This window comes from Delphinus delphis, chromosome 4 (genome assembly GCF_949987515.2).
Source record: "Delphinus delphis chromosome 4, mDelDel1.2, whole genome shotgun sequence".
Classification (NCBI taxonomy): domain Eukaryota; kingdom Metazoa; phylum Chordata; class Mammalia; order Artiodactyla; family Delphinidae; genus Delphinus; species Delphinus delphis.
In genome coordinates, this window is record NC_082686.1 from 73,919,272 (window position 1) to 73,990,335 (window position 71,064).

Here is a 71,064-nt window from a genome sequence, read left to right on the forward strand (position 1 = left end):
ATTAGCCCTTGCCTAGCTTCTGAGTGACATGCAGGAAGTGACTTTCAGCAATCAGATGTTACAAGGAGCTTGAGGGGAAAAAGGTAAAGAAACCCTCACAAGATCCTACAGTGTGTTGATGACAGAGTTTTAAATAGAACCCAGGACCCCAACAGTCCTACCACCTGCTTCAGTCACAACACTCCAACTTGTCCACAACGGGACTGATTAAGATTTGGAAAGGCCAGGATAAACAACAAGGTCCTACTGGCTAGCACAGGGAACTAGATTCAATATCCTGTGAAACCACAATGGAAAAGAATATGAAAAAGAATATATATGTATAACTGAATCACTTTGCTGTACAGCAGAAATTAACACAACGTTGTAAATCAACTCTATTTCAATAAAAATTTTTTAAAAGATTTGGAAGGGTCAGTATTGCATTCTCTTAGAATTAACTTCTCTGTATTTATAGCAGGTAAAACACACCGATGCAGAACTTTTTTTAAATGTTGTTTGAGGAGTAGCCCCAAGCCCTTCCTCTCAATAATGCATTTTAAAGAACACTGGCAGGAGGCAATGTGTCCTCAGAAGAGAAAAGCTGTTGAGCGGCTAGCCTGTCCCACCCACCACCACAAGCGGCTGGGATTTACGGCCTGATTGGCCGCCCATTCCTCAGAAATGCTCAGCCCACTGCAGCCCTTCCTGCGTCAGGATAATGCCGATGGGCACAGTGCCTCTACCAACAGGACAAGTTTACGAGCTGTGAGGGAGGACGTGTGCTATGGTCCTCTTGTTAGTTTTTCTTTCTGACAAACTCTGGACCATGGCCAAAAAAAACATTCGCTTCTGGACCTTGGAGGAGCCTGGTAAAGGAACTGAGACACTTCCTGAGGGCGGATCAGGTGGAGAGCCCTATGGAAGGTACTGGAAGAATTTGGGAGGGGTCCTAATGGCAGGGAGGGAGTTGGTTAGAATGCATCATCCTAAGTGTTCCCTACAAGATGAAGTCCTGGCTCCTTCAGGACCGGACCATCTGCCCCTCTCGCCCATCTCCCCTCGCTGCAGAACCTCTGCTGTTTCTTGTGCCCATAGACAAGCTCTTACCACCTCCAGGAGCACATTTGCAGGACTGGTGCTATGGCCTTGCCACCAAAAGCAAACATTCTCCAGAGCCCAGCTCATGCGTTTCTTGAAAGCCTTCCCCAATGTACACACACATGCAATGTTAGGTATCACCTAAGCATTTTCTTTCTTTTTTTTTTTTAACATCTTTATTGGAGTATAATTGCTTTACAATGGTGTGTTAGTTTCTGCTTTATAACAAAATGAATCAGTTATATATATATACATACGTTCCCATCATCTCATCCCTCTTGTGTCTCCCTCCCTCCCACCCTCCCACCCTCCCTATTCCACGCCTCTAGGTGGTCACAATGCACTGAGCTGATCTCCCTGTGCTATGCGGCTGCTTCCCACTAGCTATCTATTTTACATTTGGTAGAGTATATATGTCCATGCCACTCTCTCACTTCATCCCAGCTTACCCTTCTCTCTCCCCGTGTCCTCAAGTCCATTCTCTACATCTGTGTCTTTATCCCTGTCCTGCCCCTAGGTTCATTAGAACCATTTTGGATTGGAAGAATCAACATTGTGAAAGTGACTATACTACCCAAAGCATTTTCAATATGTTCTTAAGTACATATCACATTTCTCTGGCCTGTTTAAAAATCAATATTTTCACTCCGTAAATATTTTTCTAACTATGTGCCAGGCACTGAGCTGGGGAGACAGGTAGGAACTAACCAACCCCAGCTGCAAGGTGCTCACAGCCTGGTAGAAGGACAACACTCATCGTGCTTGAGAGGCACCCTAACAGAGGAGGAGAGCAGGCACCTACCCCCTCAGGACCAGGACGCCCAATCACCTTTGTAGGGAAGACCACCGGTGGAGCAGCTTTGGGAAGGAAAACCACCCAGTTTGGTTTTACACGCGCTCAATTAAGACATGCAAGACATGTCACGCATAGGCAGTTGCGTATGTGAGTCTAAAGTCTGGGAGCTCTGAGCTGCAGATAACTCACTTGGGAGGCAAAGCACAGAAGACAGATGCTCCTGGAACGTGGTGGGGAAGGGAAGAACTGAGCTCTGTGTCTCCCTCCATTGTTGATCTTCCTTTTCACATATTCTCTATACCTCTTTTTTTTTTTTTTTTTTTTTTTTTTGGCGGTACGCGGGCCTCTCACTGTTGTGGCCTCTCCCGCTGTGGAGCACAGGCTCCGGACGCGCAGCCTCAGCGGCCATGGCTCACGGGCCCAGCCACTCCGCAGCATGTGGGATCTTCCCGGACCGGGGCACGAACCCACGTCCCCTGCATCGGCAGGCGGACTCTCAACCACAGAGCCAAAAGGGAAGCCCTATACCTCTTTTTTTTAGTGGATCTGAGGTTCTTCCTAGGAAGGACAATAACAATAATAATTGCCACTGTTGACATGTGCCAGATGCTTTATCTGCAGGATGTCTAATAATCACAGTAACTCTATGATAGGTACTCCTATTCTCAGTTTACAGGTAAAAATACTCCTGTGCAGAGAGAATCAGTGCTTCAGCCCAATCACACCTGCAAGGACGCAGAGTGAGAATTCCAGTCAAGATTCTCCAAAGCCCACGTCTTCCCACTGCATCATCCAATGAGCCAAGATATCCAGAGACTGGGAACAGCTCCCCGCAGCTTCTCCAGCTCCACTGAGGGCCATCTCATAACCTAGTGTGTCTCATAAGAATCTCCTAAGAAGAGACTTCCGTGGTGGCACAGTGGTTAAGAATCTGCCTGCTAATGTAGGGGACATGGGTTCGAGCCCTGGTCCGGGAAGATCCCACATGCCGTGGAGCAACTAAGCCCGTGCACCACAACTACTGAGCCTACGCCCTAGAGCCCGCGAGCCACAACTCCTGAGCCCGCATGCCACAACTACTGAAGCCCGCGCACCTAGAGCCTGTGCTCCGCAACAAGAGAAGCCACTGCAATAAGAAGCCCGCACGCTGCCACGAGGAGTAGCCGCCGCTCGCCACAACTAGAGAAAGCCTGCATGCAGCAATGAAGACCCAACGCAGCCAAAAATAAACAAATTTTAAAAAAAAAAGAATCTCCTAAGAAGCTTGTGCAAAGCAGTGTAGTTGACTAAATAATGGTCCCCAAAGATTTCAAGTCCTAATCCTTGGAACCTGTAAATGTTACCTTATGTGGAAAATGGGTCTTTGCAGACGTGATTAAGTTAAAGAACTTGAGACAAGAAGATTATCGTGGATTACCTGAGTAGGCCACAAATGCAATCACAGTGTCTTTATAAGAGAAAGGCAGAGGGAGATTTAACACACAGAAGAGGAGAAGGCACTATAGCCACGGAGGCAGGAGGCAGAGACTGATCAGAGGAATGCAGCCATAAGGCAAGGAACGCTGGCAACCACCAGAAGCTGGAAGAGGCAGGACAAGAAACAGCTTCTCCCCCAGAGCTGCCATGGAGAGGCAGCCCAGCCAACACCTTGATTTTGGTCCAGTGAAAACTGATTTCAGACTTTTGGCCTCCAGAACTGAGGGAATACATTTTTGTTTCTTTAAACCACTGCATTTGTGGTGATTTGTTTCAGCAACTCCAGGAAACTAATCCATGCAGATTCCAAGGACACATGCCCAGGGAGTTGCAGTTAGTAGGTCTGCTTTTTGACAGGCAGCCAGAGTGATTCTGATACCGACAATCTGTGGGCCACACTGCCTCAACTGCTCAGGCAGGGTACCTGTAGGACTTAAACCCTTAAACTAGGGATTTTTAGTCTGGGTCTATTCTGCTATGGAATCCATAGTTGAATTTCAGGCGTTCCATAAATTCCTTAAGATTATACGAGAAACTGTGTGTGGGTGTGCACACAAGTTCGTATTTTTCAGGGATGAGGTTTTCTTCAGATTCTCAGAGGAGTCACAGAAAAGGTGGAGAATTAACTACTAATTTAAGAAAAAGACGTTAATGTGTGTAAACCTGGTCCAAGGTGGGTGAGGAGGATTGGCCAAGCAGGGTTCTTAGTTCCCCGACCAGGGATCGAACCGGGGCCACGGCAGTGAAGGCGCCGAGTTCTAACCACTGGACCACCAGGGAATTCCCTGAAGCAACTTTTATTTTTTATTTTTATTTTTTGGCCACACCATGCAGCTTGTGGGATCTCAGTTCCCTGACCAGGGATCGAACCCGTGCCCCCAGCATTGGAAGCACGGGGCCTTAACCACTGGACAGCCAGGGAAGTCCCCGCAACTTTTAAATTAGGCCCACCTCCCCAGGGTCTATGCTGAGCCTGAGAGAGAAGGAAACCGTAACAAAGATTGAATCAAATTAAATAGTGGTATCTTCAAGTCAAAACAAAACTGAGCATAAGGCAACCTTAGGGCCTGGTGAGAGAGTGACACAAAACTGTGGGCTGTGTCCTCACTTCAGTGAGATAATTAGTGGAATAGATTATCTTTGGATAGATCTGCCTTTGGGAGCAGTAAGTAGACAGCATCACTAGAGGAACCCAGGATCTAGGCAGTCACTGGTCAGCACCCACAGGAGAGCAAGGTAGAGATGACCATTTGTAAGCACAGAGAACAAACACTGGAAGAGCCCGAAAAGAACAAGAAGGCAAAAACAAAGAAGAAAAAAAAAGATGAAGAAGAAAAAAAAAAGAATCAGAAGGCAGAGGTTTCAGACTAGGAGCATTTTTTGTTTATACACTATGAGAAACTTGGGTTACATATATTTTTAATTTAACCCTTTAATCTTGTCTTAGTTGGCATGAATTTTATATCAATTCATCTTAATCATGTTACTATTTGAATTTTGGCCCCTTTTGCTTAATAACATATTTTAATTTTATCTTTTTTTGCTCGATTGCCTGTTTAATATCTCTCTCTTTTCTACTGGACTGTAAATTCCACTGAGGTAGAAAAACATCTGTTTTTCTCAACAATGTGTCCCCCACTCCTAGCACAATGCCTGACAGATAGTGTTTTATTTCTCCCGTGTGTGGTCATAACTTTTTTAAAATGAATGAACCAATAAAATAGTGTAGCCACTTTGGAAAACAGTCCAGTAGTTCCTCGAAACTTGAAACACAGAGTTACCATGGGACCCAGCAATTCTACTCCTAGGTATGTGACCAAGAGGACTGAAAACCTATGTCCACACAAAAACTTGTAGACAAATGTTCACAGCGCATTATTCATAACAGCCAAAAAGTGGAAACAACCCAAATGTCCATCAACTGATGAAAAGATAAATAAATCTGGTACAACCATACAATGGATTATTTTTCAGCCATAAAAAGAAATAACATACGGATACATGCTACAACATGGATGACGCTTAAAAACATTATGCTAAGTGAAAGAAGTCAGTCACAAAAAGGTCACTATTGGATAATTCCATTTATAAGGAATGTCCAGCATAGGCAGCTCCATAGAGACAGAGGTAGATGTGTGGTTGCCTAGGGCTGGGAGTGCTTGAGAGGGGTGGAGAGTAACTGCTAGTAGGCACTAGGTTTTTTGGCAGGTAATGAAAATGTTCTAAAATTAGATAACGGTGGTGGTTGCACAGCTCTGTGGATATATTAAAAACCACTGAATTGTACACTTTAAATGGGTGAATTTTATGATATATGAATGGGACCTCAGTAAAGCTATTTTTAAAAATAAAAAAAAGAAATGATATAGTCATGTCCTTTAAGAAAAGTTATTAAAATCAACAATGAAAATTTTAAATCATAATAATAGTTTGTTTTCAAGAACAATAGCCCTGTGTACTTGAACTGACGGCAGTGTGGCTGGATGGGAGGGGACAGATTGCAAAAATCACGGGGCTCCCTGGCTGCGGGGGTCGCGGGGTAAGAGGACTTCGCCTCCAGAGCCCCGCTTGGGCAACGGAACAGGGACACAGGGTGCAGCTCCAGCCTCAGAAAAGAGTGAGGGAGGATGCAGAGGGGCGCGTTTGATTCCTCCTTCTTGGCCTCCCACAGCACCCTTTGTATTGTGCCATTTTAACGATCTGGACCAAGCCCCACTCCTCGCGGGATCCCCAGCGCCCAAGCAAGCTCCCCAGGCGCCAAGTATGTATTGTTTGACTCAGGAAACATGGTGGGTTAATGAACGGACGAGGTGCCTCACAGTGCGCCGGCAGGTCACTGTATTCCGCTCTGGCCGCCGGGTTTGGGGGTGCGTGGCAGCGAAGGGGTCCGCGGGAGCCGTGCTGCCGCTGTCTGGGGGGCGTGGGGCGCAGCCTTTGTGCAGAGGCTGCTCCCGGCTTCCGCCACTGGGGGGCGGCCTCCCGCCCGCCGACCCCCGACAATAGCGCGAGGGGTGGGGAGCCGCGCGTTCCCGGAAACTTTTCCCTCGAGTCTTGACCGCCGCCGCCCGCCCCCTGAAGCGCGGATCTGGGCGCGCCCATCTCCGGCCTGCGGTCGGCGCGCTCGGCTGGGGCCGCCGCGAAGGAACAGAACCGGAGGAGACGCGCGGGGAGGCAGCGCCCGGGGCGGCGGGCAGCGGGGGGAGGCTGCGCGCGGGTCCCCGGCCAGGCGGAGGCGCGGGCACCGGGCCAGGCGGAGCTGATACAGCCATGGGGGAGGCGCCCAGCCCTGCGCCCGCGCTCTGGGACTGGGACTACCTGGACCACTGCTTCGCCCGCCACCGTGTCTGCATCTCCTTCGGCCTGTGGATCTGCGCCTTCTCCTGCTGGATCGCCGTCCACGCGCTGTAATGGGGACTGGGACCGGGCGGCGCCAGGGCGGGGACCGGGGCGGCCGCGGGGGGAAATGGGGCGCTGCCCCCTGCCAACTCGCGCTTGGAAACCTAGAGGGAAGGGGGCAGAAAGGGAGGATGCAGGAGGCAGCACAATTGCAGGATCGAGAGGAACATTTTGCTGTAGACTGAAATCAGATACTTCTTTCCGGATTCCACGCACAGGAGACTGGGCTGGGAGCCAGCAGGAGGAGGCTGGGTGGTGCAGTGGACGGGGCCGTGGACTGGAAGCAGCCAGTCCTGGGTTCTAGTGTCAGCCTTTCCCCGTTTACTGGCCGTGTGAGCTGGGCGAGCTATAAGATCCCTGGGGCCCGTTTTACTCACGTAAATGGGCATGATAGCACATAGGACGGCTGGGAGGATCAAATAGTACTGGTAAAGCTCTTACTAAGTGCTCATTAAACAGCATTATTGTTGCTCCAACACTGCCATCAACCCTTGGCGGAGGGCAAGGGCCTTGGACAAGTCCCTCGATGTTTCTGGCCTCAATTTACTGGCCCTCTTAGCTGAGAAGAGGGGAGGCTAGTATCCGACTCTGGCCACAGACTTTGCCCTGGTCTGTCCGACACCTGGAGTGTTTTGGCCAAGTGGTCCCCATAACCTGGGTTCTAAGGGTGAAGTCTGGCTAAAGATGGTCTCCAGATCTTCTGCCACCCTGTCCCAAGCTCTGGAGGATGGTGCCACCCACGTATTCCCTGGCAGGGGAGAAGGACCACCCCTGAGGGAGGCTGACACCGGCTCTCCTTTGACAGGCTATCCCGTTCCCCTCAGGCATTTGACGCTGGTGGAGAGATTCTGCAGCCCCAGGGCCCAGTCCCTGGAATATGAATAAGAAGACGCTTAGAACAGTTACTGAGGGCCTAGTGCTGCGTTAACTCACTGATCCCTGCCACAGCCCCATGGGGTAGGGACTGTCATTGACCCCGCTTAGATGAGAAGCCTGAGCTGCTGAGAGGTTAACTAACTTGCCTGAGTAAATAGGGAGAACCGAAATCCCAGAACCTACTAGAAAGGGGCAGGCTTGTGAGGTAAACTACCCAGATCAGAGGATGGGAACTAACAAGGCACTTTATGTGCATTATCTCACTTGTCCCTCACCGCCACCCTCTAAAGCCAGTATTATTAGACGTCTTACCCTCCAGGAACTAAGGCTTGGAGAGGTTAAGGAGCTCCCTTGAGAATGCCCAGTGGCCAGGCTGAGAGCACAGCCTCTGCCTTTTCGCCTTGCCTCAGCTGTGTGGGGACTGGGTCAGAGTCAGCCCGGGATCCCTGACCCCTAAGAGCTGGGGAAGTGGCCGGAGAGCCGCAGGGCACACGCAGAGCCGCCACACGTGAAGCAGAGGCCTGCCGTTAACTCACCTTTCACCATAGGCCTCAGTGTTCTCCTTTCTCAAATGGGAGGGCTGAAATGAATTATTTCTTTTTTTAAATCAATTTATTTATTTATTTATTTGTTTTATTTTCTTGGCTGTGTTGGGTCTTGGTTGCCGCGCACGGGCTTTCTCTGGTTGTGGTGAGCGGGGGCTACTCTTCGTTGTTGTGGTGCGCGGGCTTCTCATGGCGGTGGCTTCTCTTGTTGCAGAGCACGGACTCCAGGCGCGCAAGCCTCAGTATTTGTGGCACATGGGCTCAGTAGTTGTGACTCACGGGCTCTAGAGCGCTGGCTCAGTAGTTGTGGCGCACGGGCTTAGTTGCTCCGCGGCATGTGGGAACTTCCCGGACCAGGGCTCGAGCCCGTGTCCCCTGCATTGGCAGGCGGATTCTTAACCACTGCGCCACCAGGGAAGCCCTAAATGAATTATTTCTAATTTGGGTCCAACTCAGAGAGCCTCTAATGTAGGAATTTTCACTCCTGGGCCTTGAAACAGTTTCAGGACCCAAATTAACAGTTGGTATTCCTACTGTGAGCTTTGGGCTTCGGCTGGCTGGTCGGAGAATGTTTGGGAGCCCAATGGCCTTCTGTCCTCATTCATTAGTCCCAAGGGCTGAGCCCAGAACCAGCCATATGGTCCTAATGATGTAGAGTGAGTACCACCCTGTGGTTAAATGAAGTGAAACCAGAGCTGCAATCGTGCCTCAGTTTCTCCATAGAAATGGAGCAGGGAAACATCTAGGATAAAGTATTTCCAAGCTCCGATCAATGATGCTGACAGACATCTGGCCCCTTCCAGTCTGTCCTGCCTTCCTGCGCTTGTTCCTGGGGGTGGAAAGCGGGCAGTAAGGGAGAGAAGCCAGCAGTGGGGCCCCTAGGGGGAGGTCAGCCCAGAGTGCCATCACAGCTTAGCGGAGTCTCCCCCGGTGTGTGAGGAACATGCGCCCAAAATGAAATCAGTTTGGATGCAGCTGGCAGAAGCCAGGCCATTTCACTGCACAGATGGATTAGAAGGATTGCATTTTAATTTCAAAGAAGCGAGTTGCCTTTTTAATCCAGGCAATTAACTCTGCTCTGCAGTTAAACTGCAATGATTGGGTTACTTTTATAACCCTCCTGTTGCCTTTCAAAACATAACAGCTGACAGCTCATTTGTCAGCACTGAGTGGTGGGTCACGAACTTGAGGCAGCCAGATTTGTAGGAGGAATTTCTTTCATCCTTTCACGAGGTCTGCCTCCGGCCATGGGCTTGTTGGTCAGAGGCTCGGAGGTTTTCCATCCTTTCTTTAACCACCTGTAAACTAAGGTCAAAACCACCTGCTGAATATCGGGAAGAAAGTGATTCTGAGGGACCTAAAGTCACAATTGCCCTTTTCAGACACCTGCTTTTGGAACCCAAACTCACGTCTCTGTGTTCTGCCCACACGCCTGTCTGTCCCCGCAGGCTTCTCTATCTGAGATGTGGGAAGAAATCCGGACGGGACCAGTCGGCGCTGTGTGCTGCCTGCTGCCTCCTGACCAGCCTGTGTGACACCATCGGGGCGATTCTGGCCAAACAGCTCACCATCCAGGTGTGTTGGGCCTACAGGTGACAGTGGTTTCTGTCTCGTTCCTTCCCCATGCGAGGCAGTTTCACCTCAGGGCTTGTGCCCCTGCTGGCCTTCCTGCTCCTCCAATACCCACGTGGCTCACTGCTCACCTCCTTTAAGTCTTTGCTCAGATATCTCCTTCTCAATAAGGCCTCCCTGATCACCCGTTTAAAAGTGTGCCCTGCCTCTACCACAGGTGCTCCAGACAACCTCATCTTGCTCTAGTTTTCCCTAATATACCATCGACTTCACTTATTCATCATGTTTATGGCTTATTGTATGTTAACCCCTACTAGAATGTCAGCTCCATAAGGGCAAAAATTTTTATTCGCTACCATATCCCCATCACTTAAAACACCAGCTGACGCACAGTAGATATCCAGTAAATAGGGATTGTTGCTGTTACTGGTTTTAGAGCCCAGGGCCCAGCCGCAGCTCAGGCAGGGGTGTCTGAATCCTTTCCCAGGTGGTGATGTGGGCTTTGGAGCAACTGAGAAGCAGTTTCAAGTTTTTCCAAAGTCTAGACCCTCAAACAAATCTGTGTAGAAGGGGCTTATCCCAAAACACATATCCCAAGGAGGACCTATGGGTCCCACTTCAGGGGGCTGGTCCTGGCCTTTTGCCATCCAGGTAGATGTGAAGGAGGGGAGCCTAGTGGTTGGACACAGATTTGGAGAGTTCTAGACCCTGCTGTGAGCAGCGTTCTATCAGAAACAAATCACCTTTCCTTCTGGGAGCCCGTTGTCATTAGCTGATAGACTATAATGAGGCCTAGCTCAAGTCCAATAATAATAGCTGATATTTATTAAATACTTAACTATGTACTTGACATGAAGGGCTTTTCATGTATTAACTCATTTAATCCTCAAATCGACCTATGACGTGGGTGCTCTCATCATCCCTGTTTTATACATGTGGAAACTGAGGCATAGCGAGGTTAAATAACCTTGCTAAAGTCACCCTCTTGTAAGTACAGAGTCAGGATTCAAACCCCAGATCGCATGCTCTTGAGCACTAAGTACAGTGGCCCCTTGAACAACATGGCTTTGAACTGTGTGTGTCCACTTATACATGGATTTTTTTTCAATAAATACACACTACGGCACTACAGGATCCACAGTTGGTTGAACCATGGATGCAGAAGCTCGGATACAAAGGGCTGACTGTAAAGTTATACTTGGAATTTCCACTGCAGAGGAGTCGGTGCCCCAACCCCTGAGTTGTTCAAGTGCCAACTGTACTGTCAGTAGCTAGAGCATGTATGGGTGGGTGCATTTTACTTTCGTCCAGTCGCTGGCCTAAGCAACTTCCCATGTATCGGCCCATACAATCTCCTTAACAAGGAGGGAGGCACTGTTATTATCCCTGCTTTCTAGATGAGGAAACCGAGGCCCAGGGAAGTTCAGTGGCTGGACCAAAGTTGCACAGCAGAGACCATGCTGTCCAGTGGAAAGTGGGGCGGGCTGAGTTCTTATCCCATCTCTCTGATGGGCATCTGCATAATGGGATTGGTTACTTAAGCACCCCATCTCCTCGTTAGTCAAATGGAGGTGATAACCAACCTTTCCTGGGGTTGGAGGTGTCCCTGGAAGCCCTACATCAGTGGAACACACGTGGTAGAGGAGAGCCAGAATGAGCGGTGCTACAGTTGCTGAAAGGTGTTTGAACACCAAGACCCTCTTTCCTTTGCTCCCAGGTCTTCACTGGTGTCTACCTAGCAGCTGTTGACCTGGTGAGCTTTGTGTCCATTCTCTTCCCAGTCTGCAGCTCCAAAGTCAAGTCCAGTTCAGGTAAGTGTGCCGCCATCTGTTGCTGTCTTCACCCATCCACTCAGTTCATCCATCAGTGTGCTGAGTGCCTCTCCCTGTCACACCCGAGCCTGGACCCTGCCAAGCACAGACGAATGGGCGAGCTCCCTGGTTTCACCCAGAGCGGGGAGTCAGGGGCCTAAAAGTTAGTTAGCGCTGCTAGTAAGGGGGTGTGGGCTCACAATGGGCAACCAGAGGAGGGGAGGGGCTGCAGGTGTCAGAGAAGGATGTGACGTCGGAACTGGGACCGCAAGGAAGGGCATTCCAGGTGAAAGGGCAGCATGGGCAGAGGTCAGGAAGGGGAGGGGGCGGGGCTTTGGGGGTGGACAGTGATACTCAGTGTGCAAGTCCAGGGGCTCCAAGCGAACCACCTGGGCTGCCTCAGCCCGAGCGGGCGCTGGCAGTGACTGAGATGGGACGAGTAGCCTTAAGTATGTGGGACTGGGACTTCCCTGAGAAGGGGCAGCAGTGTGCTCGGACCCTTGTCCCAAAGGGAAATGTTTGCATCCGGGGTGATGTAAGATGCTCTCAGCTGCTCGAGGCTGCCCAGAGGAGGAATGTTCTTTTTGGAATTGTTCAGAGGCGGATCTGTCTTCCATTTCAAGGAGACTTTCAAAGACGATGCTTATCCTACTCACAGCTTTGGTGCCTTGGCACCAGTGTGCCCACTTATAATACATCCACCAAGCTTGTGCCGGTTCCACTCCGTGCCGGACTCTGTGCAGATTCTAGAACTGGCCGGGCACAGTGCCTGCCTTCAGCGGCCTCCAGTCTAGGACGGGCGACTCTGTGTGCGTGCAGATGCGTATGAAAAAGGATCACGTTGCCCTGCCTTGAAACATAAAACACTATGAGAGGCTGAGGATGGGGAAGAGTGCCAGTCATGGGGGGGTGGGGGGATAAGGGGAAGGGGGGAAGACCCAACCACAGGCCCTTGAAGGGGGGTGAGGGGCTGGCCTGTGGAACAGTGTGGGAGCCCATCCTGGCCTCGGGTCTGGGGTCGACACCAGTTCTTCCCACGCAGCTGTCTGTCGAGTTCCAGATCCCGGGAGCCCTGTGGGACCTTGGTGTCTGTTGCAGGTCGGGGCTCCCGGGAGAGAAAGAGGAGGCGGCAGCTCAGGGCCAGCATATTTGCCCTGGTCCTGCCGCTGAGCCTGGGCCCAGGCTGGGCTCTGTGGGCCGCTGTCCCGAAGGCTTCAGGCCCCATCCGAGGGCCGCAGCGGAGGCTGCTGGGAAGCCTAGTACAGGTGAGGTCGAGCCTGCTCAGGGGGACCTGACGGCGGGGGGCGGGGGGGGCAATGCGGGCCCCTCCCCTTCTCCTAGTTCCAACAAATGCCCTGGGGGTGGGCGTCAGGGTTAGGCCTTGTTGGGAAGAACCTCCTAAAAGCAGAAAAGGACGGGCCTGGGGTGCATGGGCATATCCTCAGGGTGCTGAGTGTATCACTGTTCCCGCAGGACAATACTGAAATCCTTGGCTTCCTGCTGGGCGGCATCGCAGCCTTGGGCGCCTGGGCTTCCCGGATCCCCTCACTCTCCAGAATCGTGAGTCTGGGGCCGGGACTGTGGGTCACCCTGGCAGGTCTTAGGGCATCTGGGAGCATCCTCCCAGCTCCAGGTCACCGGGGTGGAGAGGTGGTGCTCCGTTCACATGTGCGCGTGTGGGTGTGTACGTGGGTGTGTGTGCGTGTATACACATGTGTGTGGGCAGCGAGCAGCCGCCCCCAGGCCTCGGAGGGTCCTGAGACTCACAGGGAGAGGGCACCGTGTTCTCTCCATTTCTCGTAGCAAATGAAAATCAGGCTCTGCGGAAGGAGCCCCTGAGTTTGGATGGATAAGCACCCCATTAAGGAGCAAGAAGATCTGAGCTTTTAGAGAACAGGGTCATGCAGCTCCTGGGGTCTGTGTATTCGAGAGTGTCTTGTTGGCAGTATTTTTCAGGCATCTGGGATTAGGGAAGTCATGTGATGGCCAGTCCCTTGGGGGAACAGACGTGCCTTGAGATGCCCTGCTTGCCCTTGGGGAGCTCACAGTCTCCCCAAGGAAGACACAGAAATGGAAAGCAGGATGTTTGAATGCTCTGAGAAAGAATCAAATGTTTGGGGTTCTGGAAGAAAGGGAGAAGCCTCCTGCATTATTCAAATGAGCGAGGGTGAAAACTGTTCACACTGCCAGGCACTGGGTGCTGGCGCGGCCCCAGGTTGGCAGCGAAGGCCAGGTGGGGGTCTAAGGAGGCAGAGGCGAAGGGAAGGCACTCAGGGCAGAGCAGAGTGTGCGGGAAAGGCCACCGAGGCAGGAGAGCGCCTGCGGGAAAGGCCACCGAGACGGGAGAGCGCCTGCGGGAAAGGCCACCGAGGCGGGAGAGCGCCTGCGGGAAAGGCCACCGAGGTGGGAGAGCGCCTGCGGGAAAGGCCACCGAGGCAGGAGAGCGCCTGCTGAAGAGCCCCATATTATTGACGCGTGAAACTGGCGGGGCCTGACGCCAGAAATGTGACGGCCCATCATTTAGTCTTGCCCAAGAGCACTGTGGTTTAACAGCAATCCCAGGAGAACAGGATTTGAGGAGGCGGGTGCTTAGTTGACCGTTCGTGGGAGCTGCAGCCTGAAACCTCCCGGGGCACAGGGCCTCATCAGCAAAGATGCTGTCTCCAGGGCAAGGGAGGGGAGCGTGGGGAACACTGTGCGCAGTTCAGCCGCCGCTGGGATGGGCCCCCAGGGTGTGGTCAGGGCTGGGAAGCCGTGTCACATGCGGGCCTTTGAAGGAACAGCTGCAGTGCCCTGGCCACCTGTGTTAGTTTCCTCCTGCTGCCATAACAAAGTATCCCAGACTCTGAACAGCAGAAACATACTGTCTTTAAGTCCTGAGGCCAGAGATCCGATACCAAAGTGTCAGCAGGGCCACACTCTTTCTGAAGGCCCTAGAGAGGGATCCGTTCCAGGCCTTTCTCTAAGCTTCTGGTAGTCCCTTGGCTGGTGGCAGCACAACCCCAGGATTTGTGTGGAGTTCTCCCTGTGTGTGTGTGTGTGTGTGTGTGTGTGTGTGTGGTCGCATGGCTTCCCTCCATATGTTTCTGTGTCTGACTTTCCTCTTTTCACAAGGACACAGTCCTCTTGGATTAGAGCCCACCGTAATAACCTCAGCTTACCTTGATCATCTGCAAAAACTCTCTTTCCAGATAAGGCCACATTCACTACCTCTGGCGGTTGGGACTCCAACATCTTTTTGGGGGGACACAATTCAACCCATAACACCATCCCACCTAAAATAGCCCCAGGCCAGCCCCGCCGCTGTGTCCCTCCCTCTGCTTAATTTTCTTCCTCGCATTTATCACAGCCTGAATGAGCTCCTTTAGTTACTTACCAGGTTGCTGCCTGGTCCCCCAGCAGAGCATCAGCAGTGTGAGAGCAGCGCCCTTGTCTGTTTCATTTCTCACTGTGTTCCAGGTGCGTGGGGTCTGCCCAGGGTAGCTTCCAGCAGACACTTCTTAATGAGTCACTGCATTTGGCCTAGAGAAAAGGAAGCTCATGGATACAGGAAACAGAGGGCTATCCTGGGGCAGAAAGAGCAGCCTTGTTCTTTGCAGTCTCGGAGAACAGGACCAAGACCAGAATCAATAACCAAGAGGTTACTGGGAGGGCCGCTTCCCATTCGGTTAAAGGAAGAATTCCATGGGTTAGACACTTTCCCCAGTGCCTGGCATGTTGAGAACAGCTGGTGTTGTTATTCCTGCTTTAGGAGGTAGTGGGCTTCTCATCACTAGAGGCATTCAAACCTGATGGCCCCTTGGCAAGAAGATGGAGATTGCAAGGGGACTGAGCTGGGCAATCTCGGAGGGGCTGCCAGCCCTGAGTGTCTCTGGTCCCATGAATAACCCAGAGCTAGGGTTCCCTTGTTAGGGAGAAAGCCAGCAGGGTTGCAGTGCTATGGGAAGCCAAGCCAGCCCGGACTTGGACCCTGGATCCCCCAGAAGCTGCTTCTAATTTACCCCTGCAGGGGGCGCTGAGGAGCAGCCTGGCTGGGTGGCTTTGGTGGGAAAAGTTCCCATTTTTCCAGGAGCAAGTCCTTGAGGACAAAGGGTGTGAAACACGCACTGATCAGTAAAGCATTGTGCTGACAACACCGGGAATCATTGCTGCTGTAAGAGTGTCTGAGGCACAGCCCGCTTCCAGTCCCCAGCGCGGATTTGCCGGGAAGCCACCAGGCAGGTCGTCCTCCCAGCCGTCTGTCCTGACCTGCTAGACAGGCCTGTGTGTGCTGGAGAAATTCATACCACATCTCGAGTCACCAAGCCAGTTCCAGTCTTCAAGCAGTGATGCTTGAAGCACAGCTGTGTGTTCAGCGCCGCAGGCGGAGCCCTCTAGACCCTAGTACCGACCCTGAGAAGAGCTTGAGTTCTGAGTCAGTGGGCGCTGGGCGTGGGTTGGCACGGGAGTGAGAGCAGAGGGCTCCCCCAGCTTGGCCTCATCCAGCTCAGGGCCTAGCCCGGCTCTGCAAGTCACCTTCCCCTTTGCCCATCAATGTCCTCTGTAAAATGGGGGTGGGTGGGCTGGAGGACCCCAAAGTCTTCCCGCCATAGCAGTGCTGCTGGGCCGTGTGAGGTGGGACGGGCTGATGGGAAGGGGTGACACTCCACCCGCAACCTCTGGGGCCAGTGGGCCAGGGGCCACCGTCCCCGGCTGCGTGCCGTCTGCTCAGGGGGTGGCAGGCCAGAAACAGGGAGGCCTGGGAACAAAACCGGAAGAGATGCAGAGGTAGATGTAACACTTCTGAGGAATCTATTTCTTTTTCTTCCCCTTTCCTTGGCCGTGCTGTGTGGCTTGTGGGATCCTAGTTCCCCAACCAGGGATTGAACCCAAGCCCTTGGCAGTGAAAACGTGGAGACCCAACCACTGGACCGCCGGGGAATTCCCAGGAATCTTTTTTTATTTTATTTTATTTTATTTATTTATTTTTGGCTGTGTTGGGTCTTTGTTGCTGCGCGCGGACTTTCTCTAGTTGCGTGGAGCAGGGGCTACTCTTCGTTGCAGTGCGCGGGCTTCTCATTGTGGTGGCGGAGCACGGGCTCTAGGTGCGTGGGCTTCAGTAGTTGTGGCACGTGGGCTCAGTAGTTGTGGCTCGTGGGCTCTAGAGTGCAGGCTCAGTAGCTGTGGCACACGGGCTTAGTTGCTCCGTGGCATGTGGGATCTTCCCAGACCAGGGCTCAAACCCATGTCCCCTGCACTGGCAGGCAGATTCTTATCCACTGCGCCACCAGGCAAGTCCCAGGAATCTTTTTGAGGGTTAAATTAAAATGGAGAAAATCGGCTAAAACATGCTTTTTCTCTTGAATATTTTCCGTTCCTTAACCAAGGTCTGTATGTCTCTAAGTACAGTCATCTAATGAGCAAACTAAGTTATATATATATACATACATATATAATATAATTTATATTTATGTATTAATTTAAATACCTATGTAATTGTATATAATTGGAAATACATAATATTTGTATATATACTTAATGTGTATATAAAGTGACGTTATACCTGTAAAGGATACTTACATATAAATATTGCATGTTTCCTTTTTTAAAAACCAGTATTTCCATTGCTCATTCTCCAGAAATATCCCCTTGGCTTCAAAATTTCCAGAATGTTATCTCTAATTTTCCTGACTTTCCCGTCCCTCCTGGTTCAGAGTTGGTGGCCCCGAGACGAGAAGAGTGGGCCCTTGGTTCTCCATAATTCAGTCTCCGTCCTGCTCTCCCCACTGACATTCACGAGCCCCTGCCCAGTGCTGGGTTCCAGGGCACCGAGATGGTGAGGACCTCAGCCCTGCTCTCAGGAGCCCTCTGTCTGTTGGACAGACAGATGTGTAAGGAGCTAAGTCATGATCAGGGTGAAAGGCACCCCAATAGAGGGATATGTCAGAGGTGTGAGGGACCCTGAAGAGGAAATAACTTGCTCCCCTTAGGGTGGAGGTGTTAAGGGATGGTTTCCCAGAGTTGGGTTTAAGCCAGGTTCTGAGGGATGAATAGGAGTTCACCAGACAAAGAAAACAGCTTTGTTTTTTTTTGGCCACGCCGCGCGGCTTGCAGGATCTTAGTTCGCCAACCAGGGATCGAACCCATGCCCTCTGCAGTGGAAGCGAGGAGCCCTAACCACTGGACTGCCAGGGAATTCCTGGAAGCAGCTTGAAGCCCAACAGAAGTGGCACCTCTGGGGACTGGCCATGGGCAGAGGGCTTGCCCTCCAACCTCTTCCATCACCAGGGGCCTGGGTCTTAGAATCAGCTTTAAGGGAGCTGAGGGAGGTGGCAGTGTTCCTCCCAGCCCAGCCCCCTTCTCTCTCTGCCCAGTGCCGGGGTAGGACATTTCCCTCCATCTACCTGTGGACCCGGCTCCTGTCGGCCCTGGCTGGCCTCCTCTACGCCTCGGCCATCGTGGCCCATGACCGGCGGCCTGAATACCTGCTACGGGCCACACCCTGGTTCCTGACCTCCCTCGGCCGTGCAGCGCTGGACCTCGCCGTATCCACTCCAGGCCCGGGGGCTTGGCTGCTGTGCCTCATCTGCCCTCCTACCCTCTTGCTAGAAAGAATTCTTTCCCAGTAGCCAGGGTGGTGGTTTGAATCCTGGGGGAGGCAGACACAATTGCAATGTGCAGTTTTGTGCTTTGTGTCCTTTTAAAATGTTATTTATTTATTCATTTATTTGGTTGCACCGGGTCTTAGTTGTGGCAGGCTGGCTCCTTAGTTGCAGCTCGCTGGCTTCTTAGTTGCGGCATGCGTGTGGGATCTAGTTCCCTGACAAGGGATCGAACCTGGGCGCCCTGCATTGGGAGTGCAAAGTCTTACCCACTGCGCCACCAGGGAAGTCCCTCCTCCTTTTTATTTTTTTTTAATAAGAAGAAATATCTCTTGACTGGAGCTTTGTGAAACAGCAGAGGGGAGTATGAAGCTTCCTGGCCTTGGGATCACAGAAGAGCCAGGCTCCTGTCTCGGTGCTGCTCCCCACCTGGATTGGTCCCTGTCCTCTGTGAACCTGTTTTCCTCACCTTTGCCTTGTCTTCTCACAGGCTGCGAAGGGCTTTGCAAGCTGACCTGCCCTACACGGGTGATCATCTGCTTTCTGTCCTCTTCGGTGCTGGAGCCTGGGGTGGGGAAGCAGAGAGAAAAGCTGTCAGTGATCGCTGAGCCCGTTTCTGATCCCCAAGCAGGTGTTGCCTGATGTGCTGACACCCCAGTGACCTTGGTGTGAGGGCCTCAAGGGCAAGCTAAGCTCAGACAGTGGCGAGTGGAGATGCTGGGTGGGGTTGGGGGAGGGGTGGAAAACCTGCGGATTTAGCATAAATAGTTTAGAAATGGATTTTCTCACATACTATTTGAGTCTGCGAGGGCTGCCGTAACACATAACCACAAACGTGATGGCTTAAACCACAGGAATTTATTTTCTCAGCTTTAGGAGCCAGAAGTCCGAAATCCAGGTGGAGTCACTCTCTCTCCAGAGGTTGTAGGGGAGAGTCTTTCCCTGACTGTTCCAGCTTCTGGTGGCTCCTGGGGTTCCCTGGCTTCTGGCAGCATAATATTTTTTTTATTTTTTAACATCTTTATTAGAGTATAATTGCTTTACAATGGTGTGTTAGTTTCTGCCTTATAACAAAGTGAATCAGCTATACATATACATATATCCCCATACCCCTTCCCTCTTGCGTCTCCCTCCCACCCTCCCTATCCCACCCCTCTAGGTGGTCACAAAGCACGAGCTGATCTCCCTGTGCTATGTGGCTGCTTCCCACTAGCTATCTATTTTACATTTGGTAGTGTATATATGTCCATGCCACTCTCTCACTTCATCCCAGCTTACCCTTCCCCCTCCCCGTGTCCTCAAGTCCATTCTCTACATCTGCGTCTTTATTCCTGTCCTGCCCCTAGGTTCTTCAGAACCATTTTCTTTTTTTAGATTCCGTATATATGTGTTAGCGTACAGTATTTGTTTTTCTCTTTCTGACTTACTTCGCTCTGTATGACTGACTCTATCTAAGTCCATCCACCTCACTAAAAATAATTCAATTTTGTTTCTTTTTATGGCTAATATTCCATTGTATATATGTGCCACATCTTCTTTATCCATTCATCTGTCAGTGGACACTTAGGTTGCTTCCATGTCCTGGCTATTGTAAATAGAGCTGCAATGAACATTGTGGTACATGACTCTTTTTTTTTTTTTTTTTTAGATTGGAGTCACCTTTATTACTTTTCTTTACATCTTTATTGGAGTATAATTGCTTTACAATGGTGTGTTAGTTTCTGCTTTATAACAAAGTGAATCAGTTATACATATACATATGTTCCCATATCTCTTCCCTCTTGCATCTCCCTCCCTCCTACCCTCCCTATCCCACCCCTCCAGGTGGTCACAAAGCACCGAACTGATCTCCCTGTGCTATGCGGCTGCTTCCCACTGGCTGCTTCCCACTAGCTATCTACCTTATGTTTGGTAGTGTATATATGTCCATGCCTCTCTCTCGCTTTGTCACAGCTTACCCTTCCCACTCCCCATATCCTCAAGTCCATACTCTAGTAGGTCTGTGTCTTTATTCCTGTCTTACCCCTAGGTTCTTCGTGACCTTTTTTTTCTTAAATTCCATATATATGTGTTAGCATACAGTATTTGTTTTTCTCTTTCTGACTTACTTCACTCTGTATGACAGACTCTAGGTCTATCCACCTCATTACAAATAGCTCAATTTTGTTTCTTTTCATGGCTGAGTAATATTCTGTTGTATATATGTGCCACATCTTCTTCATCCATTCATCCGATGATGGACACTTAGGTTGTTTCCATCTCCGGGCGAGCTGGCAGCATAATTTTAATTTCTGCCTCCATCTTCACCTGGCCTTTTTCCCTTTGTGTATCTCTGCATTACTTCTCTTCTTCCTGTGAGGTTCCTGCCACAGGACTTACCTTATCCACCCTAATCCACTACCACCTCATCTTAACTAATTATATCAGCAAAGACCCTGTTTCCAAATAAGATCACATTGTGAGGTTCCGAGTGGATATGAATTTTGGGAGGACACTATTCAACCCACTACGTGTACTGTCCTTGTAAGCCAGGGAAAATGGTTTTCAAAATCTTTTTGTGTAACAAGTATCTATTAAGTGCTTGTTAGAGGCAGCGTCTGGCTGGGTACTGGGCCCTCAGGGGGACAGGAGCTAGGGAGTGTTGGACCTGGCTCTGTCCTCAGATGAGCTGTGTCTGTTCTGGGGCCGACCTGACAGGATGATCCCGGGGAGGTAAGGAACCAGCCCAGGATGGAGCCCTCAGGGTGCAGAGGTGAAGGCAGCACCGGTGGCTGAAGTCCTCCGCCTCCGTGGACCTTAACTTCACTTCTCAGATCATTTTCCTTTCCTGGGTGATGAAGAGCAAGCTGAGACATGCTTTGGGATTTGCCTCTGAAGCCAGAGAGAATGCCGACACCCAAGCCCTTTTGACCTGTGCAGAGAAGGAGGAAGAAAACCAGGAGGCAAGGACCGAGGCAAGGTCTCACAGCTGGACGGGGCCCCCCGGTGTTTGTGCACAGCATGGGCAGAGGCAGCGAGCCTCACCGGGGCCGGGCCTGGGAATCCTGGGGGTCCCCACGAGCTTGGCCAGTTGGTCACTTTAAAAAACTACTGTTACGCGCAATGCTGAGTGCCCTGAATAAGTAGGATCCTCTGTTTTCCCAAGTACAAAATACTTTTTAAGTTTGCTATTATGCTATTTGGTAATTTACATATATATATTTAAGTTCACATACTATATAAATTAATACGTTAGTTTAGAAGTAATGTGCTTTTTGCCCTCATTTCGTAAAAACTTAAGTTCCCACTTTCGCATGCATCTGACATCCACATACTAACACGGCTTTTTTTTTTAAGCCGGTATCACTAAAAAGCTGATTTTTAAAAGTGCTGCTTACAAATAACTTCCACCCTTTACAATTATGTCATACCAGTGAATGTGTCTGTCTCTGCCTTTTGCTGATTTAATCAGGTGACCCCTCTAAGTAAGCAGAACTGTGCTAACTGAGGCAATTTTTCTTTGTCGAAAGTCCTTGTTGCAAATAGTTGAGAAAGTGCCTCATAATAATAAGAGAGCTGGTAAAGAGTTGAACGTACAGCAGCTCCCCCTTTTCTAAGATCATTTTTTGAGAAAAAAAGTCTCGCCTACTACCTGGACTCCTCACTACCTTCATTTCTTTCGGAGTAGAAATGAGGCTCCGTGTGAGTGAACCGGGTCCCCTCCTCCGAATTTTCTAGGTTTAACAGTGTAATCTGACTGAGTTAATGAAGTAGAAGATAGTGTGGGTGTGACCAAGGTAAAAGGGGAGATACAGGTGCTTAGACCAAAGATCCAAGTTCCCAAGGAGGCTCTAGTGGGAAGTTATTTTCATTCCATTCTAGAAACTGTTACAAAATTATATCCCAATGGGGAGCTAAGGTATTTCAAGAGAGCCCTGTGTGTTTAGTATTTTGAAGACAGGAAGTGGAGCCTTTGTAATCTCTTCAGCAGTCTTTCCATCAGTGGTTCTCAAAGTGTGGTCCCTGGACCAGCACTGCCTGGAAACTTGTTAGAAATGCAGATCTTAGGGCTCCACCCAGCTCTACCAAATCCAAAACTCGGGGTGTTTTTATAAGTCCTCTGGGTGCTTCTGGTACGCAGTAAAGTTCAAGAACCACACTGCTTTGCAAAAACACTCATTTAGCACCCATTTCAGTGATTCCCAAACTTTCCCATACTTTAGAATTATCTGGGGGGCTTTTAAACTCTGCAAGTCACATCCATACCAATTAAATCAGAATGTCTGGTGTGGGGCGGGGTGGGGAGTGAGAGCTAAACTTCAGTTGTTTGGTTTTTTAAGAAGCCCAGGTGATTCCACGGTGCAGCAAGTTTGGGACCCACCCACCTACTGTGACCTCAAAGAGACAGATAAGATACATCTCACAGGAAGCAGAAAGTGAGATGTGCCATAAAAGAACAGAAAAAAATACTGTAGGGGTTCTTTTGAAGAAACTGGGATCCTGTTTTGAGAAAAGGTCTCCTGACTTTAAGAATCCCCCTTTCTGTCTCCCCATCCCCGCTTGAAAGAATTCGGACTGGGTGCCTCTCACCACGCTTCCTTACTGCAAGCCCCTCAAGAGGATGGCAGCTGTCAGCCGCTACCTGGAGCTGACCATCGAGCCTGTGCAGCAGGTAAGTGGCTGTGGGCCACAGCCAGGTGTCCAGAAGGGTGGGAGGCAGTCCTGGAAGGCTTCCTGGAGGAAGTGACACTTTAGCTGCAGGAGGGGCGGAATGAGGCAGGAAAGCCTGTAAAAAGAGGAAGGAACTCTCAGAGGCCTTGGTGGGGGGTGGGCGGTGGCAGTCAGATGAAGGAGAGCTCGGAGATGAAAGGGTGGAGGCGGGGTAAGTGTGAGATCGCAGAGGGTGACAGGAGTTCAGGAGGCTTCAGGACTAGAGACTCAGGGTCAGACGTGCATTTTAGAGCCGTCACTCAGGCATTGTTGGGGGGCAGACTAGGGAGTGGAGACTAGAAGCAAGGGGGTCAGTGAGGGACAGTTGTAAGTCCAGGAAAGACATGGTGTGGCCTGAACCAAGGCTGCAGCCAATGGAGAAGCAGAGCTGCAGTGGAGTCGGCAGGTAGAGCAGTGGGGGCAGTGAGGATGTGGCGGTGAAGAGGACCGCATGCTTCAGATGACTCCCAGGGTTCTGCACGGGGGGCCTTCAGGAGGAAGAGGGTTGGAGGGAAAGAGGCGACAAGAAGCCCACTCCATGTCCCACACCCCACCAAGTCGTTCCTGTCGAGGCTACAGCGACCTCCCAGTTGCTAAATCCCGGGGTCATTTCTGTCCAGTTGAGGTTCTACTCATTTGGCCGCCTGCTTCTTCTGATTTCTGGGCCCCTCCCTGTCCTGGTTTTTCTGCCACCCTCACCTCTGCGGGCTCCTCCTGGTGAGCGGACTTCAAGGTTGCAGTACCGCAGCTCCGCCTCAGGAGGGCTCCCTTCTCTGGGTACACTCTTCCAGTCCCATAGCCCTACCTGCCAGCTCGGGCTGATTTCCCTGGCCTGTGTCTCCATCCTTTTCCTCTCCTTCAGTTCCAGTCTTGGCTGCCCCACTACCTCTTCATCCTCCCTCTTCATCGTCCCCATGTGGCATCTCACACGTGCCGTGTCCAGTACAGAATTCTGGATTTCCATGTCCAGACCAGCTCCTCTCCCCATCTTCCTCATGTCAGTAAGCGACACCACTGTCCGTGCAGTGGGTCAAACTCAGATTCCTCTCTTTCCCTCACGATACGCCCGTGCCCATATCACCCATCTGTGAGTCTCGCAAATACTTCTTTTAAAGTAGATCCAACCTAGAGATTATCATACTGAGGGAAGTAAGTGAGACAGAGAAAGACAAATATCATATGATATCACTTATATGTGGAATCTAAAAAATATGACCCCCCCAAATTACAAATGAACTTATTTACAAAACAGAAACAGACTCACAGACGTAGAAGACAAACTTACGGTTACCAAAGTGGAAGGGTAGGGGGAGGGATAAATTGGAAGTATGGGATTAACAGATGCACACAACCATATATAAAATAGGTAAACAACAAGGTTTTACTGTATAGCACAGGGAACTGTATTCAATATCTTGTAATAAGCTGTAATAGAAAAGAATTGGAAAAAAAGAATCTAGGTATATTCATATAAATATGTAGAAATGAATCACTTTTCTGTACACCTGAAACTAACACAATATTGTAAATCAACTATACTTCAATAAAGAAAGGAAAAAACAAGTAGATCCAGGAGCCTCCTAACTGGTTTTCCTCTCACTGCTATTCTTGTCCCACCCCCTCCATTTACAACCAGTAACCAGAAGGGTCTCTTACAAATGTAAATGACATCTTGTTCGTCTTTGTTTAAAAACACTCCTCTGGCTTCCCATTTCACGCAGAATAAAATCTAATCTCCTGCCACAGCCCCACGCTTTCCCCCTCCCTCACTGCCTCCTATTCTCCCCTCTTCACCTCTCTCTGCACAGAATTTCTCTCCGTTCCTCTGCCTACATGCTCTTCCTCCTGATTTTTTGCATGGATGCTTCTTTCTTGTCTTTCCGATTTCAGTAAAAATGTCACCTTCTCCTTCCCCCACCACTCATTCTGTGGAAAAGTTGCTTCCACCCCTCTGCTGTTTATTTTATTACCTTTTAAAATGCTCTGCAAAGCACTTATCGTGATCTTTTACTTTTGTTTGTTTTCTGTTTCCTGCTGGGATATAAACTTTGTCTCCTTCTGTCTTGTTTGCCAAAACCCTGGTGCGTCATGTCACGGGTTCTCCGTACAGGTGTGTTTGGAACCCAGAGTGCAGTGATAGCCGCCCCGCTGGGCTGCCCCTGGGACGTGCTGACGCTCAGACTTTGTGCCTGAGAGAAAGGTTTTACTCTTTGCTGTTGTTCCTTGGAAAGTGGGTGTAAATAACCTGTATGTGACGTAAGTGAAGTTCTGGGAGGTTTGGAGCACGCTTTCACGATTAAGAGTCCACTTCGGCCATTAAGCTCTTCCTCTGTCCAGAGGGTGGGTGGGTGGGTGGGTGATGGGAAGCCCTGGGGAAAGCACAGGGAGCCCTGGCAGCATCTGGCCAACGCTTTGCACTAGAAATTTTTAAATCGTGGAACTTGTGAAAAATAATAGTGCAAAAGTTGCATTCACTTGAACCCTTCCAGTACCTGAATCTTGAGTGGATGCCCACTGGAGAGCAGACTCCTTGAGAGAAGACTGTGTTCCTCTTCTGTTCTCCTCCACTGAGGCCGGCCAACACATTTTTGAGCAAATACTTCCATTCGGCCTCTTCCTTCTGTGTCCACCAGAGGGCGAGAGTTGCCTCCAAGACAGCTCCCAGCAGGGAGCCTGGGCAGAAGCCGCCTCCCTGGGCTCTAGGGTCATCATTTGCATGGTGGTCTGTTTACTGAGGGCTAACTACTTGCCAGGCTCTGAGTAAATAATAGCAGCCAACCCTTCCATGATGCTTATTGTACTGACTGGTCACAGTGCTTGGAGTACTGGTCTAAGTGCTTTACATAGATCAACTCATGTAATCCAACAGCCAACCCTTGAGGTATTATGCTCATTTTACAGAGAAGGAAAATGGGGCCCAGAGAGGTTAAGCAACTTGCTCAAGGTCACACGGTTTGTTGGTGGTAGAACCAGGGTTCAGACCTGTCTCTGCCGAGTCTGTGCCTTTGACCAAAATGCGATGCTGCTTCTTACTCGGCATGATGGCTGACACCGAGTAAGCGCTTGATAAATGTTTTTTACAATTATTAGCAACGCAGAGTCTTATAACAACCTGAGGTAGATACTAGTATTATTTCTATTGTCATTTATTAATACTTAATCATTTTATTATTCTTTTTTTTTGCGGTATGCGGGCCTCTCACTGTTGTGACCTCTCCCGTTGCGGAGCACAGGCTCCGGACGCGCAGGCTCAGCGGCCATGGCTCACGGGCCCAGCCGCTCCGCGGCATGTGGGATCTTCCCAGACCGGGGCACGAACCCGTGTCCCCTGCATCGGCAGGCGGACTCTCAACCACTGTACCACCAGGGAAACCCTTCTTCTTCTTTTTTTTTTTCAATATTTATTTATTTATTTTTGGCTGTGTTGGGTCTTCGTTGCTGCCCACGGGCTTTCTTTACTTGCGGTGCACAGGATTCTCTTTGCGGTGGCTTCTCTGTTGCGGAGCACGGGCTCTAGGCGTGCAGGCTTCAGTAGTTGTGGCACTCAGGCTCAGTAGCTGTGGCTCGCGGGCTTTAGAGCGCAGGCTCAGTAGTTGTGGCACATGGGCTTAGTTGCTCCACGGCATGTGGGATCTTCCCGGACCAGGGCTTGAACCCATGTCCCTTGCATTGGCAGGCGGATTCTTAACCACTGCTCCACCAGAAAAGCCCCCCTTATTATTCTTTTAAAATGAGGCACAGGGAGGATTAACTCACTTGCCCAAGATCCCATAGTTAGAAAATCACAGGAATAGGTTTCAGACTAATCCTGTCTGACTCTGGCACCTGAGCTTTTATACAGAGGACATGCTTTTTATGCCGCCGTTTCATGCCACCATTTCATGCCTGCTGCATTAGCAAATTATTTTCTTTTTTTCATGAGACTGTCCCGATGGGCATGTTGTGGTGATATCGGTACCCTGTTGCCATGTGCCTTGATACACGTCCTGTTTGAACTACCATCAGGAAGTGGGCAAAAGAGCCAGAGTGGTGCTCACTCTTGCCAGCATCACCTCCTGAGTGCTGGTCAAGGAGGGATTTTCCAAGAGATGCAGCTGGGGTCAGGCTGAGCCTAGGAGACCGAGGATGTGGGGTCCTAGGAGTCAACAGCTTGCAGCATTTGAAAACTCCATTTTCTCTGTTGACTCAGGTGTGGTCAGACCTGAGGAATTGATAGATTATTTCCTTTGTTGTGGCCTGGGAGGCCTCTGCTGCCCCGCCTCCCCCCCTCTCCCACCCAGAAAGCTGTCTTTGTCTCCTTTGTGGACTTTCCTCCCTTCCAGCCGACTCTCACAGGGAACTGTGCCCTTGACCCCTCCAGGGCTGGAGCCCTGCGTGATTTGGGGACCCGTATGAGCAGCTGTTCTTCTCGTGTGTCCAGGACGTTTACTAAACCTGAACCCCGTGACACCAGTTCAGAGGAAGCAAGGCAGGGGTTACCAACCCCTTCTACAGATTAGGAAACTGAGACTCCGGAGGATAAGTTTTTTGCCGAGGTCATATGGTTAGTTGGTGGAAGATACGGTCCAGAAGGTGGGTTATTCCCCCTGTGCTGTGTCAGTGGGATGACCGCCTGGCTTCGAGCCCAGCCGGGAGCCTTGAGGATCTCTGGGGAAACCCCTGTGAGGCCTGTGGGAGGAAGCTGTCTTCTGAGATAGATGGACAGACAGACAGACAGGTAATCTCACAAGTTTCTTCCTCCCTTAACCCTTCCCAGCTCACTCTCATAGGCTGCTGGCGGGTGCGTTGGTTAAGCCTCTAGGGAGCACACTTTTGGCAAGAGCTATCCAGATTACAAGCGCTCATACCCTCTGATCCAGCAATTCCACTTCTAAGAATTTATCCTTTATATCCTGAAATTTTTAATGTACGGTATAATTTACTGCAGCCAGGGTTGATTGTAAAAGCAAGAGACTGGGGATATCCTAAACGTCCATTAGCAGGGGACTGGTTTAAATAGCTTGTGAACATCTGTACAATGCTACCAAAAAAAAAACTGCTATAAAACTACTTCTAAGGCATGTTGTTAAGTGAAATAAAGCAAGATGCATAAGAGAGTATAGAGTGTACTACCGTTAGTGGAAATGGGGGAATCGTGTACATGCATTTGCTCTCGTGTGCACAGACTATTGGGAAGGACACACAAAGGAGGGCCGGCTGCCTCTGAGGAGGAGCTGAGTGGCCGCAGGAGGAGGGTGGAGGCGGCTGCGTCCTTTCGTGCCTTTTGAATGCTGAAGCACGTGGATGCTCTGACAGTGCGAAAAACAAAGATGCCAACCAAGTCTCCTGCCTGCCCTTCCCCGCACACCTTGCAGGCGAGCTGCAGTGCCACCAGGCTGCCTGGAGATGGACAGACAAGCACGGGAGCCACATCCCTGCAGGAGCCCCCCTCGTACCCTCCGGTTCAGGTCATCCGGGCGTGCGTGTCCTCCAGTAGCTCCTCCCAGGTCTCCTCCATCAACTCTGACCTCGAGGTAGGTGCTGTGTCCGCCGGCAGGTGCACGGGGCCTCCTTCACGCGTGCTTGCTGGTGCCTCTGAGGTGCCTGCACTGCTCTGTTCTCCTCGGCCCACGCCAGCCTCATGCCCACTCAGTAGTGAATAAGCATCTGCGCGAGAACTTTCCCACGCTGTCCGTGCTGAGGAGGACTTTCCGCAGTCAAATGAGTCATGGAAACACTGCACGCTGAATCATGGGGCACATTCAAGTCTTGCAGAAATAAATGCTGACTAACAAACTTCTTTTTTTTTTTGCGGTACGCGGGCCTCTCACTGTTGTGGCCTCTCCCGTTGCGGAGCACAGGCTCCGGACACGCAGGCTCAGCGGCCACGGCTCACGGGCCCAGCCGCTCTGCGGCATGTGGGATCTTCCCAGACCGGGGCACGAACCCGCGTCCCCTGCATCGGCAGGCGGACCCTCAACCACTGCACCACCAGGGAAGCCCCTAACAAACTTTTTAAAGAGTCTTGGTGTTTCCCAAACCCATTTGACCATGGAAGGCTTTCTTCCCCTGCAAGGAGCGCCAGGCTGTCCCCTGTGGTGCTGTCAGGGTCATACACAGGGGCTCTCAATGGGCATTGTGCCTGGCACTTCCATAAGCTTTGCCTCATTTTGAATTTTTGGATCTTTGAACAAAACACATCACATTTTGGATACCGGAAATGGGTCAAACTCTCAGGTCTACGGTCCTGTCACTCTCAGCCCCACAGCTGTGGCTCCCAGCCCTGGTCAGGAGGAAGTTTCCCTTTGTCTGTGGCAAGTGAGAACAAGGACAGCATAGTGGACAGGTGGTACCAGCAGGGGGAGGGACCGTCCTTCATTCTGGGTTTGCTGGGGTCTCCCACTCTTTTGATATTTAAATGCCCTTTTATGAATTGACGGTAACAGGAAGTGCTAAGTTGGTGTTGAGGGTTTGGTGTTGGTCTTAATGGCCTTATTTGGCAAAGTAATCAATCATCTGTCCTGAGTCAGTCCCCCAGATTCGTTCAGCTCGTAGTGGACCCTGAAATCCGAAAGACTTAGAGCCCCTGATCTGCGGGGTAGAGTCCAGATCCCTTAGTGTGGGGTTCAGGCCTTGCACGCCTGCCCCAGCCTCGTGCCCCTCCCCTGCCCTCACCTACATGTCCTCCTTGGCCGTGGACTCTTCCCTCATCCCCAGGGCTCTGGGCCTTTCTTCCTGGGATTTCCTCTGGCCCAACTGCCGTGTGTCAGAATCCTACCCAGATGCCACCTGCTGTGTGAACTCCCCTCCCCTCCACGTACACACCAGAGATTAAAGCCTCCTTCCCTTGGGTGCTCAGAGCATACACCTCTCTTCCATCCCTGGTATTGTTTGCCCTGTAGCCTGAGGGCTGCAGGGACCTGTCTCCCCGGCCAGGCTGTGCACAGGCTTTTAGGTCTAGGGGCCTGGGCTGCCCTCATCTTTATCTCTTGATCCTGGAACACACACAGTTGGTCATTGAGAGGTGGGTTTTGAGGGAGAAATTCTGCTCCAGACCAAGGACCATTTGGGCTCCGTGTATCCCTGAGTCCTTCATTTGGTGCTGTTTATTTCTTGGATCTGGTCTCAGAATGTGTCAGACAACCCAAGGCGCATGTCTTGGCAGCCCGGAGCCAGCAGTCCGGGCAGAGTCTAAGGCTAAGGGGAGAGAGGGAGAGTGTGTTCAGTGAGGGGAAGGGACAGTTGAGTTGGTGAGATGGGGGGAGGGGGCTTGGGGAGGGTGGGAAGCAAGCTCACTCTGTGGGAACCCTCAACTGAGCTAAGGATTGGACAGTGACCTTGAACAATTCAGAAATTTGTCTCTGTGGCTGTTTCGGGCAGTTTCTGTGTTTTGCAGTCCTTTTTCTCCCTCTCCTCTATTCGCTCTTTCCTTTTAAATTCCAAGGGCACAGGGTCGCGCTCATACATGAGGCAAATGGAGATGAATGCTTTTGCCCTTGCTAAACAAGGGGTATATTTTTAGAAGCCCAGGTGCCCCCATCTACCCCACCCACCCCCTCCAGAACCCCCAGCACAGCCTCCTACTTCATTCCCCAAAACACCCACGCGCTCCACATGACAAAGCACCGAGTCCCGATCGGAAGTTACTTAGAATCTCACTAAACACAGGCACTGAGGAAATGCGAGCAGGGGACAGTGTAGCTTGTCAGGCTTGTGGCCCATCCGGCCTTCTGGTAATCTATACATTCTCTCTCTATATTCTCTCTCTAATCTATATATTCTCTCTTAAAAGTAATACATGTTTATTGTAGAAATGTTGGAAGATGTAAAGAAGAAAATGAGAGTTAAGCCACAAGCCCATCAACCAGCAGCTGCCTCAGGGCGGTGGGATTGATTGGGTGGGCTCCCCAGTTTTTCAGAGCAATATTCCTTAAAAGTTCTGGCTCCCTGATGGCTGAAGGGGAGGAAGAGGGTGTCTTTTAGCCGATGAGTGTGACACTGCATTTCATCCACCTGTTTGGGTCACTCATTTAGCAAACATGTTCTTGGGGGGGCATTTGAAAGAAAAATGCATGAGGGCAGGGGGGCTGGCCTGACCCACCACACACGGTGGGAGGTACTTGGTAGGTTGGTCACAGTCTGATCATGACTTTGCTCCTCCAGACCACACCACACCCAAGGGACTGAAGCTGGGCCCCAGGTCATCACCTCTTCTGGTTTGCGACTTCTCTTGCTCCCAAGATGGATTGCACAGTTCAGATATTTCCTAACACTGGGCTGAGACACCCAGGGCATCTGTTTGTACTCTCTGGCTACAGTCGTCTGTGTCTTTTGCCAGCCAGCTGGGCTCCTGCTTGACCCGCGGGTCCATAGGTGAACGCTTGCGCCCCCCACTCTGGAGGCCTGGGGGCACTCTTTGTCGCTAAGGTGTTGTGTTTGTCACTCTGTGGTCCTTTCCGACTTTGTGACTTAACTCTCAGAGGGTGCTTTTGTGTCCATGTCCTTGGGGCACATACCCACAGGTTTGAAGACCTACCTCCTGCCGTGCTGGGGGAGGTGGAGAGAAGAGAGGTCCCTCAACACGACATACACTGTATTCACAGCACGCAGCTCACTGCGCGTTTTTAAATTCATTGCTCACAGTGACTGCGTGTGTGTCATGAGGCAGGCGTGGTATGTTCTATACTTTACAAGCACTGTTTGATATAGTCCTCCTAACAGCCCTGAGGCAAGTACCTTTAAATATTCTTGTTTCCCAGAAGAGGAGACTGGGATACATTGAGTTTTAGTAACCTGCCCAAGAAAACATCATCATCGTCATCGTTATAATTGGCAGACCTGGGGTTCTGAACACAGCTCTGTCTGGCTCTGAAACCCTGTTGTTACCCACTACACCCCACTGCCTCAGCAGTAACTACCCAGGGCTGAGTTTCTTATCTATCATTCCCATTTTACAGATGAGAAAACTCTCTCCACAGGACTCTCTCCACTTACCTGTGTTCTCAGGCAGGGTCCTGTCTAATAGGCAGGATAAAACATTGGGATTTACAAGGAATTCCAGTGATGCAGAACACCCATGAAAAGAGGTGAAGTAGAGACAGATAAGGCACGGGAGCTTGCGTGGAGGGAGAACTGGGTCTTTTTCACCTTTTCTCAAGTGTCCGCTGGATGGGCTGGTCAGGGCACCAGACTAATGGCGGTGGAGCCTGAATGGGACTCATAACCCTGTAGACAGGCCATTTGTGTGGGCTGTGCGGATTTCTGGACGTCTCCACAAGACAGGGCACACTCCGCGGAGACTGTGCACCTACTCACTCAGCTACTCGACACCAGGCAGCCTGTCTCCTGACACAGCCGTCGGAGGGCGTTCTGAACACATGTGGAGGAAGGGTCACTGGCTCATGGTCTGTGCGTGAGGGACCAGGGCCCAGAGGGAGCAGGGCTTTCCAGAGCGGCCCGCTCACTTGCCGGGGCAGCCAGCACCTGTTTTATGAGTGCAGGGTCGACATTCCCTCAGTGTTGAGACTGCTCCTGTGCCTTTTAAAGGTTTTTTTCCTCCTAGCCTCTGGGATGCAAGAAAAGATTGAGTCCAGCTTTGTGTTTAGTCATTTTTTTCCTTCTGTGCTTCCTAGCAATGCCATTGAAGCTTTGTAGGAATTCTGCAAGGAGGCTGTTTCTGTCAACAGAAGAAAGTCTGCATGTTGAGAATGACTGTACCTGGAGCTGGCTCAGTGTGTGTGTGTGTGTGTGTGTGTGTGTGTGTGTGTGTGTGTGTGTGTGTGTGTGTGTGTGTGTGTGTGTGTGTGTGTTTGCGCGCGCGCGCGCGCGTGCATAGAGCCAAACACCACACACCAGATTGCTGTCTGAAGAGGCTCGCGTCCCAGGCCCCGTGTCCTGCTAATTCTGTGCCTAAGGCTCTTGACAGCCAGGACTGCTTGTTCCCTCTCCAGACCCTGCTTCCAGCACCAGCAGACCAGGACACAGTCCCTTGGATGTTTGTCATTCTTAAAGCCAAATCATTCTTTCAAGGAAAAAACAATTAATTAGTTAATAAAAAGAATACACACCCACACACTGACTCTAAAAGTGCTAATTTTAGAAGTAAATACATATAAGTATGAAGAAAGAGGCCAGAAATTTCTAATAGGTCCCAAAGACCAGAAATTAAGTTCAGGGCATGGTATCTGCCCTGCACAGATCTGTGTGCCCCTATGTGCTCGGCAGCAGTGAGAGATGGTGCGTCCGGAAATGTGTGGACAGTCAGCTAGTTCCCCTGGGGGTAAGGAAAGACTGTACTGGGCCCCCCCAGGGCAACGGGGCTGGGCAGGAGAGAGAGGGCTGACCAGGGGTCGGGTGGACACTGGCTTGTCCAGGCTCTCGCTGACCTGCCAGGCAGCCTTGGTTCTGCCCTGGACTTCTTGGGTTTTAGTTTCTCCCTCTGTAAGTGGGAATCAGGAGACCTGCCCTACTTACATTACGGAGTGATTCTGAGGATCAAATGGGGGTGCTGCTGGGGCCCTGCAAGCCTGCCGATGGTGCTAGATGCAGTGCAGTGGACAACGGGCTGCAAGTGGGCTCAGACACCTACGCTGGCCCTGCGAGCCTTTGAACCAGGTGACGCCGTTCATTTCTCTGGACTTGCTCCGTAAGTGGAGATAATGAACTCAGGGAGCTGGTGAGGCTCTGACAGAGCACTGTTCCCGCAGATGATGAGCTTTGAACTGGGCCATCTTTCAGGTCCCATTTAGCAAGTGACCTCAAGTGAGCAAGTGTACTGGGGGAGTTAGGCGGAGGTTAATTACACTGAGTCAGTTCTTAGAAGTGGAAAGGCTTCCATCAGGAAAACAGCGGGGCCAACCACCAGCAAAATGGGCTGCTGTGTCTGCCTGGGTGCCACTCAGAAAACCTCTTCTGGCCTCCGCAGTCTCTAGAAGCATTTCCATCACGCTGCCTGAAATCCAGGGAGGAGCTCCTGACTGAGCTCCTGCCTCCGTCCCTCCTCCTTTCAGTGCTGTCCTACCCAAGATCTTCCCAACACTCCATCAGCCCCATGGCCTTCCTGCTCTAAGGCCCTTACTGCTTACAGTTTATGTCCAGACCCCTTAGCCTGATCTCTAGGACATTTCGTTGTCTGGTTCAGGGCTAACTCTCCAGGTTTTCCTCTGCACATCCAGCCAGCTTTCCCTTCTCTGGGTTCCTTTGCTCATCTGTCTTCTGCCCTTCAAGGCCCTGGCTAAATCCTGCTTCCTCCGGGAAGCCTTCCCTGTGTTCCTGAGTAGGGTTGCTAGATTTAACAGGCAAAAAATACAAGAGGCCAGTGAATTTGAATTTCAGATAAACACACCTATACTAAACATTATTTGTTATCTGAAATTCACATTTCACGGTGTATCCTGTGTTTTATCTGCAGCAGCCCTGCTCCTGAATCCAACTTGATCATGGCCATTTCCCGCCCTTCCCTGGGCCACTTCTTCGGTTCTGAGCAGCATATGAATAGCAAACCTTCTTCCAAAAAAATCAGGAACATACAATGTTTTATGTCAATTATATCTCCTGTTTTAATGGGAAAAAATAATTTAAAAAAAATCAGGAACAGGAGGCAGGGTTGCCAAGGCCTTTCCCACTGGTGGTCTTGGAGTTTGGCCTAAATACAGTATTTGCATCTCCTTGTCAGTGGAGTTCGGAGGTGCTCGCTCCCAACCCTTGCTGCCCACCGTTGTAATACATAGGCCTTCATCTCGGCTTCCCCTTCATCCCAACCTTGGGATGTCCCTGCAGTGAAACTGTCATCTTTATAAGGGAAACCAGCCCAGTGTGGGTCAGAACTTCTCTCTTACTGATCCAGTTCACCATGGGCTTTGCATACAGCACTCCACGGCCTGTGATCCATTTTTCCTCACATCCCATTTTCCTCACGACAGCCGAGGAAGGAAGAGCTGAGTGGGGAGTTTGGGCTGGTAGAGAGGAGGAAAGAAAGTATGGGAGGTGAGACAGTGCTTGATCCGGAGTAAGTGCTATAGAACTGCTTAATTAACTAACTAAAGAAATTGAAAGGATGAGATTTTTGAAGCGTACGGTGTTAAGGTTTAAAAGCCTGTAAGGTACTAGGAAAATCAAAAAGGAAATCTACTTGATGAAATCTAAAACGGAACTGTAGCTGGCGTGTATCTGGCCAGTCTCAAAACTTTATGATCAGAAAAAACAAAAAACCTTTATAATGGGTCCTGAGTCCAACACCATCTCACCTCCCCCATCTTGGGGAAGTCGCTTCTCCCCAGATGTAAGAGGAGGGAGTTGAACAAATGGTCTCTGAGGGCCCATCCAGCTCCCAGTCCTAGAAAGTGACCCTGTTTCCTCAGTGGCTGAGACACACCTCAGAGTCTTCAGGGACAAAGGAGAGCTTACCACATGCCCTGTGGACAGCGCCTATAGGTTGCTTCTTGGTTTCAGAAGCATGAAAAAGTGTTCTTTTAGAAATGAGGTGAATTGAAACCCTACGTGCTGTGGTTCACGGAGATGATGGAATTGTGATCCTAAAGACAATTCAAGGATATGTGGAAATGCTCACTATATTTTAAGAGAGAAAAGCCATTTGCATAATTTGGGGGGTGTGTGTGTGTGTGTTTGTATTTCAGAGGGCTATTCAATAACTGTTCATAGAGGCCCTCTTTTAGGGATAGAATTCTGGGCAATCTTTTTTTTTTTTTTTTTGCGATACGCGGGCCTCTCACTGTTGTGGCCTCTCCCGTTGCGGAGCACAGGCTCCGGACGCGCAGGCTCAGTGGCCATGGCTCACGGGCCCAGCCGCTCCGCGGCATGTGGGATCTTCCCGGACCAGGGCACGAACCCGCGTCCCCTGCATTGACAGGCGGACTCTCAACCACTGCACCACCAGGGAAGCCCTGGGCAATCTTTATTTTGGGTTTTGAAAAAGTTTCTATACAAAAATGAACAAATTTTGCTCTTGAAACAGGGAAGACTACACAAATGTTTATTTATTTTTACTTCTTTGTGGGGGGTGGAGAGAGACCTCAGTTACAAAGATTTGAGTTAATTGTATTCCCTAGGCACATTATCATTAGTTTAGAAAGTGACTTAAAAAAGAAATCCTGGCTACTACTCCCACTAGAGGGTACTCTTCTGAAATTTTAGATTGCTTGTGATGCTAAAGTTTTTGAAAAGGAGGTTTCAAGGTTTCATTTCAAATTCAGTTGGAGGACTCTTAAACTTTTTTATTTGTTTGCTTGTCTTTAAATACACTTTTTCTTTTGGAGTAATTTTAGACTTACAGAAAAGTTGCAAAGGTAGGACAGAGAGTTCCTGTATACCTTCACCCAATTCCCTCTAATGTTAACATCTTGCACCACCATGCTGCATTTGTCAACACAGAGAAATTTACATTAGTACATTACTATTAACTAAAGTACAGACTATTTGGGTTTCACCAGTTTTTCTATTAATGTTCTTATTCTTAGCATATTTTCTTTCATCTCTCTTTTTATTTCTATTACATTTGCAGAAGTTATGTAACTTTTTCCACCTGTGTTGTCATCAACATTTCTGTCTTTTGCAGTGTGTGTGGAAACATCATTTTTCGTAATTTTGTGTGTTCTCCATTTAATCTTTTTTTTAGTTTATGTTTTCCCCAGCAGGATGTCATTAAAAGATGAATGCTGTGGAATTATCACGGTTTTGTTAGGTATTAATGGCATTGTGCTTAGGAGTTTTTTTTTTTTTGCGCGCCTCTCACTGTTGTGGCCCCACCCCCACCCCCGCCGCGGAGCACAGGCTCCCGATGCGCAGGCTCGGTGGCCATGGCTCACAGGCCCAGCCGCTCCATGGCATGTGGAATCTTCCCGGACCGGGGCACAAACCCGCGTCCCCTGCATCGGCAGGCGGACTCTCAACCACTGCGCCACCAGGGAAGTCCTGTGCTTAGGAGTTTTTAAGTCCTTATCTATGAGATACATACTGAAGTATTTACAGATGAAATTATTTACTTTAAAGCACTTCAGCAAATAAAAAATTGGGGGAGCTAGAGCAAATGAAAGAGGATATGTCCACAGGTGTTCATTAGATTTTGCTTTTGTGTATGACTGAAAATCTTATAATTAAAAAGTTGTTCAAGAGAAAAAGGCGTGGTACAGCTGAAGTCAGTGGTGACTCAAGTTTTCTAGGTCCATTCTGCCCTCCCGTGGAACGGGGGGAAGTAGTTCATAGGTACCAGGCTGGAAACATGTGACCTGGAAGGGGTGGGTGGGAGAGGGAGGGAAGAGGGAGAAACTGGGGAGACGACTCTCAAGCTTCATTTCTGCCACCCACATCCCCATATCCTGCCCTCCCTCCTGCAGTGGCCACCTCATCCTACCCAGCAGGGGGCAGGGCATTCTTGTGGGGGGCACTGACCAAGGACCCAGCTCTGGTGCCCCTTCCCTGCCCTCCTCAGTTTCAAGGTGGAACCTCTGCCCTTCGCCTCCAGTCTGCCAGGTGCCCTGCCACTGAGCTTGGGGCACAGCTCTGCCAGCACAGCCTGGGTCAGACCTCTCTGCCTGACTCCACCCCTACCTCCAGCTCTGACCCAGAATGGGACTTGTGCAGGCCCCAGAGCAGAGCCCCATCTCTGGGCTAGCACACTTATCAGTGGACAAATAGAGGTGTTCAGTAAAGTTTTTATAATCCTAACAGATACACAGCTGCACACACGCACGCACGTACAGATTCACGTAACAGACTGGGCTGAGTGCATTCCGCCAGCCCTGCCGGTCCTGAAGACTCAAAGTTGAGTCAAACTGCAGCCCTCAAGGAGCTCAGAGAAACCAAACAAAAGCAAACAAACAGAAGTTGTTCAAAATGGAAATTTTAAAAGAATTGAACAGTAGGGGCTTTGTTTCAATGGGACAATAAAGCCAAATCCTGTGTACTGTGCAGATTGGCAGCAGATCAGTATAACAGACATTTGCAGATTCATAGCTTACGAATACGCACACACACACACACACACACACACACACACACACACACACACGTGTCCTGGGCACTACAGGAGGTGCTGGACGAATGAGAGCAGACGGCGACACTACCCTACAAGAACCTGAGCCAGACATATTTGAGGCTTGGGGTGGAACCAACCGTGCGGTAAAGGCTGATTAAATATGAATCTTGGCTGGTAGCAAATACCCCATGGTTTCAAGATGAGGGTTTTATTTGCATCTCTCTTTCTTAGTTTTATGGGTTTGTGTTGACTCATCTCAGCCATGTGGTTAATAGATGGAATCTTTATGATTATGCCTAATAATAATTTCTAATAGTAATTTTTAAATCTGCATAGATGATAATTTTTTCAAGGACCTGTGGCCCTTCATAATTATCACAATTATCCTACTGACCATTTAACTAAGTTGTAGCCACTCGTAGCTGCTGCCTTTTTGCTTGCTGAAGTCGGTTGTTCCTTTGCCTCCAGACCAGCGGAGGGCCTTTCTCCTGGCTCACTGAGCAGACAGGGGCTGGCGCTGATCTCTGCTCTGTGATGGTGGCAAAATCTAGTCAACACTTTTTTTTTAATCTCTCTTTTTATTCTGCAGCAGAACTATTGGGAAGCCCTAAACTCGGAGCAGGTATGGACAATCGTGCTCTCTCTTTATTCTGCAAGGGACTTCCTGTGGCTTGATTTCAGTTCCTGCTTTTGTGAGCCCCCCTTGGATGGCTGGGCCCGTGCCAAATTCCTCTAGGAAAAAAAAGAATTTGAAAATGAGTGGAGAGTCTGAAAGTCGAGGGTTTTTTCCAGGCTCTCCATTTCAGAGTTCTTTCTGCTTTGTCCAAACCATCTAGTAGGGGCTCAGAGAAGATGCATAACCCAAGGAAGAAACTTGCTTGGAACAAAAGTTTTTGAACAAGAGGAAGCCCAGCAGGTCACTAATGGTAGCGGTGCCGGGAGTGGCTGCAGGAGTTGAGATCAACGTTCCCCTATGTTGTCATCATGAGACGTTGGGCAGCTGGCTGCTGTCTCTATGCCCTCCTCGCCTCCAAGTGACAAATAAGCACATGATTCATGACAGCCACCTGTGCCTGTCACCTCCCAGGATTTTTTTTCTGATAAGAGAGTAGATTATCTTTTGCTCAAATTCTCTGAATGCCTGGATTCCAGTGATGTTTTTATTACTTAAAATGACATTTTAAAACACAATATTCCGGGAATTCAGAAGGAAGAGATTTAAATTGTTTTCGAAGGCTTAATCCACTTTAAAGAGTGCACCTGACCAGAGTGGTGGGCTGTTTCTGTTTGCCGGCAGTGGAATTGGTCAGGAGTAGCAAGGATAACTCTTAAGAAGACATTTTAGGAACTGGAGCTGTGGTTTTGACACATCAGGGCGGCTAAGAACCACCCTAAGAGCTTGTTCAAATGCCAAGCCTTAGGTCCCAACCCACAGATAGGGTCTAGGGTGGGTCCCCAGCATCAGTCTTTTTTTTTTTTTTTTTTTTTTTTTTTGTGCTGTACGAGGGCCTCTCACTGTTGTGGCCTCTCCTGTTGCGGAGCACAGGCTCAGCGTCCATGGCTCATGGGCCCAGCCGCTCTGCGGCATGTGGGATCTTCCTGGACCGGGGCACGAACCCGTGTCCCCTGCATCGGCAGGCGGACTCTCAACCACTGCGCCACCAGGGAAGCCCAGCATCGCTCTTTTTAATGAGCACCCTGGGCGCTCCTGGTGAGACTGGTCCAGAACTGAGATCTAGAACGTGGGTCTCCACTTGAAAACAGAATTCATCAAAAAGCACACTGTCCATTCTCAGAGAATGGAACAGGCCCCCACTTCCACTACTAGGCAACTGGGTCTCAGAGGCTGAGGGGCCAGGGAGCTCTTTTACTTGGGATCTCTGATAACGTCTGGAAGGAATTTGCTTAGAGGTGTCCGCCCAAGTCTGCATCCACAGGTAGATGAGAAATTAGCATACGTGTGCCTGACACAGCCCCAGACACGTACAAGGGGCTGAGCTGCACCAAAGAAATCAGCTCAGTCCCTGGCCTGCAAGGTTACTGGGGATGAGGTGGTCTTTTTAACATGATACTGTTTTTCATGACCAAGTAGTAGAACTCAGTTCAGTTATGAGCAGTAAATCAGTAATTGAACGGGACTCTCTTTCTGTTGGAAACAAAGCTACAATTTGTGTTTTATAACTAATGGGGTGTGGGCATTATCTTTCAGTGACTCAGGGAGCCTTGAGGACCTTGTCCTGACCCTCTGAGGACTGGACTGTTTGATTCTGCTCAGGTTTGAGTAGCTGGTGGAACACTTTTTTTGGAGTGCATGTCCGTGCCTGGCTCTATTTTCTTGCCCAAATAAGATTGTCTGGCCCGGGCTGACACATCCTATGTGGCCTTTGCTTGTTGTTTCCTGGGTCTTTTGCTACTGTCAAATGCAACCTTATGACTCAGAATCACCAGTCATAGAAACTCAGAAATGAGAGATCGTATTATCTAGCTGCTGATTCAGCCTCCCAATTTACACATGGAGAAATCAAGATCCAGAGAAGAGAAAGCAAGTTAGTGGCAGAAAGAGGACCCGAGCCCGACCCCTACTTGCCTCTGTGGCTGGAATCACTAAAGATGATGCCCTTGCTCTTGGCCCACATGAAAAGCTCTCTCTTTTATCTGTTGTTTTGGAACAATAGGAGGATTTTGCAAACAGCTTCATCAGTTCTTGTGTGCTCACTTTTTTTCCTTTTAACCTTTTTTTTTTAACCCCTACACATTTCAATTTCCCATACTTGTCTGAGTCAGAGTGATGAAACACTCACAGGCAGTGACCACCACTCCGGATTAGGTTTTAAATGTTTGTTTTTGACAAGTCTGCTGACCTCAAGTTTAGAGGAAACACCATGTGGGGGGGCAAGGGCAGACCAGTACCCTGCTCCTAAGAAGCTCTGTCATCTACCTGAGAGGACAAGGTGGACACACAGGGCAGGGCTGCCCATGCTCAGCTGCAAACCAGTGGTACAGGCAGTATAGAGAAGCTGGGGAGAGCTCAATGGGTGTCAGGATAGGCTTCTAAGAAGAGGAGGAACTTACCTGGGCCATAAGGAATGGGTTGAGTTTGCCTGGTCTTTTCCAGGAATGAGTTAGGCAGGGAGGTGGGAATTATCAGGATAAAGGGAGCATGACTGAGTCTCACTAGAGAAGGACTTGGTGAAGAGGGGGGAACAGAGAGTAGGAGGGGGAAGTAGGGTTGGTCTGTTCAGGGTGGCTGTCCATTAATTCCTTGATTTAAAGTTATACTTGCCCTGTTAGGTTCTAGAAACACAGACCTGGTTAACTTGTCCTTACCTGTTTGTTCTTGTCTGTGCCTGGGCCATGAGGACCAAGATTGGAGCTGTCGTTGGGGAAATTGTAAGAGATGGGAAGGGCCTATTCCACCAAGGTACCTCTTGTGTCTTTTCTCCACAGTGGGATCCTGAAGACGTAAACCTTGGAGGGAACAAAGACAACATGGAGATATTCAGACCCCGGGTGCACAGGTGGTCTATGAAGCCAGTGGACTTGACCTCTGATAAGTAACACTTTCTGGAGCCAGCTCAGCAGCTCAGAACCCAAGGTCAAGGTTTGGTCAGGAACTGAGCAGGGATCAACCTGCAGAGACAGCCATGGCAGGAATTTAAGCTTCTGCCAAGGCCACCCATGAAAGTGAGGAACCAGGAGCTGTCACGGAGCTTGGCTGGTCTGCACCATGGCTCAGAATGGAGCTAAGACCTTGGGCCCTGTGGACAGACCTGGACACACCCAGAGTTTGTTCTGAAAATTCAAAGTTCACAAACCAATCTCGCTTTGAAATATAATCTAAAATAGTTTGGTCTCTCTTTTCCCTTTCCCTTTGGATTCAACCCTACTCTGAATATCTGCTACAAACGAGCTCATCTAACAAACAGCTAATATGTTTGGATCTTAGTAAAGCCCCACTCTGTAAGACCTGGCTAAGCCTAGAGAGGGGTGGGCCCGCGTTTGGGGGGTTTGGGACACAGTCACAGGTTCTGATGGGACCTGGCTCCTGCCCTCCAGTCACCCACTTGAGTTTTCTGCTGGAAGTTGAGAGAGGACTGTTTGATCAACCAAGTGTTTGCAAGGTCACTGGTATTGCAAGGGTGAGCAAAGCAAAGTGCTCTAGGTACCAGGACTTGCTGCAGCCTGGCCCAGTGTGTGCTGGGCTAGGGTCTGCAGGTGCAGGGAACTGTCTGCTTCAGGAGGTAACGGAAAGCATGCAAAGGGTAAGAGGCACGGTGGGAGGGGCTCGAAATCCCCTCTCAGGATTATTTTGGAGCTACGGTGGGAGGAACGCTAGAATGAATAAATCCTGATCGAGTGCACTGAAGCATCTCACCATGGAGCACAGAGATACGTCTGAATCCCAGCACAGCCACAGAAGTTGGCCACCAGGGGACCTGGGAGAAATGCCAAGAAACACAGCTCTGCTTCTGGCTGGCCCCTGGCAGCCTGTGTGACTCAGCTGCAGCTGTCCAGTTGCTCCTGAGGGGTAGTGCAAGTCCCAGCAGCATGAAAGAGGGGGTGCCTCAGGGAAGCAGGTTGTTCCACAGGTCTCTGCACAGATTCCAATCCCCTGCATGATCTCTGAACTAGAAGTGAACCTAAAGCCACCCTATTTATCCAACTGCTTTGGACCCTGGTTGTCTTTTAATGGAGTTTGCTAAAGTCAATTTTGCTTTGTGATCTTAATCACTGAAGCTATACTTTGAGAGAAGATGAAACTTTTAACTGGGGACAAGGGGAGGTTGGGAGAACAATCCAGCAGATGAAACCACACAGAGGATTGGAAGCAGGGAAGGGGGGAATCTAGCTAAGGAAAGAGGACTCTGATGTGGCCAGAATGGATGTAGGGGGTGGGTGAAGAGGCTGGAAAGGAACCTGGGAGTTGGTGCTTAATTCTGTGGCTGGCTGGTAGCTATTGCAAGATACAGAGAGGAAGCTGACTGACATGCTTCAGGTGGGCCACAGCTGACTGGTGAGTTTTACATCCCTGCAGCCACAACTTTTCAAGAAGCAGAAATGTATAGTCATGGTTACAGCACCAACTTGGGAAACGTGTTTAATTTGATTAGTAACAGCAGGGCAGGAGGAGGGCTCATCTTTGGAAAGGCAGAAGGCCTGGGGACAGGATGACATCCCTGGAGTTTGTCTTTAACACATCGCCCCTCCCAACGGGAGGCTGGCTCATGTCCCTGGGGCACCAGAAATTGGTTGGATCCTAATGGAAATGGCCATTCACTGAAGAATATCAAATGATCTTGCTGACTTTGCGCAGCACAAACTACTTGAGCTCCAGATGTTAACCATCTCCCTAGATCCCATCGTCCCTGCCTCTTCCTTCACAAACCAGTCCAAGCTGGTCTCAAAATGGAATCCCAGAGCGAACCTTTACACTGACAATTTTGGCAGCAAAGTTTGGCCTCATTGTTCAATGAGAATCTGCCTGTTATGCAACGCTCTGGAGCCTTTGGGAAGAGATGCCAACCCAAATGCCTTCCTCCTAGCAGGAGCGTTCCCACCCTGGGCCTCTGCTGCAGCTTCATGCCCTAGCCGTTAGTCAGACCAGGAGGACAACAGGAGTTACTTGCCCTGAAGACCCACTGAGCAGTGCAAGGGGGTTACCTACACTAGGGAGAAGCTGGGGAACCAACTGTGTAATCATCCTCTCCTGCCCACTCATCTGGAGGTGAGAGATGGTATAATAGTTGTAGTTGTACTGCCTATTATCTGCATGGCTTGGAGCTTGTTACCTAACCTTTGTGAACTCCTGGGGTAGACTGAGAATAATACCTATCTAGAAAGCTTGTTGTGAAGATTAAATAACGTATATGAAATGCATAACACTACGTGACTCAAAGTAGACATTGAAGAGGGATTAGTTTCCTTCCTCCCTATAATTCCTGGCCACATATGACCTGCAAGCCAGTTGGTAACCAAAGAATCAGACCCACAGATGGAAGGGACTTCAGAGGATTGAATTGCCTTGACAACAACCCCAATAAGTGATTAAAGTGATTACCCACCCCATCATAAGCTACTCAAAAAAAAAAAAAAAAAAGGATTTCACCCATTTTAATCTCCCAAGGAAAGAAGTCTGTGTGATTTAGGGAGAGCTCTATCCCTAAGGTTTTCTTAAAACACTTTCTAGATCCTGAAGGACCAATCCCCTTATCTCCCCCAGTACTTCAGTATGATGAAGAGATTTATGAGCAGTCATCTGATGCCACACTCACATCTGATTGTTACAACTGGGTATGAGCTCCTCCAGAGCAAGGAGAGGCACTGGGCCAAGGAGCCTGGCTGGGCTCCAGTTCCTATGTCTGATTCAGCGTGATCCTTGTTAAGTCATTTCCCTTTCTGATCACAGTTTCATCATCTGTAAAATGAAAGGACAGATTTCTTTCCTTTTTTTTTTTAACCTTTTATGAATATGCCAGTGAATTTTTTTTTTTTTTTTTTTTTTTTTTTTTTTTTTGCGGTACGCGGACCTCTCACTGCCGTGGCCTCTCCTGCTGCGGAGCACAGGCTCCGGACGCGCAGGCTCAGCAGCCATGGCTCACAGGCCCAGCCACTCCGTGGCATGTGGGATCTTCCCGGACTGGGGCACGAACCCGTGTCCCCTGCATCGGCAGGCGGACTCCCAACCACTGTGCCACCAGGGACGCCCGCCAGTGAATTTTTTTTTTCCTACAGAAGACTGACATCTTCATAAACTCTCAAGAAAGAGACAATATCAAGAGAAATTTCAGACATATTTAAAAAATAGGTTTCATTATATAATATACACTTCTCTCTGTTTGGATTTTACTATCCATTTAAGATAAAATTCCCCTTTTATGAAGAACCGAGGCTTTGCTGAAACAAGAAGAGATCACAGCATTTGATGTTTAAAATTTTTGCAGTTTCCTTCCAGTACAGTACTGAAAATTTTTAAATATGATATATGAATATTTTCCAGTGACAGAAAAAGAATTCTGTATCGATCATTAAGAAAAAGAAGAGGGCTTCCCTGGTGGCGCAGTGGTTGAGAGTCCGCCTGCCGATGCAGGGCACACGGGTTCGTGCCCCGGTCCGGGAAGCTCCCACATGCTGCGGAGTAGCTGGGCCCATGAGCTGTGGCCGCTGAGCCTGCACATCCGGAGCCTGTGCTCTGCAACAGGAGAGGCCACAACAGTGAGAGGCCTGCGTACCGCAAAAAAAAGAGCAGTGTCTTAGTGTTTCAAGGCTAATTTTGCAACATTTCCAAGATTCTCTCCACTTCTTTTGCTGTCCTTTCTTATCATCCCCCTCCACAGTTTCCAACTATGAGGGCATTGCTCTACTCTCTTCCACTTTTCATTGTTTTTTTCTGACATTCAAGTCGATGTTTTGACAGAGGAGGCTCTACTTTGAATGAACCCAAGATTTGGTGTAATGGTGACTAACATCTCTTCAAGAAGTTTACACGTGCCTGTCTAGTATTATTCTAAAGGTCATCATCGCGTGAGAGAGACAGCCTTAGATCAGGGAATGGTGCTAAATCAAGTGACTTAGAGCACATCTGATTTGTTGTTTCCTTACCCAACTCTGAAAGCCAAACAAGGTACCAGGCACCCAGCACCGCTGCTTCTGGACTGGACACTTCATCGACAGTGTTAACTTCCAGTGTCTCAGTTCATCTGTCGCCTAGAGAACTCAGCATACCCTCCCAATTCCATTGGAAATTTTCCACGGGCAGTCGATATTGGCGACAGAGGGCCAGGCTCTTCTCTTCCTGGTCCTCGGGGTCTTGCAGCTGTGATTGCAAGAGGGCTTAGTCCCTGTCGTAGGTCAGGAGCGCTCGCCCCCTTTTCACCGTCCACTGGGCTCCTCCACGACCGTCCTGGCGGGGCAGTAAGTGGTCTCTTCAAACTGCGACGGCGAAGGAGGCCACTGTTGGCACCGTCAGAAGTGAATCCCGACCTCCTACTGGCTACTTCTCCCTCAGAGAAGCGGCCTAACCCCGGCAGCCTACTTCCCGTTCAAACCTCTGTCCTGGGTCTTCCGGGAAGAGAAGAAATGCCCGGCCCCGCGAGTGAGTGCGCACTAAGCAGCTGCCGCCTCACGCGAGTCCGGCGCATCCCACGCCGCCTCCGGGGCCCCAGAACGGCACGGGGTCGTGTTTCGCCGCCTCCGGGGAGCTGCTGAGGGCGGCTCCTGGGGTGCATTTCACACCGTTGGTTTTGTAAGGGGATGATAACAAGGTTACTGTTCCGAAATTATTGACAGCATTCAGCATCCTTTATGGTGTACTGGAAAACATCCTATTTGTTTTTAAATACATTTAAAATGTTTTTTGAAATATAGTGCAGGTACAGAGTTTTTAAAAAGAGAATCAGATTGTAACAAAAGGCTTATGAAGGAAAACAGCAGTGCCCTGCTCCTCCGACCCCAAAGGTCCTGCTTCTCGCCCGTCCACTTTTTTTTTAAACTTCTTTACTGGAGTATAATTGCTTTACAGTGGTGTGTTACTTTCTGCTGTATAACAAAGTGAATCAGCTATACGTATACTTATATCCCCATATCTCCTTCTTCTTGGTCTCCCTCCCACCCTCCCTATCCCACTCCTCTAAGTGGTCACAAAGCACCGAGCTGATCTCCCTGTGCTATGCGGCTGCTTCCCACTAGCTATCTATTTTACATTTGGTAGTGTATATATGTCCATGCCACTCTCTCACTTCATCCCAGCTTACCCTTCCCCCTCCCCGTGTCCTCAAGTCCATTCTCTACATCGGCGTCTTTATTCCTGTCATGCCCCTAGGTTCATCAGAACCTTTTATTTATTTTTTTAGATTCCATATATATGTGTTAGCATACGGTATTTGTTTTTCTCTTTCTGACTTACTTCACTCTGTGTGACACCCTCTAGGTCCATCCACCTCACTACAAATAACTCAATTTTGTTTCTTTTTATGGCTGAGTGATATTCCATTGTATATATGTGCCACATCTTCTTTATCCATTCATCTGTCGATGGACACTTAGGTTGCTTCCATGTCCTGGGTATTGTAAATAAGGTTGCAATGGACATTGTGGTACATGACTCTTTTTGAATTATGGTTTTCTCAGTGTATATGCCCCGTAGTGGGATTGCTGGGTCATATGGTAGTTCTATTTTTAGTGTTTTAAGGAACCTCCATACTGTTCTCCATAGTGGCTGTATCAATTTATATTTATTTCATACATCTGCCTTCTGCCTCCGGCCTCTCGTTGCTGCTTGTCTTGTCATTGGCTGAACTCAAGTGAAAGCCAGAGGGCAAAGCGATCCATTGATTTTGTTTATAGAGGCACCTCCTGTAAGCTGGGGTTTTTATGAATGTGACGTGGCTCCTCCACTGTCTCTTTCCCTTTCTGCCAACTGAAGCAGAGGACTCTGAGGCTAGAACAGGGCAGTGCTCCTCAACATTGTCGAGGTCATCAAAAATGAGGAAAGTATGAGAAATTGTCACAGCCAAGAGGAGCCTATGGAGACATGAAGACTAAATGTAACGCTGTATGAAGTCAGCAATGTTGAGGAAATTTTCTGAACTTTCCCAGAATGCTAGTCCACATCACAGAGAGTTATTTAATAAGGCTATTGGCGATGTTCTGAAAAGGTAGCAACACCAATAAACTTTTCTGGGTTTGCAAAGAAAAAGGAAAAAACAGCTGGTTCTGCTGGCTGTCCAGTCTCCAGGGCTAATTGACGTGCCATCTGCTTGCAGCATAGAGTGGGAACCATGGTTCACATGTCACACCCTAGGCCACCAGTTTTTTAATTGTTTTGTTTGTTCTAACAGTTTTCTCCTTTAGGTTTGATATCGAACATGCTTTCCAGCTGTAAGGTTCTAAGATTATACTGTATTTGTTTGTTTGTTTGTTTTCAGGAGATTACCTTCAACTTCCATTAAGTTCAGGCTAATGAGACACTGCAGCTAGGACAGGACCACCAGTGTATTGGGAACGTTTGCCAAAGCTGTCTTCACATCCTGCAGGTTGCTGTGGAATCCTTCGTGCGAGGGCCCCTTCCCCATGCCGTTATTCCTGAGCTAGTTTCCAGCTTCTGAGTCCAGACTGCACCAACTCAAGTGTGCTTTCAGAGCAACCTGTCAAGTCCCATGCCTCTGCTCTGAACTTGACCTTGACCTTCATCCTTTTGTCTTTCCTGCAGGTGTCCTAGTATTTGGGGCGTCTCCAGTGCAAGTGTGAGAAATTTTCTAAACCCACAGCTGGAACAAGGGCTCTCGTACTCTCCAGCCGCCACAGTCTTTCCCAAGGGCAGCCTGACCACGTGTGAGAAGAGCTATCCCATAGGCCTTTCCTCGGACCAGCAATTGCACTTTGGAATATGTAGGTCTTAAAGCTCTGATGTGTGTGATATCTGTTGAAATATAGGCTCTTAGTCTCCACCCCAGGGATTTCCTAGATCTGGGCAGGGTCTGGGAATCTTTAACAAGCTCCTCAGGTGATTCTTTGAGAACACTGCCCTCAGGAAGTTACTTTTAAAGTGATCTATTTGTATGAGATGTTCTCATAAAACTATTTAGAATAGGGGGGGAAAAACTGATAAAGCCCCAAAACTCCACTTGTTCGGAAAGATTAAACATTACAGTTTCATGAAGAAATGCTATTTTGGCATTAAACCTAAAAGATTACAGACCCGTAGACTGAGGAACAGACTTGAATTACCTTGAAATCATCTAGTTCAGTGCCTGAGCGGCCTGCTCATTCTCACAACATGAATTCCCAGTTCTAACATGGTAAGAAAAATCTGCAGAAGACAATGTCAGGTGATAAAGTAGAATCCAAGAGAGTGTGTGCCACTGTCAGCAATTATTTTCAAAACACTGTGTACTGACGATATCAGATGAGTCTTATTATGAGACTTTCCATAAGGGACTATGTGGATTCTTGTACTAGTGGTTTCTGACTGTGGAAGCAGTTGAATACATCCCCCAATTAAAAACTAGTTCCCCCTAAATTCCCTTTCCTTTCAAGTTTGCAGCATAAAACTTTGTTTCCAAAGGAAACCACTTGGCTCAAGAAGCTGTTGCAGTTCCAGTTCATTGCCAATCACATCCCCCAAGACCAAAGAATGGTAAAGGGAGACCAGATAGCATCGACTCCCAAACCAGGGAAAACAGGCAGGAGAGAGCCCCTGAGAAAATGTAACAACCTAGTTACTATTTAAAAGCAAGGCAGGACTTCCCTGGTGGTGCAGTTGTTAAGAGTCTGCCTGCCAATGTGGGGGACACGGGTTCGATCCCTGGTCCGGGAAGATCCCACATGCCACAGAGCAGCTAGGCCCATGCATCACAACTGCTGAACCTGCAGTCTAGAGCCCGCAAGCTACAACTACTGAGCGTGAGTGCCACAACTACTGAAGCCGGTGTGCCTAGAGCCCGTGCTCTGCAACAAGAGAAGCCACTGATCACTGCAACTAGAGGAAGCCCACAAGCAGCAATGAAGACCCAATGTAGCCAAAAAAATAAATAAAATTAAAACAAAATACAGTACTTATACTATTTCATTAAAAAAAATAAAAGCAAGACAGGAAAATTAGAAGGACAGAATTTTTTTGAGTTCTTAGTGTGAATAAGAAAAGAGGCATATGACAAAGTATGTATTATATAAGTAACTTTGTCATGGATACATTTATGAATGTTAGGCTTTTTAATACTTTTTGGTGCTTCATAAACTTTATAAAAACTTTTTATTGGAGTATAGTTGATTTACAATGCTGTGTTCATTTCAGATGTATAACAAAGTGAATCAGATATATATATGTACATTTATATATATATCTCCATCCATTCCTTTTCAGATTCTTTTCCCATGTAGGTTGTTACAGAATATTATAAACTTTTTCAATTAGTATATGTCTATTATATAATCAGACAAAATAAACTGAAGAAAGTTATAAATACATATATGGTCCCCCAAATAACATTCACAGAAACATTAGAAGAGGGGAAGTTTATAAGTAACTATACTGTGTATTGTGCATGTATTTTTATCTTGCTCTCTGTGTGTATGTAGAAATTATATTTCCATTATACTTTTCATTATTCTATACCTTTTCCATAATGAGTATTTCTTTTCTAGGTTAAAAACAATGTGATCCACCATAATAATATTTGACAGACAAGGACCTCAATAATTGCTAAAAACACGTGAAAGGTTATTGGGAGTAGGATACTCACAGGGTCTCAACGTACCACCTGTTGATGAAAATTCAATTAACAATCAAGCTAAGAAGAAAAAAAAGGGAATTTTATTTGAGCCATACTGAGGATTATAACCCAGGAAACAGACTCTGAGAAAGCTCTGAGAACTGTTCCGCCTGTTAGAAGTCAAAGGCACAGTCATATCATTCTCAAAACAAAGGATCATACATCAAATGATGTTTTACATAAGGTTCACCAAGGTTACTTAGTCCAGGGAAGCACGTACAAAGTGGGCTGCAAGTCAGCACAGCCCCCTACAGAGTTTGGAAAGAATGCTGTTCTTCAAAGAAGTTACATTACTAGTGTCAGAAGAAAGGGGGAAAAAGTTATCTTTTTTTTTTTTAAACAGGATTTATGTATTTATTTGTTAAATCTTATTATTTATTTATATTTGGGCTGCATTGGGTCTTTGTTGCTGTGCGCGGGCTTTCTCTAGTTGTGGCGAGCGGGGTCTACTCTTTATTGCGGTGCGCGGGCTTCTCATTGCGGTGGCTTCTCTTGTTACAAAGCACGGGCTCTAGGCACACCGGCTTCAGTAGTTGCGGCACGTGGGCTCGCGGGCTCTAGAGCGCAGGCTCAGTAGTTGTGGCGCACGGGCTTAGTTGCTCCGTGGCACGTGGGATCTTCCCGGACCAGGGCTCGAACCCGTGTCCCCTGCCTTGGCAGGCGGCTTCTTAACCACTGTGCCACCAGGGAAGTCCTGAAAAAACGTTATCTTTATGGTGAAGGCACTGCCGTCTTTGAGAAGTTCTGGTTAACGTGTAATGCAGATGCACGCTGCACATTAGGGAGAGAAGGAGGAGGCACAAACGGACGCAGAGAGAGGATTTTATGTTTAAATTTTCTTGATCTGCCTTAAAAGATAAATTTGGTTTCATCACACCCTGCAGAGTAGTTTATGAATTACAAATGGAAATGGGTTTGTTTACAATGGAGAAATCTGGATATCACCATGGGGGTGATATGAGGATATCACCTTAACCAAGTCATCAAGTTCACATTACCAAGACGGGACAAATTGACACCATGTGCCTCCTGTTGTAATATCCTGATCAGGACATAGCATCACCTGTGAAATATTCTTGCCAAATATTTTCATCGGAAATCCATTTTTGAGGAAATAATCCGACAAATCCAAATTGTGGGCCATTCTGTAAAGCAACTACCTTGGATTTTTTTTTAATGTCAATGTCCTAAAAAACAAAGAAAAAGACTAGAGAACTGTTCTAGTTTAAAGGAGCCTAAAGGCGGGGGATGGGAAGCTACATGGGATTATTGGGACAATTGAGGACCTTGGACTATGTACAGTATATTAGCTCACATTATTATTTCATTTTCTTGAGAATGATAATAGTATTATGTTTGTATAGGAGAACGCCCTGTTCTTCGGATAGACATGCCAACTATTTAGGAGAGAAGCATGATGATTTGGCATGTTTCAAATGTTCAGACCAAAAAAGTATACGTGTTTCAGGTATTTATGTATATGGAGAGAAAGAGGTAAACGAGACAAAATGGGATCAACCGATGAATCCAGGTGAATAATATAAGCACGTTCATTGTATTCTTGTTGCGACTTTTCTGTAGGTTTGAAGTTTTTCAGAGTAAAATTTGAGGGAGGAATTACAGGAGTGAAGACTCTCACAGTCAGCTTCACCACGAGGTCGCTCTCCATCACCCTTGCCGGTAGAGGACCCTGAAATCCTAGGGCTTTGTGGAGGAAGCAGCTGGATTACTGGTGACTGCAGCTTCTCCACGCAGCTGGCTTCTGAGCCCGCTAATTGTGGCATTATGTCAGGCCACAAAGGGTAGACAGATTCCAGTTTGTCTGGTACTGAGAAAAAAATAGTCCCTGTATCTTAGACAGCCCTGATAAGGCGCCTCCGTGGATATGAGTAATGGTCAGACCCAGGGGATGAACCAGGGCTGAGAAAGCTGGACAATGGAAAGCCGGGAGCACCATGACAAGGAAATTCTTCCCTTGAATTGCCTTTTCCTATTGAGATAAGATAGTACGTAATAAAGCACCAGACTCAGAAGTGCTGTCACCAGCGGTAGCAGCTGGCGTGGGGCCTGAGTTGCAGCACGTGAGTGCCTAGCGTTGTCAAGCATCTAGGGGGTCTCTCAAGGGCTCGCTCTGGCCTGCCTCACAAGGGGCAAAGTCAGTGACCTCAAACCCAGAAGGCCTGGGGGCAAGTCCTGATCCCACTACTCACCAGCTCGGAGACTGATTCTTTTTTCTTGTTCACAAAATAAATGTCTACTTCTCTCCTACCTGCCTCACTGATGGGTTGCAAAAACTGAAAACAAACAATGAAAGTGTTTTTCAACCCAAAGGCCATCGAGATGTCAGTATTATCATGACTTCCTAGGCATGAAGCAATTCATTTTGTAGCTTCCCCCTCCTCGGGCCCAACTCACCTGAAGTCTTTTAGGCTCTGAGTACGTTTTTAATATGAGGTTGTATGAGTAAAACCTTTCCAACTTCCGAGGAAGCAGGATGGAGATGCTTTGAGATGCTCTAGTTTCTCCTGAATAGGCAGAGTGTGGCAGCGAATGTTACCCCTTTGTTACACCTTAACTGGGAAGTAGATCCCCATAGACAAGCAGTGACTCACCCACACTGTCCCGAGTGAATCAGTGTCCCGGCTGAGCGAGCATGGGTGGCCCTGGGCCAGAGTACCACAAGGGAGGGGAATCTGGGACTCAACTCAGTCCAGGATGTGGGCCTTGGCATCTCAGGGGCAGTAGAGCGGAGCCGACAGAGTGAAAAGGGAGCAAGCCATAGGCTGGTCTTCAGGAGAGGACTGAGCTAGTGGGTATATGCTACAGAGAAGGAGTTTAACTCAGTGCAAGGGAGAACTTCCCTTTGGCCCTGTCCCAACTGCAGTGGTGGCCAGGAGCTCCCCTCCTCTAAGATGTTTTGGGAAGGTGCACCACTGACCAGAGATGGATCAGATGGTATTCCAGGGCTCTTCCAACCCTAAGAATCTGAGCCACTTGTGTCCAGCAGTGAATTTGCATTAACCCATCCTCTGCTTACTAGTCATGTGACCTTGGACATGTTTACTAGTTTTCTGATCCCTAGTTTTCTCAGATGTAAAATGAGATTATTAACATCTACCCTGCTTATTGGGTTGTTAGAAACATCAACACAGATGAGAAGTGATTCCTGGTGAAATCATAAACGTTCTCCCCACTCCCCCAGGCCTCTGCCCACAGTTTCTGGGTGACCAGGAGAGTGCCTGGACTGGCATGTCCCATGGGTCAGAGCGCAGGTCACAGATGCTCAAGGGATCGGCACTAAATCCGATTTCACCAGCCATCCTCCGTCCCTGCTTCACACTTTGCCCTGTCTGGCTTCCCCATCCCTCTATTTTCACCCTTCCCATCTTCCTTCCCCTCATGCTCAGTCAGCTAGCACTTTCTGAGGGGGTACTATGTCTCAGACACCCTCCTGGGCTGGGGAGCATGTAAAAAGTACCAGTCCTGCGAGGGCGTCTTGCCTAGTTGTGGGGAGAACACAGAGAACAGATGAGGTGGGCAGTGCTCTGAGGGAGGGCTGTGCTGGGGCTCACAGGGGCAAGCCTTTGTAGGGGCGAGGCCGGTGCGCAGGCTGGACGGGAGAAGTATCCACCCAGAATAAGACGTCTGAGCCTGTCTTTCAACAGATCTCTTTCCAAGTAGAGAAGGCAAGCGGAGGGCATGAACGAAGAGCATGTGGACGCGAGTCTTGGGCCCCGCGGGCTTGGCTTCTCTGCTGGCCCTTAGCCAGCTCCTTCCCACTGGTCAGCTTCCACAGGGAGCTTCCTTCTGTGCAGGAGGATTTGGAAACTCGAAACGGTTCCTGGAAACACTGCTGCCTGGTCACTGGGGGCTGTGAAATGTTACTATGAAATAAAGGCAGTAATTCTCAACGTTGGCTGGACACCGGCATCACCTGTGGTTTGTTCTCGGTTTGTTTTAAATTCACATTTACCGGCCCCACCCTTCATGTACCCTCATTCAGTAACTCTGGGGCGGGACCTCTGAGACTGGTGTGATCCGCTTTCATAAAATCGGAGGTAGAAATATTGCCCCACTTTTGTTTTTCCAGTTCCTCACTAAGGACTGCACAGGTTTTATTGCGGGAAGTCCAGTATCCCCTAGTCAAGATTCCCAACTAGCTTCGGTTTTCTGAGAATCCTAAAGGCTTCGAAGTTCCAAAAAGCGGTGGAACTGTGGTGGGATTAGATGGGATTAGTCTGACCTCCATTCCCGGAGGGGAGAGAACGATAGCGAGCAGTCCACTACTTATATCTTCTCTGAGCCTCACTTTCCTCATCTGTGAAATGGGAATATGAACAGTCCCCACCTCATAGGATAGTGGTGAAGACTAAAAGAGCACCGAGAACACAATATATAGCACGTAGTAAGCGCTCAGTCAACAATGGTTAATGTCATGGAGGCAACAAGACCTGCCTGGCAGTTAGAGGGGTGGGCTCTGGAGCCAGACCGCCTGGTTCACAGTCTGCCAGCTACTCACCCTATAACCTCCATGCCTCAATTTCCTTTTCTGTACAAAAGGGGTGATAATACCTCCCTCACAGAACTGTTATTAAATGAATGAATAAGTGCCAAGCACTTAAATCAGTGCTGGCAGAACATTTTGATCCGAGAATACAGGAGCTAAAGCTGTCCCTAGAGGGCGGCTGGCTCAATGATTCCCAAATTCAGTGCAGCAGAATCACGGGGTCTGCCTATCGCACAGATTCTCAAGTCTTGCTGATTCAGGAGGTCTGGGGGTGGAGGAGTGGGGAGGAGTCCCAAATCCCAGTGAGGTGCTACAGAAGAGCCCCGTGGGGGGGGGGGGGAGGCAAAGCGGGTGGAGGGCTGCCCACAGAGTGCCGCCTAAGCAGAGGCTCATGAGAGGCAAGGGGGCTTCTGAGGGAGGCTCAGACGGGAGGGAGTTGTCATCTGTGCAGTTCTCAAAGTTAAAGCTCAAATCTCTTGCTAAGTAATATATCTCCTCTCTGGCTATCGGGACATATTTTCAGATGGAAGAAAGTATATGTCCAAAGCAGGAATCCCAGTACCAGAACCCTCCGTGGGAGCGGAGGTGAACCCCTGGGAATGCAAGCCAGGAAGACAATTGCTGCCCCTGGCCAGTGAGGAAAGCCTTGGGCTCCGATGACCTCATGGCTCTTTTCTGTCGCCGGTGACGGGACACACCCTTCCCCTCTGCCCACCTCCACCCACAGGCATATCAGACAGATGACCGCATGAGCACAGGGGAAAAGTGTTCCCCGTCGATAACACACATTCTCACGTGCTGCTGCCGCCACTGGCCTCATCTTCCAAATGTCCCATGATGTCAGGCTGAGCAAGCCTGGCTGAGGTCAGTGGGAGCTCTCTCTCCCTGGAGACGCAGGAATTTTTGAAAAGTTGTCTAAGGGCAAACGTCCGATTGTGCCTTGAATTTTTTTGTGTGAAAACTTTAGCTCTGACAGCTCAAGTCACATTTGCCTCCTGGCTCACTGTGCCTGATTTTGTTTTTCTGAGCAGTGCTCATTGTGAGACGTAAAAGAATATTTCCCTATCTCTCCAGAGGAGTCGGCAAGGCAGCCTGTCCAGCCATGAGGTAGGTGATTGCTGAATCAAACTGGGCTCAAGTGCTTAGAGCCTCCAGAATCCATCCCTCAGAAGGAGTCTCTCCCCTTCTCCCTGCATTCCGGCAGAGACCCAGAGGTGTCCCCTTACCCCCAAAGAGCTCAATTAGTGATAAAGAAGGGGCCAGAGCCTCCTGGGTATCACCATTTCCATCAAAATGCCAGAGGATCACCAAAAAAAGTCCTTTCCCCACATGATCAAGCTCTCAAACCTCTGACAGCTCCCCAACGATCATCCCCGGCCTCCTGCTTGGCTAAATATTTGGGAGCTGAAACAATAGCCTTACTGAAGCAGTGATGGGCAATTACTGGAAAGTCATGTGATTGTCCGAATTCAACCAATTTGTCAGACCATTTTCCTTTCACTCATCACCTCCCCCACGATAAGATAGGGTCACCAGAGCACAATAATCCTTTCCTGAGATACAATGTAGAGGCTCCTGAGAAAAGAAACAAAAGTGGGGCTAATTTTGGCTTTTCTGGGACTAAAGAAAAGCAGGCAGGCAGGCAGGCAGGCTCCGTCCAACTCAAGGAAGCCAGGGTGGGCCTTGTTGCATTGCTCCAGGGTGTCTGCTTAGATCACCAGGGGATTTGGAGAACAATGCAAGGGGGGAGGGGGATGGGAACAGAGTTCTGGCTCTGGCCACGGTGAGCAAGCTTTGTCCAGACTCTGGAGAGGTCTCTGAAACGGCAGCCCGTGGCTTCAGACTTGAATTTTTTTTTCAACTATAAACGTCTTGCCACTCCTCCCCAACTTAACGAATTAAGATTTGGGAATTCCTTCCAGAGCCAGCAGTGGTCTTTGTGCTCTTTAGGGCTCTGTGAAGGCCCTGAAGTTGTAGGTGAATGTTGGTTATCATGGGCACTTTTCTCTGGGGCAAGGGTCTGTGGCTTTCCTCTGATTCTCGGAGGGATCTGCCATCCAAAAAAGACATGCTCCTCGAGGCAAAGTGTCCCCCCACCTATCACCCCAGCCCCAGGGAGAACTCCTGTTCTTTGTGGCAATGCTGGTCAAATTTCCATGTGCATTAGAATCAGCTGGGTATCAAGTTAAAATGTAAATTCTAATTCCTTTGGTCTTGAAGGCAAGCAGTGAATCTCCCTCCCCAGGCCTGGATCATGGTCACAGCCTCCTACCTGATCTCTAGTCCACCCTCCCTCTGGCCACAGGAGTGACCTTGATGCACATTTAAAAAAAAAAAATTTATTGGAGTAGAGTTGATTTATAACGTTATGTTAGTTTCAGGGTTACAGCAAAGTGAATAAGTTATACGTATACATATATCTACTCTTTCGATGCACATTTCTTTTTTTTTCTATTTTTTAAAAATTTTATTTAATTTTTTCGGCTGTGTTGGGTCTTTGTTGCTGCACGCGGGCTTTTCTCTAGTTGTGTCAAGTGGGGGCTACTCTTCGTTGCGGTGCTCGGGCTTCTCATTGCAGTGGCTTCTCTTGTTGCGGAGCACGGGCTCTAGGCGTGTGGGCTTCAGTAGTTGTGGCTCACGGGCTCTAGAGCACAGGCTCAGTAGTTGTGGTGCATGGGCTTAGCTGCTCCGTGGCGTGTGGGATCTTCCTGGACCAGGGCTCGAACCCGTGTCCCCTGCGTTGGCAGGCGGATTCTTAACCACTGCGCCACCAGGGAAGTCCCTCGATGCATGTTTCTAGTTTGTTCCTCCCCTTCCTTAAAACCTGTGTGCCCTTCCATCTCTATGTTAAATAAAGCACCTCAGAATCCATAAACAAGATGTTCCATGATTTGTCTTCATCCTATCTTTTCTCCCATTGTATCTCTCCATGAGCAGCTAATTCCATCCATGCTGGACTACATAAGAGCAAGGACTTGGGAGGTGAGGGGGTCAGACCAATGTCTGAATACTATTCCTGCCATTGACCATCTGCACTCGTTTCTTCATGTGTAGAATGGGAATAAAATACCTACCTTGGGCTTCCCTGGTGGTGCGGTGGTTAAAAATCTGCCTGCCAATGCAGCAGACATGGGTTCGAGCCCTGGTCCGGGAAGATCCCACATGCCGCGGAGCAGCTAAGCCCATGCACCACAATTACTGAGCCTGCGCCCTAGAGCCCGTGAGCCACAACTCCTGAGCCCACGTGCTGCACCTACTGAAGCCCGTGCGCCTAGAACCTGTGCTCCGCAACAAGAGGAGCCACCGCCATGAGAAGCCCACACACCGCCGCGAAGAGTAGCCCCTGCTCGCTGCAACTAGAGAAAGCCCGGGTGCAGAAAAAAGACCCAACGCAGCCAAAATAAATAAATAATAATTAAAAAAAATACCTACCTCGTAGAGTTATAATGAGGAACAAATAAGATAGTCTATATAAAACACTTAGCACAGTGCCCACACAGCAAATGCAGTAGCTTTTGTGACTTAATCATAATATGCCCAGAGTTTCATTTGTCACATGATGCCCTACTTGGATTATTCTCCCAGTCCCCCTTCTTTGCCCACATCAAAAGCCACCTCTTCCTTAAATCCTTCCTGACACCCCTCAATCACCATTCAATCCTTCACCTCAGTTATAACACTATGGGTGATTTCTTTCTGCCTATAGCAATGCCCAGCCCAGTTTGGGGCCCATATTAATAACAGTCACTAGTAAAGTTTTATGAAACTGAATTGTGTTCTTATTTCTTTTTGTTGTTATGTATAATACATACCTGTAATACTTCCTCCTTAGCTATGATAAATATATGCAGTATGTATTATCCTATAATTGGAGAGTTTGTTTGGTTATTTCTTTTCTTCCCCCAATTAATTTAATCATCAGTAATATCTGTTACTTTTGCCCTGACAAGTTGCAGATCTCAGAAGAGTATGGGATTAGCATGGGCATTACCTTATATTGGAATCAATTCACTCAACCAATATTTACTGACATCTGCCATGTACCAGCACAGTAAATGATTGTAGTGACGATCATTGCAACAACACAGGTGCATGTAGCCTTCCTTATAGAGGTGTTGGCTCTGGGACAGCTTCTGCCACCCAGGAGAGGACAGGGTCTACGTTGACACTTCCCTCTGTAAGCCCCATCATATGCCCTCAGGGAGCCCATAAATGCCAGGGACACTCCTCTGTAGACACCTTAGCAAGGATCCCTCAAAAAAAAAAAAAAAAAAAAGGATCCCTTGAAGCTATTTCCTAACACCAAAGATTTGGGCTAATTCTCTGAAAAATCAATCCTTTTGAGTACTTGTATGCCCATCCAAGCCTCAATTCTCTAATTATAAAGGTCCTCATTCAAACAGTCTTTACAGTTTACAAAGGTCTTTCACATAATACTAATGAGATTGATTTTTTGTCACAACTCTGAGAGGTAAGCAGGGCGGTTTCTAGATTTTCGTTCTGAAGTTGAGGTGCTGAAAGCTCAGAGGAATTAAGGAATTGACGCAAGGTCTTGTAGCAAGTAAATGAAACACTCAATACCCACATCCACACCTGCTGACTAAAGGTCCAGAAATTCCTTCTATTGTGACAGGATCCTGGGTCTCGTAGCTGGGAAAAGATGAAGCAGGATAGCAAAACAACCTCTCTGCTACTTACTCTCAGTGCATTTCCTGAAAGGGAGGAGGGGACCAGATGAGGTCTTACGGCTGTGGGAGTATGAGACGTGGGGCTAGAGGGAGGGTAGCCCTTTCTAGTGTCAGGGAAGTGGTATTTTTTACAAGTTCCCCCAGGTGACCTATTACATAGTGACAGTGAAGAAAAAGGATGGGTTAATTTCTGACCTGCTGGGAAGAGCTGGGCAAGAACCCGAGATCTTGTGTCCATCTGGTCGACATTCCACAATGTACCATGTGGCCACTCCAGCCTTCAGACTCAAGGATATGAAAGACCAGAGCAGACAGTATATACAGAGACCCCCTGGGGGGCCTTGTGTTCCAGGTACACAGCAAGGCAGAGCCATCAGGTGTTCAGGCATCCAGCCCTCAATCCAGTGGCCTTGTCTTACTGCCACACAGTGCTGGAAGAATCCAGGGGAATTAATGGAGAGAAAGGCTTCTGCCCCCCAGAAGCCTTCCCCTAATGGTGTTTTGGAGTTCGGTGAATATTTCCTCATTCCTTCTGCACTTGATAACTAAGTGGCCCAAGCCCCAGAGAAGCAGGTTGTTATTATCCACAGAGGACAAAATTACAGGTGGAAAGGTTGAGACTTGCCCTGGTCACACAGCACACTAACAGCAGAGGCCGTGTATTGGAAACAGAAGCCCTTGTTGTCCTGGAGGAAACACCGTGACTTAGCTGTGCAGAAGCAGCCGGTCTTGGCTGGGTAGCTCCATGGAGAACAGGGACGTACCTGCCGGAGGTGCCCCCGCCCTCTCGAGTCCCAGCAGGAAGTGACAGCACACCCCAGGCAACACTTCTCCAGCAGGACAGCTCTGCGGCTGTGTTTTGGCACCTCAATATCTCTCACATGCTTATCATAAAGCCCTTTCACATCTTGTCCACCGGTTTTCCCCGCCCTTGTGTTCAGGCACGAGCTCTCTCGTCTGTCCCCAGAGGTCTCCTCTGCCTCATTCCATCCGGAAAGGCAAAATGACAGGAAAGCTCCCACCAGGGGCCGGAGAGGTGATAAGAAGGAAAAACCTTAGGCTTTCAATTGTCCTGTGGTCAGTAGAACAGCCGCTGAGGTGCTCTTGTGTGAAACCACACTGTGCCAAAGTGGAAACTCCACCGGCTCCTACAGAGTGCCGCCCATCACCACACATACAGATTTTGGGTATTCTGCTGACCAAGAGTGAGAAGTGAGAAGTCAAAACCCAGTATGCCATGTAGATTTCTTCTTAGCTTTGCTCAGTGGAGAATCATTTCTGAAGCCCTGCTGCTGTTTCCCTAGCCCTTCCCACTCGGCTTTAAATTCATTAGCAGCCATAGAAAATGTGCATCAGGAAACTGGGCAACCCAGACACACAGCCAACAGAGGGTTTGTGCAGTCAAGCAAAGCGCCTTTGTGTGCCTTGGCTTCGATGGTCCCAGCTGATGCTTCCATTTCGGGAAACTAGTAACTCTTCACCTTTGGGAGGTTATTCGGGCTGATGGGAAATCTGATAGACCAAGAACACCATCCACAGACCCTTGGGCTAGAATAGCCAAGACAGTGAAGCACCTCTCTCAGTCACCTGGCCTTTAGCTTTCTGTCAGCACTGCTCCCATCTGGCTTTACCTGACCTCTGCCATGCCAGGTGTGGCAGCCAGCCACCCATGTGACTCCCCATCTCTCGGTATTCACAGCTGTGTTGTCCCCTCGCACGATGAAGAGGGCTGATCCATGTGACCAATAGAATATTGCAGGCCTGATGGTGTGGGGCTTCCTGATGGTGTGGGGCTTCCCATTAACAAAAATTTCAGCTTCCACGGTGGGCCCTTGACCTGCTCCCTTGGGGAAGCCAACCACCATGTTGTGAGGACATTCAAGCACCTGCGGAGAGACCATGTTGGAAGGAACCAGCCTCCAGCATAAACTTGCCAGGCACTTGAATGAGCTACATCTGGAAGCAGATTCTCTAGTCCCAGTTAAGCCTTCAGATGATTCTAGTTCCTCAGCATTTGAATCTTCAGCAAAGACCCAATACATCAGGGAGCAGAGATAAGATGTCCCTGCTGTGTCTGGTCTGAATTCCTGACTCACAAAAATAATGGGATAATAAGTCATTATTGTTGTGTTTTTGCCAGTAAGGTGTGCGAGTGATTTGTAATGCAGCCGTAGATGCCTCCAGCCTAGCTGTGTACGGATAGGAGCCGTCATAAAATTCTCTCTGCAAAGCTCACCCTACTTTATAAAGCAATCATTAAAAGCTGAATTCTTCTACCCCTGCCTTCTAAATTGCATTCATGTGGTCTTGAGTATTCATAATTGAGGTGGGTCCTTCACCTACCAGTACCAAGGAAGGTGCAAATGCACCTTGTGGATGGAGGGGACCATACAAAGTCCACTAAAGGAGCCATGGCTTGAATAAGCAGTTAACTTTCCACTCCTCCCACCAAACCTCTCTTAAGAGAGGGAATCTGACTTTGGTCTCTACCACTCCTTGGGAATCATCTTCTCCTCTATCATCAGGGGCCACCCCATCTCTAACTCCAGGAGCCTAAATTCTAATTCCCCTGTACCTTCTTGGTCTTCCCCTCCTTTGATTTCCTTGATACCTACCTCCCTTTGTTCCTCTTTGGTCCACCTACTGCTTCCTCTATTTTAATGGCAAATCTTCTTCCCAATCCTTTTACATCCTGGACTTCTGATGAACTCTTAATGACCCGGACTAAAGGGAAATGGGCTGCCTTGGGAGGCAGTGAGCTTCCTGGTGTTGGTAGATGCAGGGTGACCTTCTAGCAGGGGTGGCGTAACAGGGGTTCCAACAGTGGTCTCTGAGACACTAATCAACAACATAAGTCTGTAAGTATTGAGAGACTTGAATATCAAGATAACTTAAAGAATATTCAGAACTGGGACTGTTGTTATTTCAGAATTCAGACTCATCATAGAGAGTCAAAGCTGGACCCGATCTTTGAAATCGTCTATATGGTCTTATCCACTCTAAAATTTGAACTCTCCCTGTAGAGATGACTTCCATTGTTTTCTCATGACTAGCCCTATTTTTCAAGAGCTAGTCCCAAGTTTCTTCCAGGAACCTATACATCTGCCCTGGATGTATCGTGTGCCACCCAGACTCAGGCCAGCTAAATCAGGTGCACCTTCTTCTTCTCCAAACCTACTCATCCTCCTGACTTGCTTATCTCAGTTAAGCACACTCTCCTCTGGTTGGGTCTCCAAGGTAAAATCTTGGAATCATTCTTGTGTTTTTCCCCGTCCTTCAAATCTCTGTTTTATCGGTTACCAAGACATCCATCTTTCTCCTTCATGTCTCTCTCATCCTTCTCTGTATTAGTCAGGGTTCTCCAGAGAAACAGAACCAATAAGAGATAGATGGATAGGGGCTTCCCTGGTGGTGCAGTGGTTAAAAACCCGCCTGCCAATGCAGGGGACACAGGTTCGAGCCCTGGTCCGGGAAGATCCCACATGCCGTGGAGCAACTAAGCCCGTGCACCACAACTACTGAGCCTGCACTCTAGAGCCCACGAGCCACAACTACTGAAGCCCGCGTGCCTAGAGCCCGTGCTCCACAACAAGAGAAGCTATTGCAATGAGAAGCCCGCGCACCTCAACGAAGAGTAGCCGCTGCTTGCCACAACTAGAGAAAACCGTGTGCAGCAACAAAGACCCAACACAGCCAAAAATAAATAAATAAAATTAATTAATTAAAAAAATTTTAATAAAAAATAAATTAATTTTAAAAAGAGATAGATAGATAGATTTATATAAGCCAAATCCTCATTATATATAACACTATTACAGAGCTGAGGCTGGCAGTTCCTACAGTCTGTGAGCTGGAGACCCAATGGTTTAGTTCCAGTCAGAACCAGGAGAGCCAGTGGTAAAGTTTTCTTTCGAAGGCTGGCAGGCTCAGTGCCCACGAAGAGCCAGTGTTTCAGTGTGAGTCTAAGGGCAGGAGAAAAGCTAATGCCTCAGTCTGAAGGCAGTCAGGTAGGTAGAATTATTTCTTACTTGGGGGAGGGTCAGCATCTTGTTCTATTCAGGTCTTCAACTGATTGGATGAGACCCTCCCACATTAGAGAGGACAATCTGCTTAGCTCAGTCTATGGATTTAAATGTTAATCTCAGCCAAAACTGTCCTCACAGAAACGCCCAGAATAATGTGCACCCCATGGCTCAGTCAAGTTGACACATAAAGGTTTTTTTTTGGCTGCGTTGGGTCTTGACTGCTGTGCACCAGCTTTCTCTAGTTGTGGTGAGCAGGGGCTACTCTTCATTGTGGTGCTTGGGCTTCTCACCGCGGTGGCTTCTCTTGTTGTGGAGCACGGGCTCTAGGCATGTGGGCTTCAGTAGTTGCGGCGCGTGGGTTCAGTAGTTGTGGCTTACGAGCTCTAGAGCACAGACTCAGGTGTTGTGGTGCACGGGCTTAGTTGCTCTGCGGCATGTGGGATCTTCCCGGATCAGGGATCGAATCCGTGTCCCCTGCATTAACCACTGCACCACCAGGGAAGTCCCGACACATAACATTAACCATCATATCTTCCTACCCATCCCCACCACCTATGCCTTAGTTTGGGCCTGTATTAATTTGCTTTCCCTGCCAGCACTCTAAACCTCTCGGCCTATAACTAGACTCAAGTCCCAGCAGGCCCCAAGTGAGGTACCAAGTGTGACCCATGAGGAGATCTACTACACTCAAAAACAAAACAAAAACAAAAACTGCATGGGGAACTCCCTGGCGGTCCAGTGGTTAGGACTCGGCGCTTTCACTGCCGGGGCCCGGATTTGATCCCCTGTTTGAGGAACTTAGATCCTGTAAGCCACGCGGTGCAGAAAAAAAAAAAAAAACTGCATGAGTTTTCCAATTTATGCATATAGAAATCTGGGGAACACAGTGTAGAATAGATCTTAAAGGTATAGGATCATGGTGGAAAGACGATAAAGTTGGATCAGACAGAATTTATTGATATGAGCCCACTCAGCAGAGATTCTGAATTCAATGCTTTAGACTGAGGGGAACCTCAGCATCCTTGAAGAGTTCTGTGGCCACTTTTCTCAACATTACAGTAGGAACTACAACCACCACACCGGGATCCCTAATGCAATGAGGATGAGATCCCCAGGGAGGCCCATACCAAGTGACAGCACTTAATCACAAAAGATTGGTGTGGTTACCATAATGGACAACAGAGCCAAAGCAGTCATCACAATAGACTGACTCACAGAGACCTATGGCGTTTGGCTAGTAGATCATGGTCCCTTTGGGGAAGACTTAGAGAAAGATTAACAGTACTATATAAAAATTTGGCAGTGTTGGCAGAGCCTTTCCTCAAGGGACCTGGCCTCCACTTCATTCAAGAGCTCCTTGGCCTATAAATTGACTCAAGTCTGGGAATTGACTGAAGGACCATCATGACTCTGTTTTGGTGATCTGAGATATACTACTGTTCACTCAACCTAGAATTCTTACGCTTATACAGATGCAAGAGTCTATGCTGATTCATGGGCTGTGGGCAATAGTTTGGCTGAATGGGCAGGGACTTGAAAGGAACATTATTGGAAAGGTAGTGACACGGAGGTCCCAGGAAGAGGTCAGTGTATAGACCATCTCTGAATGGGCGAAAGCTGTGAAGATATTTGTATTCCATGTGAATGTTCACCGAAGGTAACCTCAGCAGAGGGGGCAGTTTAATAATCAAGTGGATGGGATGACCCATTCTTTGGATATCAGTCAACTTCTTTCTTCAATCAGACCTGTCATTGCCCATTGGGTTCATGAACAAAGTGGGAATGGTAGCAGGGATGGAGGTTATGCATGGGCTCAACTTCTACTCACCAGTGCTAACCTGGCCATGACCACTGCTGTGTGCCCTAATTGCCACAGCAGAGACCAACACTGAGATCCCTTTATGACTCTGGGGTGATCAGCAAGCTACTTGTTGGCAAATTGATTACATTGGACCGTTTCCATCACGGATGGGCCAGGACTTTGTTCTTATTGAAATATCCACTTATCTAAATATGGATTTGCCTTCCCTGCACACAATGATTCTGTCAAAACTACCATACGAGGGTGTACAGAATACTTTATCCACCACCACACTATCCCACATAGCACTGCTTCTGATCAGGAAGCTCGCTTTATAGCCATGAAGTACAGCAATGGGCCTATGCTCATGGAATTCACTAGCCTTACCATGTTCCCCATGATCCTGCATCAGTTGGCTTGATAGAACGTGGAATGGCCTTTTGAAGACTCATTCATAGCACCAGCTATGTGGCAATATCTCATGAGGCTGGGATAATGTCCTCTAGGATGCTGTGTATTCTCTAAATCGATATCCAATATATGGTGCTATTTCTCCCATAGCCAAGACTCCTGGGTTCCGGAATCAAGGGGTGGAAATGCGAGTGGCTCCAGTCAATGTGAATTCTCGTGATCCACTAGCAAAATTTCTGTTGTCTTTCCTTGTGACCTTAGGTTCTGCTGGTCTAGGGGTTCTAGTTCCAAAGGAAGGAATGTTTCAACCAGGAAACACAACGATGATTCCATTGAACTGGAAGTTAAGGCTGCCACCCAGCCTTAACTCTGTATACCTCTTTATTAACAGGCAAAAGAGGGGTTAGTCTCCTGAGCAAAGGATTTGAACATTTCTAAGGAAACGTTACCTAAAGGCATGTTTTCTATCAGTTCTTCTTATAAGAAATAGAAAAAAGAAATAAGCATATTTCATTTTTCTTGGAACTTCCAAAGTTCCAAATAGGTATTTGAGGGACATGATGGTCTTCTTTATGTGTCAACTTGGCTAGACCACAGTCCTCAATTAGTCAGTCAAACATTGATCTAGATGTTGCTGTGAAGGTATTTTGTAGATATGATTAAAGTCTTTAATCAGTTGACTTTAAGTAAGGGAGATTAACCTAGATAATCAACTGGTTCAATCAGTTGAAAGGTCATAAGAACTTCTTCCTTGGAGAATCCACCTGAGAGTTCTAGCCTACCTTTCTGGATGGTCTGCCATATGGAGTTCAGGCTTGCCTAGCCAGCCCCTACAATTACATAAGCCAATTCCTTGCAATGAATCTCTTAATATATTAATATGTATTTCCTTCTTGTCCTTCTCTAGTTGAATCCTGATAGAGACATTAAAAATCCTCTCTCCAACGGACTTGAGGGTATGGGGAGGGGGAAGGGTGAGCTGTGACAAAGCGAGAGAGAGGCATGGACATATATACACTAACAAACTTAAGGTAGGTAGCTAGTGGGAAGCAGCTGCATAGCACAGGGATATCAGCTCGGTGCTTTGTGACCGCCTGGAGGGGTGGGATAGGGAAGGTGGGAGGGAGGGAGATGCAAGAGAGAAGAGATATGGGAACATATGTATATGTATAACTGATTCACTTTGTTATAGAGCAGAAATTAACACACCATTGTAAAGCAATTATACCCCAATAAAGATGTTAAAAAAACCCTCTCTCCAAAGCCCCTCCCATTTCCCACCTTCCCATTCAATGGAGAACCTAAGAATTAGGCAGGATCATGTGGGCTCATTTTCTCAAGTTAAAGGAGAAGCACATTATAATGAAAACATAAATTTATGTTAACAAAAGGAATGTGAATTACTTATGTAGACCCACTGAAGCTTAACTAATCCTTTTGTTTCTGTTTTTTTTGAGACATAATTGACATATAACATTGTATAAGTTTAAGTTGTACAGGTGTTGATTTCATGCATTTGTATATTGCAGTATTATGACTACCACCATAGTGTTAGCTAACACTTCTATAAGGTCACATAATTATTATTTCTTTTTTGTAGTGAGAACAATGAAGATCTAATCTCTCAGAAACTCTGAAGTCTATAATACAGTATTGTTGACTATAATCACTATGCTATGCATTAGCTCTCCAGGACATATTTATCTACTAGTTGCAAGTTTGTAATCCTTGAGGTGCAAGGTGCATCTGATTTTTCTTTTTTTCTAACATATTTGGAGGAAAGCAAACTTCACTCTGAAATGGGAGTCACCTCTGTTCTGGACGTCCTTTGTTTCCATTGTTGGGTCTCAGAACCACCTCTTCTCCATACCTGGCAGCAGAAAGTGGAGAGAAGAGAGAGAGATGCTAGAGGCTGTGGAATTTAATTTTTTTTTTTTTTCTGCACCAAGCATGGCATGTGGGATCTTAGTTCCCTAACAAGGGACTGAACCCGTGCCCTCTGCAGTGGAAGCTCGGAGTCTTAACCACTGCACTGCCAGGGAAGTCCTGGAGGCTGTACAACTTAGATACAAGAGGGGACATGGATGCAGAGATTTCTGATTAAGAGTGTTGGTAATTCAAGAAAATGGGGTAGGAGATGCAGGGACTCCATGGGGTTTAAAAAAGAAAGAGGGAATAATGAGAAGGGAGAGAAGGGCTGATGTTAGGAAAGGAGGTTATCCATGTGACTATAGGTCAGGGCAGTGAGGCTCCAGGCTTTTGTTCAGGGCAAAAGGACAAAGTTTGAGAAAAGAACCTCAGTGCCTGACTTTCCACACTCCCAACTCTATATGGTTCACATCCATCACTGGAGCTTTTAGTAAAGCACTGCTTACCCTTGTTCGGACCTTGAGGTCTAAAATAAGGGAGAGAGCCCCTTCCTCCAAGATCAGTGTCCGGAACTAGAAACACCTTCGTTGAAGCTGACAACAGGGCGGTGGAGGGGACAAAAGTGTAGTGCCTTTTGCATTGCCTTTTACAAAGTAATCCAGAGCACAGAACGTTGGGTGGAAGATACAGGGTGACAGATTTCAGTTCTGCCAAGAAATACCTTTGAAGTGCTCTTCCTGACTAAAGGGAAATGAGCTGCCTTGAGAGGCAGTGGGCTTCTTGCCCTATAGGTGTGAGTAGATACAGGGGACCACCTAACAGGGGTGGTGTGGGAGAGGACTCTGTTGAATTGTATTCAACAACATAATTCTACAGTTATTGAAAGATGTAGATACTGAGATAACTTTCAGAATATTTGGGACCAAGACCATGAGATATTCTTTTATAATCTCAGAGTTAAACCTCATCACAGAGAGTCAGAGGCAGACAGGATCTTTAAAATCATCTTGTCTAACCTCCCTCCTCTCCCCCTTTTATATAAATGAAAAAACATAAGGCCCAGAGAGAAGTGACTAACTCAAGGTCACACAGCTAAAAAGTGGAAGATCTGGGCTAGAACTTGTAGGCATGTTTCATCTCTCAACATCTTTGCTGGTCTCATTATCAAATCTGCCCAGCAATATCTGGAAACTTACCAGGAAAGAAAATAATGGAAACAATTAAACCTAGATAAATGACAGCTTCTTCAGATATCATTTAAACACAAAGAAATATAAGGAACTCAACTGCTGAAACTCCTTGATAACATCAAGGAAAAGGAGGCATTTCACATAAATCTCAGAGATGATGTCATCTAAACACACAAGCCGTTAGTGGAAGTTCCAACTCATTATGAAGGAAATGATTCTTATAAATAGTTTCGATCTGGAGATACCGTTTGGCGTCTTCAAATCATAGATTCTTGAAGTAGAAAGACCTATCATAGAGGTCATCTGATCCAGGGCACGCTGACCCTGCAAATATTGGGCCAGGGTTCACGCCACTCTCAACTCTGTATCTCATGCCACCTTGTACCAGCCACTACTCCAGCATTTTGCATATTAAAGTACACCAAACTGAATGGAAATTTTTTCTTCCAATCTGAAAATAGATTTTTCCCCTAATAAAATAAACATGCTCATTGCAAAATGTCAAATAATACAGAGAAGTATAAAAAAATAAAAAGGCTTACCAGAAACCTCACCACTCAGAGATAACCATTGTTAGCATTTTGATATCGTTTAAGTATTTCTCCATGCACATACGTTTCCACTTGCACATCCATATTTTTGTAAAATTGGGACCAAGTATAAGTACAGTATTGTCACATTCTGCTTTTCACTCATCTGTCTGTATAGATCTACATCTTCATTTTAATGGCTGCATGATAAACCTTAACATGGTGAGCCAGACCCTGACTGATGGATTAGTTGTTCGCAGTTTTTTTTTTTTTTTTTTACTAACATGGGGTGTTATTTCCTGCTTCAGCGAGAGAGGTCACCTTGGTCACCCGCAGGAGGGTGTATCATCTCTGGAAACTAAAAGTAGCTTGCTCCTTCAAAGGGGTGATGGGGTGATTGTAGAGCTAAGGCTCCCTGGAAAGTGAGTGGGTGGGTAAGAGGCAGTATTGTCTCCTCTGGGAGTTTAAAGGAGCCTTTGGTTTGCCGGAGAAGTTGCCATAATCCATGGGGAGACCCCAAGGTATGGTCAGTGACTGGAACCCATCTGACCTTGGCTGACTTCCAGATCAGCTTGGAAACCTGCCCCTGTAGTACTCACAGCAACAGCCAGAATTGAGGACTGAACAAACCTCTGGTCCAGAGCTCAGCTCACGCAGGCCAGCTGCTGCTCTGTGACCAGGACTGCACTCCGGGAGCAAGAGACATGGCTGCCTAATTCCTTGGTCGCTAGGTGAGGCCAAAGCTTCATTCACTTCCGGGCTTTGGGTATAGATCACTTAACCAGCTGCTGCTCCTCTGTCACCAGCCCTTCCCCTCACAATTACAATAAGAGACACCACTATCAGTTAGTTCCCATGGGTGCTATATGAAGTGGGGAATGGGGGGGGGGTCTAGGACCCATCCACACTCTGGGGGACAGCATGGGGTACAAAGTACTGCCATCACCACCTCCAGCTGAGGGAGAGAGAAGATGACAATGCAATAATAAGCATTTTTCTACATACATTTCTCATATTTATCCAATTAGCTCCTTAATATAAACTCCTTTAAGTGGAGTTACTGGGTTTGTGGGAAAATGCTGAACAAATCTTACAGTGATGCTGGGAGGTACCTGGGAAGGACCAGCTGGCCAGCTGCTGAGAACCTTCACAGGGTAGCAATATATTATAGAAATAGCCGCTATCCAGGGTCTGGCCTTGAAGGTTCAGAAACTTGATCCCATCAGGGTCCCAAAGTTAATTGGTCGGAGGAGACTGGAGGGGATAAAGCAGAATCCCGAGTGATTAATTTATAATGAGATATCTAAATGCCAGATGAAGTGGCCTTTTGGGTCAACCTGACCGGCCTGTTCCTTCTCACTGTGGGCAGCCAGTGTGGGAAGCCAAATCACAATCAAAGGCTAGCGGTGGCCCTAGAATAGAGGAAGGAGAGTTAGTAATGATGTCATCTGAATGGTGGCCTGATTCAGCCACTTCTCCACCAGAGCAAGGATAATATACACCCGTGAGGTGACAGTGGCTCCAAAGGGAAGTCAGGTGAGTTCTAAGTACTGAAACTGCTCTGTGGCTAAGGTGGACCCCAAGCCACTCTCCTTACAGACCCCCTTCTGTCCAGCAGTCTCTAGGGACCTCGAGACTCACAGCTTTTCTTGTAGACAGAGAGGGTGCAGGTGGTCAAATGATGCCATAAGACCTGCTTTTTTTAATAGCCTAGCCATATCTCACTTTTCTATTTATCTCTTCCTTTATTCGCACATTCAACAAATGATGGTTGGGCACCAGTCAGGTCCTGCAGAGACAGCAGTGGGTAAAATAGACCAAATTCCTGCTCTTGTGGAGCTCACATGCTAGGGGAGGAGAAAGACAACAGACAGATAATCAAATCAATAGACAATAATTATTTTTAAAAAAAAATCACCAAAAAAAAATCACCAAATAGGGCTTCCCTGGTGGCGCAGTGGTTGAGAGTCCGCCTGCCGGT

At 48.3% G+C, this 71,064-nt stretch overlaps 1 protein-coding gene across 6 annotated transcripts; it reads left to right on the forward strand.

The window, feature by feature from the left end:
• Window positions 1-6,458: 6,458 nt before the first annotated feature.
• Window positions 6,459-42,021, forward strand: TMEM44 (transmembrane protein 44). Of its 6 annotated transcripts, none has more exons than XM_060009943.1 (11): window positions 6,459-6,756; window positions 9,618-9,744; window positions 11,459-11,552; window positions 12,651-12,817; window positions 13,026-13,112; window positions 17,906-18,076; window positions 20,947-21,087; window positions 22,680-22,784; window positions 28,118-28,335; window positions 38,383-38,415; window positions 41,241-42,021. In XM_060009943.1, the coding sequence occupies exons 1-10, from the start codon at window positions 6,620-6,622 to the stop codon at window positions 38,402-38,404; spliced, it is 1,269 nt and encodes a 422-aa protein (XP_059865926.1). In that variant the 5' UTR covers window positions 6,459-6,619; the 3' UTR covers window positions 38,405-38,415; window positions 41,241-42,021. The 6 variants fall into 6 exon arrangements, with proteins under 6 accessions (XP_059865926.1, XP_059865921.1, XP_059865925.1 ...); XM_060009938.1 differs by having other exon boundaries at window positions 28,132-28,335; XM_060009942.1 differs by having other exon boundaries at window positions 28,177-28,335.
• The last annotated feature ends 29,043 nt before the right edge of the window (window positions 42,022-71,064 follow it).

What these genes read in the sequence shown, in the direction of transcription:
- TMEM44 (XM_060009938.1), top strand. Translation starts at nt 6,620, where the DNA reads ATGGGGGAGGCGCCCAGCCCTGCGCCCGCGCTCTGGGACTGGGACTAC. An exon ending in TGGATCGCCGTCCACGCGCT is followed by an intron (nt 6,757 to 9,617) that starts GTAATGGGGACT and finishes CTGTCCCCGCAG; the next exon opens with GCTTCTCTATCTGAGATGTG. An exon ending in CCATCGAGCCTGTGCAGCAG is followed by an intron (nt 22,785 to 28,131) that starts GTAAGTGGCTGT and finishes CGAAAAACAAAG; the next exon opens with ATGCCAACCAAGTCTCCTGC.